Source organism: Mytilus trossulus, chromosome 9 (assembly GCF_036588685.1).
Source record: "Mytilus trossulus isolate FHL-02 chromosome 9, PNRI_Mtr1.1.1.hap1, whole genome shotgun sequence".
Taxonomy (NCBI): Eukaryota; Metazoa; Mollusca; class Bivalvia; order Mytilida; family Mytilidae; genus Mytilus; species Mytilus trossulus.
In genome coordinates, this window is record NC_086381.1 from 65,568,711 (window position 1) to 65,640,799 (window position 72,089).

The 72,089-nt window shown below is 32.5% G+C and overlaps 2 protein-coding genes and 1 long non-coding RNA gene across 3 annotated transcripts in view; 2 read left to right on the top strand and 1 right to left on the bottom strand.

The window, feature by feature from the left end:
* LOC134683256 (uncharacterized) overlaps positions 1–1,850 on the bottom strand; it is a 2,379-nt gene extending 529 nt beyond the window's left edge. Inside the window, exons 1-2 of the long non-coding RNA XR_010100981.1 lie at positions 528–1,850; positions 1–40 (exon numbers count right to left, since the gene is read on the bottom strand). The exon at positions 1–40 is cut by the window's left edge and continues 529 nt beyond it. This is a non-coding gene — a long non-coding RNA (uncharacterized LOC134683256). The remainder of the gene's footprint in view (positions 41–527) is intronic.
* A 20,157-nt stretch (positions 1,851–22,007) lies between these two features.
* LOC134683257 (uncharacterized) lies at positions 22,008–35,859 on the top strand. The gene is made up of 7 exons (XM_063542430.1): positions 22,008–22,047; positions 24,254–24,349; positions 27,810–27,926; positions 28,831–28,934; positions 31,173–31,809; positions 32,406–32,437; positions 33,641–35,859. The coding sequence occupies exons 2-7, from the start codon at positions 24,255–24,257 to the stop codon at positions 33,940–33,942; spliced, it is 1,287 nt and encodes a 428-aa protein (XP_063398500.1). The 5' UTR covers positions 22,008–22,047; position 24,254; the 3' UTR covers positions 33,943–35,859.
* A 1,880-nt stretch (positions 35,860–37,739) lies between these two features.
* Positions 37,740–45,113, top strand: LOC134684141 (uncharacterized). The gene is made up of 2 exons (XM_063543424.1): positions 37,740–38,693; positions 44,154–45,113. The coding sequence occupies exons 1-2, from the start codon at positions 38,467–38,469 to the stop codon at positions 45,058–45,060; spliced, it is 1,134 nt and encodes a 377-aa protein (XP_063399494.1). The 5' UTR covers positions 37,740–38,466; the 3' UTR covers positions 45,061–45,113.
* The last annotated feature ends 26,976 nt before the right edge of the window (positions 45,114–72,089 follow it).

The following is a 72,089-nucleotide window of genomic DNA, read 5'->3' on the forward strand; positions in this document are numbered from 1 at the left end:
CTATCCAACGTCTATGACTGTAACATCCCACTGCTGCAATCTGCGAAAAACAAAATAATAGAATTAATAATCTGTTGTTGAACTCTGAAATGAAATAAAAATACATATACAACATTACACATATAAGAAAAAAATCAATTAAACTTTATTTTATTTTCTTTGAGGTAATTTTTAAATTTAAAAATTAAATACATATTTTTTTAATTTAACTTTGGTATCTTCCTTTTTTTTATGTAGCTCTTGTTGACCATTATACCAGACTGTTTTAACTATTAGAGGTATTGTATTTCTAGAAGTTCAAGGACATGCATACATTCTTGACTACACTGTGTGCTGCTTCAATGAAAAAAGGTGAAAATAAGATGTGTGTTAAATTTTTATGAGGTAGGATATTTTTTGTGTTCCAGAGTGTTCTCTCTCAAATTACACTAGTCAAACTTATTACTTCTGATCGATGTACTGTTCTTTGGGTTTTAACTCATTGACAAAAATACACCAAAAGACAAAAAATAATAAATATTTTATACCTATGCATCTTTGTAAGAACTCTGAAATGGATATAAGAAGAAAGATTAGTAATTTGTCACTTCCATAAAAATGGACATACAGAAGTCTATATGCCACTCTTCTTCTGTCACAACATAGCCAAACTCTAGGGTGTATGACTGAGGTTGCATCTACAACAAAAACAAATTTGTAAATTATTAGTGTTTGAGAATGTTGGTGCCACTTCCATCAAATGAGTCCATGACTGAAACATCCTCTCGGCTGCATCTGCAAAAACAAATCTGTAGTTTCGTGGAGAACGTTGTTGTCACTTTCATCAAACGGGCCCTTTAACAAGCTCATGGTAGAGTGATCTTGCTACTATTGTATAGTGCTGCGGAAACTCTGTGCTACCCTCCCTGGCCTAGTACAACGGAGTCTATCCAACGTCTATGACTGTAACATCCCACTGCTGCAATCTGCAAAAATCAAAATTATAGAATTAATAATCTGTTGTTGAACTCTGAAATGAAATATAAATACATATACAACATTACACATATAAGAATAAAATCAATTAAACTTTATTTTCTTTCCTTTGAAGTAAATTTCAAAATTAAATATTTCTTTTTTTAATTTAACTTTTACTTTATTTTCCCACAAAATTTAGCTTTGTAAATGTTGTAAAAATACACAAATTATTAGTCTGTTTCTTTTGTTACCTTTTCTGAAGTTGGACACAGACTTCTTTTTAATGAGTTTTACGGTGCAAATTGCTGTGTTTGTTTTTTCTACATTGGCTCATAGAGGTATAAGTGTGGGTTGAGATCTCTCAAAACATGTTTAACCCACTGCATTTTTGCACCTGTCCCTTGTTAGAAGCCTCTGGACCTTGTTAGTCTCGTAGGTTTTTTAATTTCAGTTCATTTTAATATATGTTTGAGTTTAGTATGACATCCACTTTCACTGACCTAGTGAACATTTTTGTGTAGGGGTCAGCTGAAGCCTGCCTCCAGATGCTGGATTTTCTTGCTGAGTTGAAGAGTCATTACTTGATTCGGCTGTTTTTTGCTCTTTGGTTGGGTTGTTGTCTCAGACATAATTCGTTTGTATAAGATTTGTACTTTGCAAATAATTGCACTCAAGTGAGTAAAAAATTGAAGCAAAAACATTTGAGTTTTACCACTGAAATAATATTTTTTGTTGGCAAAACCGTTTTATTTTGACATTCTGTTCTTTTTATTATCTGACCAAGCTGAGCAACCATCTACTACAATGGTTCTTATTAAATGTTGTATGCATACAGACCAAAATGAGGTTGAATTGTGGTTTTGGAAAAAAATATGAAATCAGCAATGCTTTTCAGATCATTTTCATTTTTACCAATTTAACTATAAAAATGACTGTTAATAATTACAAGTCATTTCTTCATTATTCCACTTTTATTAATATTTATAAAAAAAACAAAGTGCTGTTATTGTTTATCTAAATCATTGCAAATGCCTCTTTAAGTGATAAATTATCTAAATGTATTTTTTTTAAGCAGAAGGTGGCTAAAATACACAAGATAATGATAATTAAGTAATTTTTATAACAATTTGAAGCTCCTACCTAAGCTTAGGAATTTGATGGTTTCTTTAATGTTTTTTGAGTGAAAGTGACAAGCTCCAGGGGAGGATCCAGCCATTTTAAAAAGGGGGGTTCCCAACCCAGAGTAAAGGGGGGGAGGGGTGGGGGAGTCAAACTATATGCTCCCATTCAAATGCATTGATAGGCCCCAAAAAAGGGGGGTTCCCAACCCAGATTAAAAGGGGGGGTCCAACTATATGCTCCCATTCAAATGCATTGATGGGCCAAAAAAAAGGGGGGTTCCAAATTCCAGACACACCCCCCCCCCCCCCCCCCTCCACCCCTGGATTCACCACTGAGCTCATTGTGTAAAAGGCATATTCTATTGTGCAAACCATAAGCCTTGCTATCAACAATAAATTTGGTGAAAACTTTATCAAAAATGAAAGTCAAATCTTCTTATCACTAAAAAAAGGTTATATTGCCTTTTGTTCAAACTCATTTACACTCTGACGAAACTAAAAAAAAAATCAGTCAAAGTCAATCAAATGTTTAGCATTGACAGTAAAAGTCAATCAAATGTTTAGCATTGACAATGCATATAACATTTCAATGGAACTAACGTACATAAGGTTCTTTGTGACTCAAGAGGTGAAAGCCCATTAAACTACTAACAATGACGAAATGCTTTCCATGTCTCCAACAAAGTTGTCACTAGTACCATTCAACTTCAATCAACATTGTGTTTGTCTTAGTCAAAGTCAAAGTGCAGTGCTAGTGAAATTGTCTCAACAGAGTAGAAATGAGTAAAAAATGTTTTTGAAGATACTTGAACATTTATAAAATTATATTTATTTCAAGATGTAGGACACACGTTTGGACATTTTAGTGTGCTGATTAGGGTCTCCATGCTGTGGTATTTTGTTAGAAGAATGGCATCCTACATCTTAGTCTTGGAATTTATTTTGAAAAATGAAGAAAAAAATCTTTTGTTGATTGTAAGCATGGCAAAAGGCAAAACAATTTCTGTATTTCTTTTATCTTAGTTATCAATTATATATGTGAGGGGGATAGGACCTATATTGGGACTCAGGAATCTGGTATTTTAAAGCACAGGATTTAGGGATTGACCCCTTCAGGATAAAGTTGGTTTTTTTTTAATTTCTTGATGTCAGGATCTAAATTTATTTAAATTTCGGGAGCTCAGGATTTTGTGTTTTTAAGCCCGGGATTTCGGGATCAGGACCCCTCTTTAAGTTTTCAGAATTATTCCATGTGGTCAGAGTTATCTCCCATTGATCAAACAACTCCATATTTACTTACATTGTTAAATTTTGAAAAATGACCAGAGCAACTGAATTAATTCTAAAGACCATTCAGGTAGTGGCCATTTTCTTCAATGATAAGAGTGACATTTTTCTCTTGTTGGGGAGTCAAGATTTCCATTATTTTTTTAAACCATAAATTGGCTTATTTAAAATTTGAAACCCCTCAATTTGAAAAGTTTTCAGTATGAAATTTTGTGTTAAATGGTTAGGCATTGCACAAAACAGGCTCAAGCTTTATTTAATTAAAAAATTTCACCCTGCAACATGCTCATGTGCTTAGGTCAGATATTTGTGTGTATGTAAGTTATTTGTCAGTCTGTTCATTTTATTCACAAATATTTTAGACTTTGGATGATTTACAAGTTCACGTATTGTATAAACATCAGACTATAGTTGAAACCTCTAGATGGTTTTGGTTATTTATTTTCCTTTGGTCACTGTCTTGTTGGTGTATACCCTTGATCCCCCATTTTCCATAATGATGCTTAATATTTAACCAACAATAAGAATACTCACCAAGTATAATTTAAGATGAGGTTCTTACCATACTCTTTGGTAACCCCAAAAATACTTAATACATTGCTTACTCTTCAAGGTCATACGGTTCTTCTTTCTGCTCTGTTGTTTGGTCCCTACAAAATATCATTTTATTTTAATATATGAAAGGATTGAAACTCAAAACTGTATTGTTCATCCTTTTTTAATAAAATGTTTATTCAGTCACATGTTTTCCTTGGTACATCTCCTTTAATCAATGCCATATTTCACCTCATTTCTAATATATTTATTTCAAGAAAGATAAAATTAAACACCACTATTATCCTATAAAACAAACCTCAAAATTTTGACCAATACATACCTGAGTAATCATTTCCAATGCTGTAAAGCTTCATCATAAACTGATTGATGAAATGCAGCTGGCTGATTTTCTAATCATTGTAATGTTGACTATAGTCTGATTCTCTAATCATTGTAATGTTGACTCTAGTCTGATTTTCTAATCATTGTAATGTTCACTGTAGTCTGATTCTCTAATCATTGTTATGTTGACTATACAGTCTAGGTGTCTGTAAGTCTTCACATTTCTCTGGTTCAACAATTCATCAAAATAAGACTGTTGCATTTTGTGGATAATAGTCTTGTAAATTCTCTGAAAAACCAAATGTAATTAACTTTTATATAAAAAATGTATTCAGAAGGTATTGCCAACAAATTCAGTTGGTACACTGTCAGTCTCCTAGACATATACATGAATGTGTCCCCTATTCCTGTTGTTGTAGGTAGATACTATTTGGAAGCAATACCTGGTCAAGTTACATGGATCTTTCAACTTGAAATGCATGATATATTTGCCACAGGGGGTTATGCACCCACAATCAATCATGAATTTTACCATGGTTACAGAACTTATAGTTACAGTTCGATGATGTTTATACAAGAGTAAAAGCTTGAAAACATAACAACTCTAATAAATCAATAAACTTAAAGAAATGGGGTAAAGTCATCATATTGTAATTTCACATGCAACATGAAAAATTAGTGAAATCATTCAATTCTCCAAAAGTAATTTTCTGGAACTTTTAAAATCTAAAATCCAACACAGATCACATTGAATTAATTAATTGCCTTAAAATTCTTTCAAACATATTTCATGTCCTCTAATATTCTAATGAAACAAGAATGTGTCCATAGTACACGGATGCCCCACTCACACTATAATTTTCCATGTTCAGTGGACCGTGTAATTGGGGTCAAAACTTTAATTTGAAATTAAAATTAGAAAGATCATATGATAGGGAACATGTGTACTAAGTTTCAAGTAGATGTGAATCAGTTTAACTTCATCAAAAACTACCTTGACCAAAAACTTTAACCTGAACTTTGCACTTTCATTTTCTATGTTCAGTGGACCATCGTAGGTGGGGCATAAAAATACCTAGGTCTTTGTCCAAGTAAAAATCAATTTAAACTGATTTGGCTTCTAATTCTAACCTATTGATCACACGACCATTTCTAACCTTTTGATCACATGACCATATAGGTGTTACACAACAATCTACTCATTTCACACTTTAGTAACTGGCTGTGCAGAAAATATCTACTGACAAAGGACATACTGCAAATAAATTATGTAACTGAACTTTACTCAGATCAATAACAAAAACGTGAAAAAAGTGTTAAAACAATTGAGATTAAACCATGTAAATAATATTTATTACCACCAAAACGGCTGTAAGTAAATCGAGGATCAAGGACAATATAATGGAGAATCAAGTCTTCTACTTTTTGAATTATGGCTTTATCATCTTTATAAAATACAAATAGACTGCATCTACTATAAACTTGAAAACTGTAAACTTGAAATATAATTCCATGTATCAGTAAAATACGAAAAAGTAAAATAAATATTTTCAAATCTTTGCTATCGATAGTTGAGCAAAAATATGCCATCTGCATTTTCAGTTGGTGCAACCTTTTCAAACATCACGATACTTGCTACAGCATCGACTCAGGCACTTGTTTTGTAGTAACCAGTGCATGCTCTAGTAATTTTTTTTTATTTATTCCGATGTCAATGAACACGATTGATTGTTGGTTACTTGGTGTCCAGTGGCAAATATTTCATGCATATTCAGGACGATCAATGAACACGAGCCAACTTATTAAATTTCATCAGATAGTCTTCTATATCATATCTTAATTTTTCGAAAAAGATTTCAAAAGTCGTATTTTGATCCATATTTTTAATAATGAAAATAATCTGGGAAAATACCAAGGGGTTAATATCTACCTTGAGTATTTGTGGTTTCACGAACAGTTCAAATCAAATCTTTTGCTTCTGTAAACTGCATGTGTCCATCTTGTTCGTTTGAAGACAAAGTGCTATTTGAAACACTTCGGCGGGAAGTTTTCCACTGGTCAACAATGAAGGGTCTAAAAACTCCAAACCAATGAAAACTCACAAAATAAGACACACCCTCGGTATTAAAACTGCTCACAAAAATTATTTGACAACAGCTAGCCTTTTTTAACAATAAAATTTAGATCTCAAATCGAGCATAAAAAGGTGTGATAATACATTTGATATAAAAATGACTTGTAAAGATCTTTTTTAACCTATAAAGACTCATGAAATTAAGAGACCGTTGCATTTTATACATAAACAGTTACAAATAATAAATAAGAAACAACACGAACTCCATTAAAAAAGTTACAATTAAATATGTATCATAATCTAGTTGTTCTTTATCACTTAGATCACATTTTTTTTCCAGATCCATCAATAAAACAAACACTACCAGCTTCAATTGGCAACTTGTGACTTCCACATCTAAATTTATTAATAGTATACATCATTTCAGGTGGGGAAACAGAGAGATATTTCTCAAAACCAAATTCAGTCTTACAATTAATTCTATAATTAATACACTTAGGTGAGTTAAATATTTGTGCTTTCCAATTTTCAATAAATTTTTCATGAAGAAACTGTTTAACTTGTCTTGACAGTAACATTTCTTTCCATAGTTTGGTTATTCCTACAATGATTATAACCACATTCAAGTAAAATTTCGTTGATACATGGTAACCATTTAGAGTGATACACATCATCTTCGTCAAGTCTATATAACATATCATATCGTGCGTGATATTTTCTTTTTTTTACCATTTAAAATAAGTTGCAAAAAGACAACCATTCTGGCTTTAATACAAATAGGCATAGGTTCTCTACCAAGCTCTCCATAAACAATACAATTTGGAGTACATTTTTTAATCTTCAAAATATACTTGCAAAATTCTATTGCAAAGATTAAATAATTTCATTGTTTTCGTAACCCCACACTTGAGCACCATATAACAATATAGGTGCAACCATTGCATCAAATATTTGTATCAAAATATCAACTGGTAAACAAAGCCTTCTCGCTTTACACAATGCATAGAGCATGACCTTCCTAGCCTGTTAGACTAGCCGAGCTTTAGTTTTTGAAAGTGTACCGTGGCTTTTCTTAAAAAAGACTGTTCCCAGATATTGAAAATCTTCTATAACAACTATTTATTCATTATTATATAAAAACTGAGTATTCTCACACTGCCTATTTTTGAAAGTAGAATAACATTGGTCTTAGTTACATTGACTTTAAGTTTCCAGGTCTCACAATATAAAAACATCACATTTAGACTTTAGTGCAGATTGCAATTCAGCTGCCAGATTCTGCAAAAATAACAGTATCATCAGCATATATACTAGTCAACAAAAGAAACGATACACGACTTTAGAATAAAATTTATCAAAGAGTATTAAAATTTTAACAAAATGAGTTACACTATTTCCAAAGGCTTTCATTTGCAATGTATGCAATTGTGATAATGAAAATCAAAACCTTTCGGAGAGTACCTTAATTCCATGTAAACGATCATAGGGTGCAAATTATTTTTGTGGAAAGTTTGACACAAAATCGTCACACAATTTTCTAAGTACCAAATAGAATTATCAAATTCGTTTAAAAAATATTCATAACGCTAATCAAGTTTATATGTTCATGTTGTAACTAATTATATATAATGGGTTGAATTGAAAAAAATGGATAAAAAATGTGTTTATGAAATCTCAAAAATGCAAAAAAATAAATTGTTTTCGTCTCAAATCAATGTTTTAGATATGAAAACAACACACTGTAACTTTAGAACCTTTCGGATTAGTTTTAAGATTGTTAACGTTCTTTTTAAATTCACTTTACACATACAGTCAATGGTAAATCAATTGATAATGTTTATATTTTAACGATTTCTTGTTGGGCAGAACTTTGCTTTACAAATAAACAAATAAACTGTACGATTTTTAAAAAAGAATTAATGTCAAATATTGTCTTTATTGTCATTGAAAGGTTGACATCATTAGTTAGAACTTCTGTTTTTAAAATTGTTGTTTTATGTTAATTTTGTCAAAAAACTTGACTTTCGCAAAATGACGTCACGAAGCCCCAAAAAATCTTTTTTTTTAAACGGATTTATATTTTCATGGTCATTTAATATCACTACCTTCAATATTGGTCCTATAAACGAGAAACTTCATCTTTAATTCGAAAAAAGTCTTGTATCGTTTCTTGTGTTGACTAGTATAGTAACAAATACAATTTAACCTTCAATATCATCATTATCAAACAGCAAGTGAGAAATAGTACATACATCATTAAGACCATCATAGGCATCTGATAAGAACTATGTCAGATCATTAAGAAAAAATGAAAATATTAAATAAGAGAGGTTTTCTCCTGGTCTGACTCCTACATTTTGAGTAAAATATTCAGAGAAATTATTACCTTCTCTTATACATGATTTTGCATTTTCATACAGATTCTGTACAGCAATAAGCATTTTACCATCTCGTAACTTGCCATAGTTAACTATGGCAAAAATTGTTACGAAATGGTATTGATGATAAAATGCTTATTGCTGTACAGAATCTACTAACCAAGTCCGTCCGTCCGTCAGTCCTGTTTCTTGTCATCGCAACTCCTCTCAAACCGCTCAACAGAATTTCACGAAACCTTTTCAGATACTAAGGACATACTATGTAGTTGTGCATATCGACGGGAAATTGCGATTCAATTTTTTTTCTAGGAGTTATGCCCCTTTGAACTTATTTACTTTAACGTACTACTGCAACAGTTTGTCATCGCAACTCCTCTCAAACCACACAACAGAATTTCACGAAACCTTTTCAGTTAATAAGGACATACTATGTAGTTGTGCATATCAACGGGAAATTGCGATTCAATTTTTTTTCCAGGAGTTATACGCCCCTTTGAACTTATTTACTTTAATGTACTACTGCAACAGTTTGTCATCGCAACTCCTCTCAAACCACACAACAGAATTTCACGAAACCTTTTCAGTTAATAAGGACACTATGTAGTTGTGCATATCGACGGGAAATTGCGATTCAATTTTTTTTCTAGGAGTTACGCCCCTTTGAACTTATTTACTTTAGTGTACTACTGCAACAGTTTGTCATCGCAACTCCTCTCAAACCACACAACAGAATTTCACGAAACCTTTTCAGATAATAAGGACATACTATGTAGTTGTGCATATCAACGGGAAATTGCGATTCAATTTTTTTTCCAGGAGTTATACGCCCCTTTGAACTTATTTACTTTAATGTACTAGTGCAACAGTTTGTCATCGCAACTCCTCTCAAACCACACAACAGAATTTCACGAAACCTTTTCAGTTAATAAGGACATACTATGTAGTTGTGCATATTGAAGGAAAATTGCGATTCAATTTTTTTTCTAGGAGTTACGCCCCTTTGAACTTATTTACTTTAGTGAATTACTGCAACAGTTTGTCATCGCAACTCCTCTAAAACTACTCAACAGAATTTCATGAAACCTTTTCCATGATTTCAGATAATAAGGACATACTATGTAGATGTGCATATCGACAAGACATTTTTATTCATTTTTTTTTTCTAGGAGTTATGCCCCTTTGAACTTATTTGCTTCAATGTACTTCTGCAACAGTTTGTCATCTCAACTCCTCTGAAACCACACAACAGAATTTCATGAAATTTTGTAGATAATAAGGACATACTATGCATGTAGATGTGCATATTGATAGGAAATTATTATTCAATATTTTTTCTTATACAATTTTTTTCCTTACACTTATTTAATTTCTCCAATGACAATGTGGGGACGTGGGGTATGTGAGCGTGCTCACTAAGGTTCTTTTATTGATTTAGGGATATACGGCTGGCGGGCATGTGTGTTCAATTACATGAAAAGCCTTGGAAGAAATATTTTCAAATTCAGATAAGTTGTTTCCTGTGACTAAATGAAGGCCAATTGCAATTTTCATGATTTCAGATATCTTCTTGTTGAGTTAACATCCTTTTTAATATCCAAAAGTGGTACTTGTACTTCTAATGTGCTTCAGTTATTTCTCTATGAACAGAAATTGTTAATTATATACTGGTATAAAAAGTTTGATTACACTAAGTGTGTTTATACGACTGCAAAATATTTTTTGGGATCGTATAATGGTATGATGTCATCGTCTGCGTCGTCATAGGAAGACACATTTAGTTTCCGAACAATTATTTGAGTTTAAGTGAATGGATCTCTATGAATTTTTTAAGAAGGTTTATTACCACAAAAGGAAGGTTGGGATGATTTTGGGGATGATGGTCCCAACCGTTTTGGAATAAGGGGCCCAAAAAAAGCACTTTCTAGTTTCAGGATAATAACTTGTGTATAAGTATATGGTTGTCGCTTTGACGTATTCACCATTTCCTTTCTCAATTTTATGATTACTCTGAAATTGTACCAAATTTTTTGATACTACAAGAAGAAGGTTGAGATTCATTTTGGGGGGTTATTGTGCCAACAGTTTAGGAAAAAAGGGACAAAAAACATGCATTTTTGTAGTTTCCAGACAATAAGTTGTGTGTGAGTGTATGATTGATTGATTGATTGATTATCTTTATTTCCTCCATAATATGAAGATTTTACAATTTATATTATAAGAACAGAATCAAGAACATAACATATTTACATATTCTAAACAACATCAAAGTATACAAACAGCAATAAAAAGTACTATAGGTAGATACATAATTACATATGAAATAGAGTCAAAAACAAAACGTCTATAATTCACCAACTTCATACAAGAACAACATTAGTTAAGATCAAATATGTGACTATAAAGATCATAATTGAAGACCTGATATAGTTTATACATATAATCTGCTATGTGGCACATCAAGAGGCTCCATACATCAGCATTTATAGTTTGCATGGTATGATTCATACTTCCAAGTAACGACTCGATAATTTCGTCATCATCTTGATTAAAGAAACGAACGGAATCCTCTACGTCAAGAATATCAACAATTTTGTAGAACATTTCTGTCCGAATTTGTAAAAGAGATGTACAGCAAAGTATATAATGCATAAGTATATCCGTATTATATAAGTTACACAAGGAGCAATTTCCTGTTTGAATAGCTATGGCTCCTAATTTCACAAGCGTCATAAATTTTGAATTTAGTGATGGATATGTTACCGCTAGTCGTAACAAACGATGTTCCGTCAAACAAGTATGTATTTTATGGTACCGCTTAAGTTCTGGTCGCCGTTCAACTGAGTGTTTCCATTTGTTTTCTTCGTATATGTCTAAAGTCTGTTTTACAATTTTGCTCCACAGTAGCTTGTCTGGAAAAAAAATTTCAGCCACAAAGTTTTCAACAAAAACATCAAATTCATATTTCATTAAAATGTTGATGTAATCGTAAGTCAATGAAATTTGACTGGCCTCACCGGTTAATATTTGTCCCATACGAAAATTAAACATCCGTTTATGTATTGTTGTCGATTTTAGTAAAACAAGGTTCCATACTACAAAGGAAAGGCTGGGATTGCATTTGGGGGTAATTGCTCGAAGAAGGGATTTAAGAAGTAAGGGGGATTTTTTTTCCAATTATTGAAAAAAAAAGTTTCAAGAAGAAAAATTAAACCTTCAGTTGCACAATAGATTTGCAAGATCTTAAATCACATTTATTTTGTGTCAGAAATTTGATCACAATCCTAATTCAGACAGAATCAAGCTTGAATTTTGACCATATTTGCCCCAACTTTTCAGGTTTCAAACGCTGCGGTCGTATCAGGCTGCCCTTGGTGAAGCATTTCAGTAAATGGCTTATCACACTATTGGAGTGACAGATTTATTTCTAAATTTTCTGTTTCTGAAATGCTGGTGATTATAATCTATATAGGACTGTATAAATATAGTAAGAAATTAAGAGGGAAGAAAGATACCAGAGGGATGGTCACATTCATAAAACAAAAATAAACTGACAACGCCACGGCTAAAAATGAAAAAGACAAACAATAGTACACATGACACAACATAGACAACTAAAGAATAAGTAACACGAACCCCACCAAAAACTAGTAATGATCTCAGGTGCCCCGGAAGGGTAACTGTTATGTTTTAGACATTTTGAAGATAATTACAGATACGTTTTATAGATTTATAAAAGACATTGTATTAATGATAAATTAAATTTTTGTGTTATTTTTTTCTTTTCTTTGGTTAATTGTTTGTAAATTTTTGTGGTAGGTTGGTTTGTTATTCTGTAAAAAAAACCACTATTTTTTGGAATGCTATATATATTTTTTTTTTAAGTAAGCTCCTTAAAGAACTTATGTTGTATATTAATAAACATACAATGTAAATTCAGATTTCGAATTTTGGGAACAGTTGGGATCCAAAGGGTCCTAAATTAAACTTTTGTTTGATTTCATCCAAAAATTGATTTCTTGGGTTTCTTTGATATGCTGATGATATTGGACCATAAAAGGTAAATGTCCAATTTCAGTTCTTTGACCACATTCATTTTGTGTCACAAACCTATGCTGTGTCAAATATTCAATCACAACCCAAATTCAGAGTTGTTTAAATTTTAAACGTATTGTCAAGACTAGCTCAACTGTGCAACACCTCTGCAGAAAAATCCGGTTTGCTGTCACTCTGACAGCCTTGTCGTTGAAATTACATTACAGTCTTTAACAATATGCAAATCCCATATAAGGTATAAAAAGCTAACATTTTTATCTCAACTGGCTAACCTTGACCAAAATTTTTAACCAAACACTTTAACCTGAAGCTGGACAGACTGTCAGACCGACAGATGGACAAACAGACTATATCAATTAGTCAAATTATAATAAAAGCAATGACACATTAAACAGAACATTGTTTAAATTGAACGTAGGAGTACAATGAAATTTTTGGATAATATCTCCGAAATTTAAGCATTCAGAGTATATCTGACATGGGTAAAAATGTTCATCAGGAATACATTTGTATATTTGTTCTTCAATTTCCAGATAAATCAGACAACAATTTAGAAAAAAAGTAATTTTAAGAATTTTTTGCAGTTTTTGGTTTTTATCTTTATATTAATATAGATGCAGATAAACTGCAAACAGCAAACAAAATTGAGCAAAGTAAGATCCTTAAATAGGTCCACATGACTAAAACTGTCAATTGACCTGTTAAGGAGTTCTTTATAGTTATTTTTAACATTTTTTTTTGTAATCTTTCACAAAATCTTCTCTGAAACCACTGGATCAATTCTTATGTTGGACTGTTATACCACTGTCCCAGGTTAGGGGGGTCCCTATAACCCCGCCACATTATTTATGTATGTGCCTGTGCAAGTCAGGAGCCTGTAATTCAGTGGTTGTCGTTTGCTTATGTGTTACATATTTGTTTTCTCGTTTGAATTGTTTTAAATTGTTGTAAATTGTCATATCGTGGCCTATAATAGCTGACTATGCGGTGTGGGCTTTGCTCATTGTAGAAAGCAGTACGGTGGAGACTTAATGTTTGCACTCTGTCTGTCTGTCCATCTGTCAATTTTCCATACTTTTTTGTCAAGCCTGCGACTTTTGTCACAGAAAGTTCGACATAGGGATAGTGATCCGGCGGCAGCGTTACCTTACTTCTTAAAAGCTTTATATTGTAGAAGGTGAAAGACCTGGATGTTTCATACTTTGTATATAGATGCTGTATGTTACGAAGTGTCCGTCAGTCACATGTCCAATGTCCTTGACCTCATTTTCATTGTTCAGTGACTACTTGAAAAAAAAAGAAGATTTTTTGTAATGTTGAATTCTCTCTTATTATAGGTAATAGGATAACTATATTTGGTATGTGCGTACCTTGCAGGGTCGTCATGACCGTCAGACAGTTTTCTCTTGACATCGACCTCATTTCATGGATCAGTTTAAATTTTGGTGGTCAAGTCCATATCTAAGATACTATAAGCGATAGGTCTAGTATATTTGGTGAATGGAAGGACTGTAAGGTGTACATGTCCAACTGTCAGATGTCATCTGACCTTGAATTCATTTGCATGGTTCATTGGTTATAGTTAAGTTTTTGTGTTTTGGTTTGTTTTTCTTATACTGTATGCAATAGGTCTACTATATTTGTTGTATGGAAGAATTGTTAGCTGTACACATCTGCCTGGCATGGTTCATCTGACCCTGACCTCATTTTCATGCTTCATTGGTCAATGTTTAGTTTTATATGTTATAGTTATACATGTGTACAAGAAGATATTAACAGTTTTCTAAAATTCGCTTAAAATAAGAAAATAACAAAATCAACACAGAATGGAACGAAAAGCGTTTTTATATTTCAGCACACACTAAAACTTGTTCAACTTTGTGTTTATTTAAAAATATACAAAAATGTCCATTCTGTGTTGATTTTTTAGATGTTTCATATTTTTTATAGTTTCACTTTTTTTATTTTGAATATATAAATAATAATAGAAGAATGCGTTTGAGCCAACCTCCAAACTATCCCATTGAGTCCCTGTAGTGAGGAGTAAGTGTAAATTGGAATAATATATATTATCCACATTTTTTAACAAGTCTATTGTCATTAGACGTTTCGGCAATGGAACTTTGGTTGTTTTGGCCATATAAACCACTTCGGCCATGTCATAAAAATTATTTCTGTCGTACTAAATGTGATATTATAAAGGAGTTGGGTGTATCATTTCATTCATATAACTTTGAAATTAACCATGGCCGATGTGGTGTTTGGACGAAACAACATATGAATTTTTTCCCAGAAAAGTGTGTTGTTCAAGTTTTTGAAATTTTAATATTATTTTGTCAAAATTTTATGAAAATTAAACGAGACAAATTAATTTTAGTCAAGGTGTTTGGTATCACCACAATTGTCGGAAAATATAGAATTTGTTTGTATGAGAATAAGATACGACGAAAAGCAAAGCTCCTCGAGCTTTTCTCAGGTTTCGTAGAGCGTATAAATGAATTTTACATTTCTCATACTATGTACATATTTCATTAAGTTGTTTTTTATCCTACAATTTACACAATTACACACAGCATTTAATTATAATGGCTTAGTTGTTAAAAATTTAAATCCAAATACTCGTCAAAGAGATTGGTGTATCAAAATGAACCTCAAAATGAACTGTCACACAAACAGAAATATTCAAATTACCGTTTGCTCACAGCATGCAGAAGAGGAGTAAACACAGACCTCATCTGTACAAGTATAACTAAAGCACTTATTCATTTGTGTACCTGATTTGTTCAATAGTTGTCCGGTTACAGGATAAATAATATACATACAAAAACAGACATATCTAAAGATACTTTCGCTAAAAACATATAAGAATCCAGCAATTATCCTATTGAAAGATGAGTAGAATGATGTTCATTCATGTACACTTAAAATACTTTGCGTATAGTGAACAGACTTTCTTGTTTAAAACCCACAAGAATAACACCTCCTGAAACGAAAGATTATTTTCATCAGCTTAAGTTATTAGAGAAGGGATAAGGCGACTAATCATTGCTGTTCAACAACATACAGCTAGGTGTTTATACAGTACCGATATGACAAACACAAGCTATACTAAATCATACCAGGTAAAAAATGAAGTGAAGAGACTATTACAGATATCATGCCACCCATTGCATATAATCTGCGCGCTATATAGTCAAACTTATACAGTTCCTTAAACTTGATAATTTGTATCAACAATCCTTTCTTTGTTCTATTTCTCAGTCTATGGAACAATTATTCATTCCAGTAGATATACGAAATTAAACTTCTATACATACCTTAAAAAAGTTTTTGTAACAGAGGAGCTCGAGGTTTCGACAGAATCATAATAATACAGTTTAGTTTTTATACGCCCGTCCGTCCGTCTGTCCGTCCGTCCGTCTGTCTGTCTGTCCGTCTGTCTGTCCGGCGTAAACATGTCGCACCGTAACTTGAGAACTACTTATCCAAATTTCATGAAACTTAATATAGTTGTTATTTATGATGGTCAAATGATCTGTATACTTTTTGGTGAAAATTAGATTTAAACTTTTTGATTTACGGCACTTTGTAACTAAAACAGGGGTGTGGTTTATTTTCACATGTCGCACTGTATCTCAAAAACGATTCTTGATTATGGCTTAAAACTTTAAACACTTCTTAGTTATATTAATCTTAATATCTGTATACGTTTTGGTGATGATTCAAAATTTCATTTTTGAGTTATGAGTATTTTGTAAAAAAAGGGGGAGGGTTTTTTTACATGTCGCGCCATATCTCAAAATCGACTTATGAGTATTGCTACAAACTTTACACATGTCTTTGTTATATTAATCTTAAGATCTGTATACTTTTTGATGATGATTCAAAATTTCATTTTTGAGTGATTGAGTATTTTGTAAAAAGGGGGAGGGTTTTTTTTACAAGTTGTGCCGTATCTCTATAACAATTTATGATTATTGCTTAAAACTTTGCACACTTCTTTTTTTATATTGATCTAAAGATCTGTATACTTTTTGGTGATGATTCAAAATTTTATTTTGAGTTATTGACTATTTTGTTAAACAGGGGAGTTTTTTTTTACATGTCGTGCCGTATCTCAAAAATAATTTATGATTATTGCTTAAAACTTTACACACTTTTTTGTTATATTAATCTAAAGATCTGTATACTTTTTGGTTTTGATTCAAAATTTTATTTTAGTAATATTTAGTTTTTTGTAAAAAAAAAAAAAAAACAGGGTGGGGGCTTCCCGCCGTGTCTCAAAAACTCATGATATTTTGGTTATTGCTTAAAACTTTCTCAGAAACTACTTATGATAATTGCATATAACTTGCACATAAGATGTCGGGCGTATCATGCGCTCATGGCGCAGCTGTATATATTGAAGATGGGAAGACTTTGTCTAAAATCATTATGAAAATACTAGTATAACATTTTCATTTAACATATTTTAGACTTATTTATGTTGTAAAATATTTTTTTCAAGCTTTATGTTCAACACATTGATAAATATTCCAGTTTCCTGTTTTCGGATATTTCATGATAAAAATCTTAGATTTTGTCTCAAAATAGTTATTTGTGGCCATGGTCATGAAAATTTTGTCAGTTTCCGTATAAAATCAAGTTTATTGTCAAGTAAAAGTTTAAAAATTTTCGGTTTCTTATTTTCGAAGATTTTATCATTAAATCATAATTTGTCATCCTCAAAATAATAATTATTTTGTTCACTTTATTGGACATATATTTCATTGTTGTAAACTATCATGTTTATGATGTTCCAAAACGAGTTAAATTGAAATAAAAGAGTTTCTTTTTAAAAAGAATTCAAACGACAATTTAACCTAAACTCATCAATTTTCACCACTATTAACTTGGAAGACTTAAAGTTAGTTGATCTGAATATAAACTGGAACACCCTGATAAAAACACACTGGAGAAGGTTTACTGTTGCAATTCTAGTAATGTTTAAACCGCATATATATTGAGTAGACTATGGCCGTGTTCACACCAAACGCCGTGTAGAGTAAACATGTTTACAATTAGTTTAGTGTAATGTATATTGGTTTCGCATTACATTTAGATATAGGAAGATGTGGTGTGAGTGCCAATGAGACAACTCTCCATCCAAATAACAATTTAAAAAGTAAACCATTATAGATTAAAGTACGGCCTTCAACACGGAGCCTTGGCTCACACCGAACAACAAGCTATAAAGGGCCCCAAAATTACTAGTGTAAAACCATTCAAACGGGAACACCAATGGTCTAATCTATATAAACAAAACGAGAAACGAGAAACACGTATATATTACATAAACAAACGACAACTACTGTACATCAGATTCCTGACTTAGGACAGGTGCAAACATTTGTTCACATCTATACACCTTGTTTAGCTACCTGTACATAAGATTTGTTCCCACTTGTAAACTATATGTCGTTTAAATGTTCATTACGTAGAACTGAATTCAAAATTTTTGGAAAATTTTTCTAGCGGTAAGGGAACAACCATTTGACTTCAAAAGGGGGGTGGGGGATGGGAATGGAAATATTCCGATCCCCAATTTGATATAAAAAAAAATATGGTCATACAGATGATAAAAAAAATTATTCTGAATCAAGAGTTTCCCTATACATTATAGTGTTAAATATTGAAAAAAAAGTATTTGATCACCAGCATCGAAAAAAAAGGAATAAAAATGTACGCGCAAAAAAAAATTTGACTCAGATAAAAAAAATAACCACCCCCCTTATTTAAGTTAAGTGGTTGCTACTTTATTTGAGACGAATAATTAACATCAGATGGCCAAGTGTTATTTCAAACAGTGAACTATCAGAAAGAACAGGTGTGAAGAATATAGTGAATGAGATCATGAGAAGGCGGTGGAAATATATTGGACATATACTGCGAATGGATAACAACCGGCATGTGAAAAAGGTATTGACATGGACACCGCAAGGGAAAAGAAAGCCTGGAAGACCGAAAGGCACATGGAGGAGAGATATAGCAGCAGAGATAAAAAGACATGGATACACCTGGAAACAAATAGAAAGAATCGCGAAAGATAGAACGAGTTGGAGGTCCCTTGTTGATGCCTTATGTGTTCAAGAACATGAAGAGGATTAAGTAAGTAAGTACTTTATGAAAGCCATTTTTATAATTTGCAGTAGTTTGAATATACTAGAGAAGTCTCGATAACGTATTAGAAAACGTTAGTTACAACAGTATGCTTACAGCCGGAAAAAAAGGATTCAGATTTTAGGGATCACTACATTTTTATCTTTTCTGTTCGTTTCAAATGGTATTTCTTCTCCAAGGAGTATTTGGTAAAGGAATGGGTAACGTTTTTTTAAAGTTATTTAACGGATCTGAGATACTAGACAAACATATCATTTACCTCACACTTTTTTTAGTCATTCATTTATGTGTGAATCGTTTTTGAGTAAAGACCAGTGGCGAATATTTCTGTGTACGTCAAGTCGATTCGGGAAGACCTTTTCAAATGAATTAGGCAGCAACTATTTACTTCATTTTTTGTGGAGGGACAGGGGGCGTGAGCTATTGACTTTTTCAGGACAAATTTTGGTGACAAGTCGAAATCAATTTTAGCATTATATATAGTGGCAGCTAAGGGTGAAACAAACAAATTTTTTTTCATGGCCAAAAACTGGAAACATCCATAGCTCACCCCACCCCCTTGCCTTTATGTTTTATACTCAATTATAATAGCCCCCCCTCCCCCGAAAATCAATTGGTTGCTGCCTTATGGGTTCGGCAATGATGCTGCTTTGAGTCTTGATTAGGGGTTAATAAAGTACGTTTAATTTTTTTTACAAAAAAAAATCTGTAAAATTTAGACAACTTATAATTATCAAAAATATCAATTTTACTCAAAAATAGTTTCCTCCTTGAATATATACACGAAAACTAATGTCCTTAATGTCTAGTTTTGTGTACACTTAACCTACACAAGGCCTACATTGACTATCGACTGTGTGTAGGTAAAACATGATTTAAACTACATGTAAACATTGAGTTTTATCAATGGGAACGCAATTGTGTTTAGTTTACGTGTGAGTTACACTAACACAACACCGAATTTAGGTCAATGTGAACACGGCCTATGAACCACTAGCCGACGATCAAAATTAAATGTTTGTTTTGGTTTTGTTTATAGGGGAAAATATGGAAAAAAAATATTTGAACACTTAGACACATTGTATAAAATAATGTCGATGTGCCAATAAAATATTATTTGACGGTTCCTAAATTTCAGCGGAAAGAAAGATAGAAATGGAATTACGTATAGATATTTGGTAAAATTAAAGTTGAGAATGGAAATGGAGAATGTGTCAAAGAGACAACAACCCGACCAAAGACCAGACAATAGCCGAAAGGCCATCAATGGATCTTCAATGCAGCGAGAAACACCCGCACCCGCGGAGGTGTGCTTCAGCTGAAGAACAATCAAATAAGCTAAAAATATAAACATATCTTAAATTATTTGACTGAATTGATGCTGCACTTCACTTCCTGTTGCAACTTTTTGTGCAAATAAGAAAAAAAGTCAAAATCAAAAGGGTCTGCATGGGTGGGTCGACCGGGATTTAAGGAGATAACGCAGATAACGATTTAGATAAATTAATTAAAACTTTAGAAGAAGAAAGTAAAATTTTGATAAACTGGTTCTCAATAAATAAAATGAAAGCAAATCCAGAACAATTTCAGGCAATAGCTGTAGGTAAAAAAACTAAAGACAAAAACCTAAAATTTAAATTAGAAGGTAATGAAATAGAGTGTGAAGATAACGTTAAACTGCTAGGTGTAACAATAGATTTTAAACTAAATTTCAATGAACATGTCTCTATAATATGTAAAAAAGCATCCAAACAATTAAATGTACTAAAAAGAATAGGTAAACACCTGACTAAACTCGGAAAATTAACAATTTATTATTCTTTCATAATGTCCAACTTTAATTACTGCCCACTAGTTTGGCACTTTTGTGGGGAGGTAAATACAAAAAAGATAGAGAAAATTCAAGAGAGAGCACTAAGGTTTATCTACGAAGACCATTCAGCAAGTTATGAAGATCTACTCTGCAAATCAAAATTACCATCTTTAAAAGTAAGAAGAATGCGATCTTTGGCGATTGAAGTTTTCAAAATTATAAATAAAGATTGTCCTGTTTATCTTCATGATTTGATTCACTTAAAGGAAAAAACTTACTCTTTCAGATACCAGAATACAGCAGATCTACCACATGTAAGAACAACTGCATATGGCCTTCAATCGTTCAGGTATGCAGGTGCTAGGCTTTGGAATGAGCTGCCAGATGAGCTTCGTAAGCAATCATCTTTAAATCAATTCAAAAACTTGATAAATTCTTGGTCTGGCAGCTCTTGCCAATGCTTTGCCTGCAAAACCAGTTAATCTCTGCTTATTATTTTTTGTTTTGTTGCTTTATTTTCAGCATGGCAAATTTATTCTAATATCTTTACTATAGTGCTTCTGCTGCTTTTGTGCTAATTTTAGAAACTTAATGTGCTTTTATGCTTTTTATGTGCAAACCATTTCATTTGTGCTTTTGTGTTTTTATCTCATAATTGCATGTACCAGTATGTGTTAAACTTGTAAGATGCTTAAAGAACTTTTGTGCTGCATGTTTATATACTGATTGAACTCTTGCTTTATATGTTTAATGTTGTGTGCATGACTCGATATGTATGTTTTGTTTTATTTGTTGTTATGTCGGTTTTAAAAGCTCTTCAGAGCTTATGTTTGTAATTGCTTGCTTATACCGACTCTAAATAAAGCTTTATGTCTTATGTCTAGAGTAATTTAAACTTCCAATGCAAAATTGTGGATACTTTGGATAAGAGCAGCATTTTCCTACTTAAAGGCCAATTCAGAGGTGTTCTAGACATAGAATTTTCTGGGAATACACAACCACGTATGTCCACTGTTTTCAAATCTATAGAATAAATATGTTCTTTTAGGTCGTCTGGTTTTCTGGCCCATTATTTTTTTCTCCTTTATTTCCGACCACTTTTAATCGAAGACAACACTTGAATGATTCGCATTATAGATACTACCAAACCGCAACGTAGTATTTTTTAATGAATAAACATTTTAATTATCAAATTGGCGGAGGTCCATACGAGGAAGTTAAAAGGATAATTTAGTGCACTGAAGATGCGTGGACAAAAGCATGACACAATATACTTAGTCTATCAAATCACAAGTGCCAAGAACGGAACTCATCCTACTTAAAAGGGTAAGTACTCTCATATATATATAGTAAGTATAGATAAATTCAACTCTTTCATCTTTATATGAGGGATTGTTTACCAACGCAATATTAAATTCAGAGGAACATTATTATTGTAAAATTTGTGAAATTTAATTTGAATATAAAATAAACTCATCATAGATACCAGGACTAAATTTACTTAGTAAAAAGGATTACAAATTAGGAGCACGTATTATAAAAGTGTTAATTTTTTACTTAAGATTATTTAACCAAAGGATTAATTTCTGAAAAAGAAGAAAATCAGGTATTGTGTAAATATTTGATTTACAATAGATTAGAAAAACATATACTCTGGGTTTTTTTTTAATTCTTTTTCGTTTATATGATGTTGGGTTTGGTTGTTTTGTTTTGTTTTGTTTTTTGTTTGCTTTTTTTTTTTGGGGGGGGGGGGGGGAATGGGGAAAAAATGTTAAGGAGATAGAACACAACGGCAGAAAAAATACACTATCCAGTGAAAGCTACACAGAACAATTGAGCTACATCCGAAAAAAATCTTTTCGTTTAGAAATACGCCTTTCGATGTTTTTCGAACATGATAACATTCATCAATTTAAATTGCATAGAACATAGAACATAGAACATAGAACATAGAACATAGAACATAGATTGAAATATTCATTTTCCGTTGCAGGAGCTTAAGATACGATTATAAATTTGTAAGATTTGTACGAGAGGTTAAATGAATTAAATAAATAAACGAGAGTATGTCCCGTGCACACATATGATGCCCCTATGGGAAATACCTAGTGAACTGCAGGACACTTGATCCATTTTAAGCATTGTGTATATAAGACGCATTAAATTTTATTCATGCAAACTAAAGTTAGAGAACGGAAACGAAAAATTCAGTATTTTTAACCATTTATGAAGGGCCATAACTCCAGAATTGATTGGTCTGAGTTTTGTGGTAATACGCATTATGTACAATTTCCTACGTTTGGTTGAGACAAATTTCGGGAGGTACAAGTTTACGATAAAGCGCAACAAAACAATTTTGCTCGACTTTTTTAACCTTGTTTTACAAAATAATTTCTTTTCATAAAAGGGGGTATTGGATTCGCCCCGTCTAAATCAGCCCCTGTATATTATTTTTTCTTCCCATTTTTAAATAAAATTAATATGTGCGTAAGTGATTCACAGATAATGTATTATAATAATTTAAAGCACATTTTGATTTTTATTATACTGCACTTTATGTGTTTATTTGAATTTATTCATTATGATTAAAAAGCGGTGTTTAAGAATACAAATGAAAGTTCGATTATAAGCGCAATGTTGTTCGGCGTTCAATAAATTATAACTACGATCTTCTTGTACAAATACAACATGTATTTAATGCATTAAAATTAAAACAGTTTTTACAGCCTACAAACTAATACGCAAATTATTAATTGGGCATTTATTTCTGTTATAGCAGAAGGGCTTTTAATGTTCAAAGAAATGTAAAAAAAAATGTAGTAATATATATATTATTTGTATACACTACCGGAGTTTGAGGAAAACTTTTTAGTACTTTATGTATAATTTCCCTGATTGTTGAAGTTTCAGGAAGTTTTGTTAATTTTGAAATCTTTTGTATATTTTTTAAATATGTCTATTTAATTATTCATCTTTGAGTTAGAAAACTCTGATTGATCATTCAAATAAAACAGTACTAGATGTGTTTTAAGTTTAGATTTTTCAAAGTGTGTAGTACTAAATGCAATATATTCAATTAATAATAATTGGAACCAAACTTTAGAAATTTACATCGCCGGGCCTCCCCCTATTTTGTTTACTCCTCCCCCTAATTTTACTTTCCCATTTAGATGTACTAGTATTGTTAAAACCCTTTGTTTTTGTGTTTTCGACATTTTAGGCAAATTGTGCAACCTAATTTCTTAGCCCGGCTTAAACTTTAACTTTAATATATGTACGATAAAGCATTTACGAGAAACGATTTTCTCTATTGTGCAGTTGATCGATTTCTTTCTATTTTTAGACATATTTTTCTCTTTTTTAGAAGTTTTCCCACAAATTACCATACTTGTTGTTTTTACATGCATGTACGTAATTTGACAATCATGATGAATTACAATCAAATATAATTGTATGTTACATGAAATTTCCTCATAATGACGAAATGGACGAAGTCATCTTAATGTGATGCATATGCAATTTAAATTTACAGAATGCTGGAATCGTTTCCTTTGTTAATATTTCTGTCTATTGTTGGAAATGTTGTCTCGCTTGGGAACGGACCAGGTGTGTGTAGCAGAACAGAACGGTAAGTAAAAGAATAAGCTAGGTCACTTATATAAGGTGCTGTAATCAATGTGAAACCAGTATGAACTTAGCGATAGCTATTCCGAGTATGCTCTGGCCTCGCTCTGGCGTCTAACGGCTGTTTTACCAGACAACCTGGAGCCGTGAAACTTTTCTGGCAAATCTGCCGTAATACGTCACAGCAATCTGGGACTAAGCGATAGCAAACTTCGGTAGCTATACGTCACATCTACACTATGTTTGTACCGCAGATGATATAAATTTAAAGTGAAATACATTTATGTAGGTAATTTCTGTGTAAGTTTAAAAGGAACTGAACATAACAAAGCAATTGAATAAAAAACCTATTTTATCATATAGGTCTGTAATATTCATCCATTTACATAAAATACATACTATTATGTATACTCGTATATAACGCAATTATTAACTAAATATCATAAATATTAGATTCATGAGGTATGATTGCATTGAGGCAACTATCATCAAGAGAGACCAGAGACCAAATGAAATAAAATCACTATTAATATGTACATCTATATGAAAACAGTGAGTATGATATAAAGTGAAAAAAAAATAAGTAACGTACGAATTGAATTTTGTGATTGTGGTTTACCATTCATTGATGGCGACACGTGCTTTGAATGTCTTCTTGCGTCATTCGACAAATAAAATATTCACGTGATACATATATTAACCACAATTACATAACATTAAGATTATTGTAAACAATGGATAAAGGTCGTAAGGTACATTGCAGCTCCTATTTGTTGTTCACTTTTACGACTTGTGGTTTGCAAAGGCAAAATGGAGAGAGTAAAATTTGTTTTAACGACATCATCTTTTGAGCGAGTGGCAATTCGGGTATTCATAAAATAGAAGTTGTCGTTATTATTTTGTTGGTTACGCCAGTATTTACTATAGGTGAACTGGGTTGTTACTTTTGCTTTTGTTTTTTCTTTTGGTTTTTAAGGGGGGGGGGGTAACTGCCCGATATTTTTTGGTAATACCTGTTACCTTGTTTTTGCTTTGCTTAATTTCAAATAAAGACATTATTTGTTTTTTGATTTGGATTAAGATATCATTATCTTGGTATTACAGCTAGGAGGCAGGTGATAGAATAAAGATTTTGTAAATCTGTAGAGTTCAAGAGGATGAATAGCAACACTAGCGGAAGAGCTGGGTGGTGGTTAGGGAGGGGGGCATAAACACATTTTTACAAGCCCTTCACAATTTTGGCCACAAAAGATGATTGCATATATAAAATTGAAATATATAAATAGAAAATGTGTTCACATATTATGCCCCGTCTTGCAAATATAATATTAAGATTGTGACACTGTGTTCACTTCTGTACCCCTTTTTTTGACGTTTTTATATATTATGTTTGTTTGTTTTATTTACGCATCGTTGTCAATGTATGGAATTTGATGTGACTGTCATACAAGTGAGAGGATTAGCGCTATAAAACCAAATTCAATCCACTATTTTCTACATAACAAAATGCCTGTACCAAGTAAGGAATATGACAGTTGTTGTCCATTCGTTTGGTGTGTTTGGGCTTTTAGTTTTGCTATTTGATTAGGGACTTTCCGTTTTGAATTTTTCTCATAGTTCATTATTTTTATATTTTACTTTTTAATACCGGTCTTCTGTTAATCATAAAATCTGACTCATTCATTCAGTCCGTTCGAAACTGAAAGTGTGTGTTATCGGAAGTTTAAAACTTAATCAGATGCATCTGATTCATGAAGTTAAATAAGTTCACGAGTGCTTGTGTATATCTTAATTTTCGAAAAATAAATATCCCTTTATTTTTTCTTGAGAAAACTAAAAAAATAAACCACTAAAATGATTTTTACACAATGAAAGAAGACTGAAATTCGTAAGGATTCCGCAGTTTCTACTTTTGCTGTTAATCGCAGGCTCAACAAATATGAGGAGGGAAAAATCAATAAAAACATTACTCTCGATACTATCGTTTGATTGTAAGAAGCTTCTGTTCAAGTTTGGTAAAAATCCAGGATAGTTTATGAATCTAAAAAATGTTTTGAAAACATTAACTGCAGACTGTATGTAATGTTAACTGGAAGAAAAACTAAGTCCATTTATTAGTAAAATACGAATAAACAGGTACAACATTTTAACAAAATTTCATTCTAGATACTAGCTTTTGATCATAAACAAGCTTCTGTCCATGTGTGGTGCAAATCCAGGATAGTATAAGACAGTTTAAAAAAAAAATAAGATTAAACCACAGAGTGAATGCATGGTAACTATCCTTCTGGATACTGTCTTATGATCATAGAAAAGTTTGTGTCCAAGTTTGGTACAAATCCGGAATAGTTTAAGAAAGTGATTTAAATTTCAAACACTTTAACCACAGAGTGAATATTTCTTGCCGTCGCCGCCGACGACAACGACGGAATGTAGGATCGCCATGTCTCGCTTTTTCGACTAAAGTCGAAGGCTCGATAAAAAGTACCATATAATATAGATAACAGTTTAATATTTATTTTCGTAAATTGTCGAGATTTAATTATTGTTAGTTTTTAAGTCGAATGCTGTTATAATATCACAAAATTGTAGTGAGTTAAACATAAAAATCAACGATATAAATGATTTTGCTTTGTTTTATTTTAGCAATGCTTTTCGGACGGTTTCGTGGAATTTAAGAACTTCCTGTCTGTTTCTGAAATTTGCAGATTTTCTTTGGTGACGAAATAAAAGGATACGTCCACTTGATTTGAAGTTTGGTGGATAAGTGTCTCATTTGTCAATCCACTTCTTTTATATAAATGCGTTTTGTTTTATATGTATGGATATAATTTTTCGTGCAGATAACGCTTATACATGTACAATTAAAACTAGAACTGAGGACAAATGTGATAGTTTAATATTCCTATTGTCAACTTTCCATTCTTGAGAAGTAACAAACCTGGCTATTTTGAATGGAGTTTACGTGTCTCATTTGAATGGATGCATGTCTTTCTCTGTCAACGCACCTGGTCAAATATTGTTTAGTGTATATTCGCCGTATTCAGACTTTTCCCCTCATATTTGTGAAATTGTTTTTGTTCTTTCTCCATATTCAAAGTTGGAAAAATGAGGGTAAGTAAGAACTGTCCTGTAAAATGTTTACCCGCAATTCCTCCTTGCAGACATAACGTGGTAAATATGAAAATGTGGATTAATTTATATTAGTGTGTACGAATCTTTCGTGGATTATGGATAGATTGCGATTGTGTGGATATTCAATTTCGTATTTCCCCTAAGTTTGCATACAATCTTATATAAAATTTGTATAAATTAAATTCGTGGTCTTATTATACTCACGAAATCAACGAAATTTGGTATCACACGAATAATGCTGCAGTATTAAAACATGATATATAAATTAAGATTTGATCGATTCCCAGATGCCTCTATAATAACGGAAGTCATATTTACTTTTTTTCCAGCCAAACTGTCGATCGAGTTGTGACGAAAGAGGTATATGTTGGAACTACAGAGATACCATGTGTTGTCAATAGCTGGCTAGATGAGTTATCTTGTATGAACAGAAAAACGAAAACAATGTAGGTATACCGTATACAACGATGTTAATAGCTCCACTGAGTTTAAAAATGCCCCTTTGAATTTCTTGTCTGATTACAGATTATCACATCACATGTTTTTGTATTGTCCACCTCTTACACGCGAGGTAAGACCTATCATGCGCGATTCGCCAATAAAGAATCTAATGCGTTCTGGGTAATATTTTCAAAAATGAACACCAAAATGTTTTAATTAATTCTTAGATTCCGGATAGGCGACATGTTTGACAGATCAAGTTTCAACTTTAAAACATGTGTATATGGGTTGGAAATTAGAAAATTTGATAGAATTGCCAATGAGACAGCAGCTATAGGTCACCGTATGGCCTTCAACATAAGCAAAATCAATACCGTATAAAAGTAATAATAGACCTCTACATTGTAAAGTGCGAAACATAAAATAACGGCCTTATCTATGACATGCTAGTAAAAAACTTGATAAACGATAAACAATATGACACACCACAACCAACAATAAACACTGAATTACAAGACCCTGTCTTTGGACAAGCACATATAGAATTTGGCGGGGTTAAACATGTTTGTTAGCTCAAATCTTCCCCTCACTTGGAACAGTGGTGTTAAACCAGAAAAAACATAGAAAAACAAACTGATAAAAACTCGACAAGCTAATGATACAGAAGTTGATCTATTTAGACCGGTCAGCAACAGAGGCCATAAACTAACATCGACTTCTCTGTGACATATAGATCTCCATTGCAACATATACAGTGTCAGCCTTGTTGTGAGGAGCTAAACAGATATAGGTTAGGGAGGCATTTTAGCTTGCAATGGTGTTTTTATACTGCTTGTATCGTAATCAATGTTAAAGTACATTCAAATGACTAGTGTAATAATTGTTCTATGTATATTTTGTTTATCGTAGAAACGTTACAGAACATAGAAATGAAACAATACAAGAAATCGTTCCCATGGTTATTAAGTTTTGTTGTGCAGGATATACCCTCGAGGGGGACAGATGTGTACAACGTAAGTGCATAAAGTTCAGCAAATTAAAACCTCGTCTAAGCATTTTAAAAGAGGGGCGAAAGATACCAGAGGGACAGTCGAACTGAAATAAAAAATAAACTGACAATGCCATGGCTAAAAAAGAAAAGGACAAATTAACAGACAAATAATAGTAATACACAAGACACATCATAGAAAACTAATGACTAAGCAACACGAACCCCAAACTCGGGGTGATCTCAGGTGCTCCAAAGGGGTTAAGAGATCCTGCTCCACATGATGCACCCGTCATGTTGCTCATGTTATTACAAAACCCGGTAAATAGTCTATTTTAAAGATCTCACCGACTTAGAATAATCATTTAACAGATTTATACAGAATATCACATTTTAGAAACAATTCATTACAGAAAGGGGACTTTTTCATTTGATTTCTAAGGGCAGGTAGGAGGATTTTGAAAATGCATATCCTGGCCTGGTAGGATCTAAAATTAGACATAATACTTTCAATCTGAGCACGCTCTGTCTTTTTCAGTAAATTGTCATTCTTAACTGTACGATCGATGGCGTCTTTTTTGTGTTTCTTTTCTAATGAAAATTTCTACAACTTTTATTGTAAAAAGTACTAATAAAATTGTAAATACTATAAAAACTGCTATATACATGTATATATACTAACTTATCGTGTACTGTGGATTCATTTTTATTCGTGGTATACCAATTTTCGTGGGTTTCGTGGGTCACAGCGAACCACGAATTTAAGAATTCAACGAAATATATAATCCCGATAAATATGTATGGAGTCGGATGTTTATTTCCGGTTATGTTATGCAGTTCTAGTATAGCGATGAACATTGTAACATAACACGTGTTTTTTTTATTGAAAGAAGATACAAGTATTTGAATTAAATCAATAATAAATATATCGAATATCAGTGATAATTTACATTTAAAATTGATTAAAACTGTTCATGGAAAATAACTGCACGTTGTTAATTACCGTGTCATAGTGAAGTTTACTAGTGATTGAAAATCAATAGGATTAAGTACGGGGGTATTGTGTATGACAGGAACATTTATTTTAACACCTTTTACTTATAGGACTGTGTATTATATCGTGATTAGGGAAATGAGCTTTCAATTATAAAGTTTTTATTGCCCTATAGAATTCCGACAAGTTTTAATAAATTGTAAAACAAACAAATAATTAGTTGTCTTTGTCCATTTTTGCAATAGAAGTTTTCAATGAACACTTTAACCTAAAATGACCAAGCGAGGATTTCAGAAGTGACAATTTAAAACTTTTCAATGGATTCCTTCTTTTTTGTTTGTTTTATTATTGATCAAACCAAGGAGGTTATATGATGTCCTAAATCGAAAAGAAATTCACGAACTACGTATCTGATTTTTTTTTGGTAATCAGCGATCCACGAATTTACGTATACCACGAAACGTCTTTTTTTCTTTATCCACGAAAATTGATACCCACGAAAATAAATGAATCCACAGTATCATACAAAGTTTACATGTCACTTATTTTACATCTTTTAACATACGAATGTGAAATTAATCCAAGCCAATATTCACCGTCGGGAAAAAAATTTAAGGGACGGATAAGCCCTAACATATTTCTGGGTTCCCATTTCATTCCAAGGTTGTTGCAGCTTTAGAGCTAATGTTCTAAAGAAAGATATAAATTGAAAATGGAGATGGGAAATGTATCAAAGAGACAACAACCCGACCATAGAATAAAACAACAGCAGAAGGTCACCAACAGGTCTTCAATGCAACGAGAAATTCCCGCACCCGGAGGCGTCCTTCATATGTTTACTTCTTTCCTCGACTTATGTTCCTTTGTATACTAATATATAATATCTAGCTTCCTCTGTGTATAGTTGTATCTGCCGTGGTTTAAGTGTAGAAAATATGTGTTTTTCTAACAGAACAATATAAATCTTTTAAAACTTTACAGATACGGATTAAGGGGATCAAGGTACCCCCTTCATTTTTGTGAGAACATTTGTGGTTGATTATATATGGAATCACTGAGGCATGACTGGAGCGGACCCCTTTTAGGCAGTCAATGTCCCATCCCTCCTAATGAAAATGTCTGTCGGCAAGGACTGCTACATACGTTAGAACAATATTACTTTATTTAAAAGATTTCCCAACATTTAACAATTATGCATTAGATTAAAAAAAAAACTGCTTCAATTTCGTCTTTTACTAATACCTTTCCTTTCTTATCTTATTAACACAGAAACTACAACCACAACAACAACGGAGAGAATGACAACCACTTCTACTGTTAGAGTAGTAACAACGCAACAACAAAAGACCACAATACCAACAACAAAACCACAAACAACCATAAAACCAACAACTCAACTACAAACAACCATAAAACCAACAACAAAACCACAAACAACCCTAAAACCAACAACACAGCCACAGACAACCATAAAACCAACAACACAGCCACAGACAACCATTAAACCAACAACACAGCCACAGACAACCATAAAACCAACAATAATAAAACCAGAAATTACGACAATTAAAAAATCCGAAACGACTGTTCCACCAAAATCAACTAAAAGTGTTCTTACAACATCTGAAACGACCACTAATGATATTGCAGCAACAACTGCAAGACAAGTGACAATTGGAGCAAAAGTTAAACCAAAACGGATCACTACCGACATAGCAGGTGCAGACGGAAATACTCCTAGTCCAGACATCGAAAACAAAATCAACCCAGACAGCTCGTCTGAAAGTGTAGATACGAGAGATATGTTATTATATGTGTCCGCTGCCTGCGGACTGTTGTCTTTTATAACAATGATAGTTGTCGTCGGCATATGTTACCAGAGATCAAAGAGAAACAACAACCGCCGGTAAGTTTATACAATGCCCAGTTTGATTACACAATGTCAGGTAAAATATCTTCAACATTTATCGGGAGGTTTTGCTAGCCATAGGATCAGTTTCAACCAACCTTTTTTTTCTGAATCTGGCAGTTGTTATCAAATATTCCGTTTCTCAATGTATGTTGGCGTTTATTTTATGTAATGTTCAGTGTTTTCTGTAGTTCCATCGTTTTTCTCTAATAGTTTCTCTCGGTTTTTGGTGTGTGACCCGGATTAGTTTTTCGCTTTCCGCTTAATCAATTTATGACTATTAAACAGCGGTATATTACTATTGCCTTTATTGATTAAAAAACTAAAATATTGTTCTATACTTGATAATGAAGAAGCAAATATTTTGAAAATATAATGATGAATTTGAATAGTAATAACAATTCTTTGTTTTGTAAGATCGACATTTTTAAGTAGGCACTTGACTCTTTTCCTGTTGAAATTCGACGTATGTGGTTCACATTAAAGTGTCATCAAACCTATTTTCTAATAAACATTTTTTTTTTTATGTTATAACATTCATATGACTTTTTTTATCGTTTATCTAGATACAGAATGTAATTTTTTTATTTTAGATTCCATAATGATATTCTGTCAATGGAAACGGGTATGTATGAATTGTATTTTTTAACTGTTGTTCGGAGTACTCTTTTATCATTAAAAAAACAAAATCGATCAAAGTATATTTCATATCAATAAACACAATAGGTAAGGTGGTGTCGGTTCTGATATAAAGAGTTCCCTGTTTTCTAGCTTGCATGGTCCCATAAAAAATAACATGGATAAGCATTGGTTCGTTTTATATATATACCATGATCATGGACGATGAATGGTATCTTCTTGAATGAAGTTGTAATGACGACACACACTGAACTTTTAGAACCTCCCACACAAACTCTTTTACCGCCAACTTTCAGTCAATGGTATTGCTGTGGTCATACGTACAGACATCTTAAATGGTGATCGGCTTTCAATTATAACATGATATACTTGCAATGTGAACATATTAAAACAGCCAACTTCTGGCATATAATCGGTTGTTTAGAGAATCACTCGGCGTTATAAAATGCAGATGAAAGATTATTATTTTTTTCAATAAAATCATAACTGCACTGTCTACTCTTTAATTATCGAACGTGAAAGGGCTGTATAGCCAGTCAATGTCGTTAAAAACTTCCATTTGCATTCCTCTTTATCAACGACTTCTAATATTTCATCATTGATTAGCATTTTTTCTGTTTATTAAACCACGGCCATTTTCTATTAATCATTATAACGAACCATAGAACTTGTATTGGTCAATTGGTGTGATTTCTAAACGTTTAACTGGCATGAAACGGATTTTTTGTGTTAATAAAATTTGCTGTTACAAAATATTAGAAATTATTATAAATTAAGGAATGTATCTCCGTCATGCAAAGCTCTGATTCCTTTCGCGGATTTGGCTATACTTTTTGGACCTTTTGGATTATAGCTCTCCATCTTTTATATAAGCTTTGGATATCAACTATTTTGGCCACGAGCATCACTGAAGAGACATGTATTGTCGAAATGCGCATCTGGTGCAAGAAAATTGGTAGTGTTAATTTTATTATTTAACCACATGGATGATACCGATCCACCAAAGAACGAAGGGAAAATATCTATAGGTCACCATACGGCTTCAAATTAAGGAAAAACATCTACAGGTCACCATACGGCTTCAAATTAAGAAAAAACATCTACAGGTCACCATACGGCTTCAAATTATGAGCACTGTTTTGCTACTAAGAATTATACAATTACCATTAAACGTATTTTCTTTTTTCAGTTCGAGTTAACGGTTTGAATCAAATGCATGGTGTGGAAAATCCCAATTATAAGCAACAAAATGAATCAGAGTGCGTCGAACCTATAAACTACAGAGAAAAGAAACAAAATTGCAATAACGTGTATACAGAAATGCGCTTAACCGGAGCAAACCAATACGACGATCTAGTAGGAATCGAGGAAGACCCGTATGACGAACTACCTGACGAATTACCGGGCGATTACCAAGATTGCGATGCGTCTCCAAGATTATACAAGGCTTCGGTATCTCCAGAAAACCCTTACGATGTTTCCAAGTATTGAATCTGTCTGATGTTAGTGCTACCTGGTTTATCAGTCACACTGTTCGGTCAGAGGAGAGACAAGACATATGAGTTGAACTGAGGTTTTGTTTTGCAATTTTATGTTTGCCATTAAATTAAACATTATAATGTGAAAATTACATGTGCGGGATTTTAAGAACACATACTAGTAATTTAACGTACTGTACTTTATGATTGGTAACTAGTTGTGTGAGTGTGTGATATATAATATAATCTTTATTGCAAAATTACACCCATAAGGGTCAAGCAATACAAGCAAACAATGATACATTTTAAATACAATGCAATACAATGAAATACAATGCAATTTAATAGAACATACTTTTAAAGTTCAATTATAAATTTATGTACAAAACACAATCATGAGCTTGTCTGACATGGGTCTGACCCCCTCAGTTCTAAAGACTGCTTAATGAAGACTCCAATATGACAAACAAGTTCAAGGATGGGGTTTTGAATGTGTTTTAGTTTATTATATACTATTTGTCGTAATATTTTCGCCATAATCGTGGTTATTATTTCACACATGTTTCACTTAAATGTTTCATTCATTCTCCATTTAAACGTTAATGCCGTAAACATAACCACTCTAAATTCTCCCTTTTGAGTGTCTGGATAAGGTTAACTATTGTCACCTATTCAGACCCTCTTCTATGGTCCATATCGTGAACGGCCCATTGCGCCAAATTAAGCAGATATACGGAATATATGCTTAATTTCAATACATTTTTGATTTCGTTTTTTTGCGTTGTTTGTTATATATATGTAATAACTTTTTGGATGTTAGGACCAGCGAGCGAGAGAGAGAGAGAGAGAGAGATGTCACCGATTTTGTTTGGATGTTAGGTCGAGCTAGCCCATTTTGTCCATGGAATCTATTGTCGTAGTCCATGTGTAAATCATCACTGCCAAAGGACCACATGGTTGCAATGGCTATATATATATATATATATGTTGGTACAATGAAAGGTATGAACCTGCACACCGGGAACCAATGGTTTGTTTTTCTTACGGACAGAAACATTACTTATGCTTGATGGTAAACATAACCAAAGCAAGTAAAAAATGGAAAGGCAAATTTGTTCTAAGAATATGGATGTAGTATTCAGTGGGCAATCACATCAGATATCGGTCCAAACACAGATTCCCATTGTTGTAGACCCATTGGTGACCTTATGCTGTTGTCTGTTCATTGATCAGGTTATTGTCACTTTGACACATTCCCGTTTTCATTCTCAATTTTATTTCTTTGTTGTTGTTTTGGGTTTGTTTTTTTTACATGTACTTTTTAAAGTTTGTATCTTTTTTAATAACTTGGCCCATATTTGTATAATTGCAATAAATAATTAAACCTTAACATAAAATATGTGAATATGCCATTGATATGTGAAATGACTGCATGATGGTGATTGTGGTATGTCGACATTAAGGATCAATTTTCGGTCTTCACAGATACTCTTAGATTTCTTGAATTATCTGTTTGTACAGAAAGTTTTTTGTAATATGACCGTGACGTCATCACCGGGGTTTTTTCATGATTTACTCCGGCTTGAAAAGAATTAAATTATAGGGAATGACAAATATTTTTCCTATCTATTCGAAATAACATCAAACCTGTGTGCACGCAGGTTATTCAGTGTGCACCACATTTTTGGTGTTATTTTTTCATAGGCAGAAAAAAATATTACAGTCATTCCTTAAACAGTTACAAAATAATGTTTATGGTTGAACAACTTGACCTTCACGAAGACAACGGAAATCTACCTCTTATGTTTGCAAAGTACATTATACAATTAAGTACTGATATGTCTGTACCGGAAGGACATCTATTCACATGCCATAAAGTGTCAGGCCATATCTAAGAGGTCTTAATTAAATGTTTAAATTATTTTTTGCGTTCTTTCGCTACGTTTTATATATATATTTTCACAAAACAAAATGACAATTTTAGAAACTAGCTGTGCAAAGCCCGAGTTTTGTTTTCTGTAATTTGTTTTTCCCCAAAGAAAACGGTACTTTCAAAGCAACTATGGATAGTTAATTTATAACTGTTTCTGGAGATCCCGAGTATAGTTAAACAATTTTTGTTTCATGATTCATAAGTTTGTAGGTGTGAATGAAAAATAAATATTCTTGCATAAAAGTTCTGCCCTGAGATAAGGTAAATAAATGAAGCAGAAAAACTGGACATAATAAATATATATCATACAATTTCTTAAACTAAATATTTCTAAAATGATTGATTGAGTTATATTGTTTGCTCTCTAAAAAGGTGAAATTTGATATGAAGCGGCACATTTTCATGTTTTCTACCTTATATGCAAGTGATGTTTGCCGCTGGACGTTTCAGCGTCCAGCCATCATCGTCATCATTTTCTTCTTTGACTAAGGGGAAACAACTCTAAAATAAAAAAGAATCGATTCATAGAATATCCCGCATCAGCGTAATTCTGAAACTACTTTTTCTAACATCGAAATTAATTTGCTCTAGTATTACAGCAGTGTCATTGAAACTTATTGAACTATTTTCTAAATTCTCAATTTTTATTTTATTTTATTGTCAAGACTTAAATTTAAAGGCATCATTTCCATGATTAATGTTATTCGACTCACGGCGAGCACAATATTGAAGCAGGATAAAAATGAAACAAACTAATCTCTAGTAATGAGTTTGTAAATGAAGACAGCTCAGTTCATACATTATTAAATTCCGCTAAAGGTACTTTTTTTTATATATAATTAAGGATTTAAAATGCGAAAAATAACATCTTTTGGATATTTGAAAGAATACACTTCTGACTTTTGACCCCCATTTTCAAAAGTTTGCATGATTTGAATCTTAAAGCACTGAGTAATATTTTATGAAGAAATTTAATTCGCCCGTCTTGACACTGTACAAACTTATTAATAAATGAGTTAAGATGGTACCCAACACTTTCGCTAAAATTAATTTGGCTCGTTTAATTTTAGTAAAATTTTGTCAAAGTATTTACTTGGACACTTTAACAAAAATATGAAAATTAAAAAAATTCGAACCAAATTTTTATCCGAAAAATTACACTGATTTTATAGCAATTTGACAAACACCAAAGTTGATCATTGTGAAGCTTAATATTCCTTTTACAACACAACGTAATTAAACCGTTTAGCTGACTTTACAGAGTTATCTCCCTGTAGTGTTAGGAACCACCTTAATAGACGATTTACAGACATGAATAATTTTTCACAACCCGACCAAAGTGCAGGTAAAAGTCTAAGGCCACCAATGATTCTTCAACGCAGTGAGAAATTCTAACACCAGGAGATGTGCCTCAGCCCCTTAATTAAAATGTGTGCTAGTTATCGATAAATGGACGTCATACTAAACATCAAAACATATATTAACTGGACTAAATTTTTTAAAAAAACATACAAGATATCAAATGATAGAGGCTCCTGACTTGGGACAGTTGCAAAAATGCGGCGGGGTTTAACATATTTTGTGAGATCTCAATGACAATGTATAGTATTTTTTTTTTAAATCACAGCAATACGCAAAATTTAAAATAAGTCCGATTATTTATTTTCTCAAAACCCAACCATTTAACACAATTGAAATCTATGTTATGATTTTCCCACTGAATAAATTCAGAATAATGTGACACGGGGTGCTCATTTTTCTAATACCGCTTTTCTTTGTAATATTCCTCACTTATTATGTTACTCCCTGTCCCAGATCCTTTAACTAAGCTTATCAAAGCAATGCAAAGTAATTCCTTTTCTGTTTTAAATATATGCTATAAACCTGAATATGTACTTTCTATGTAATATTTGCCGTTAAACTAAGTCCTTAAATATGCAACTGCATACGAACTGGGTTTTATCTAACATATATTTTATGAATAGTTAAACACATTCCTTCTTGTTTTTCTTAATATATTGGTAGATTAATCATTTAATCATTAAATATCTAACATACATGTCTAAAATCCTTGAGAACTATGCATGAACTCATTTATCCACCTTTTAAATTAACAAACAAGGGTTTTTTCTTTTCTTTTCGATAATCCCCAATACACAATTTGATAGCTTTACAGTTAACTGCCATAATGACCACTGTAATAAGATTTCTTTCAACCCGTATTATATTTCTTCAAATCATTTTTATAAGCTGCTTAATTCTAATGAGCGGTGAATCAGTCGCTAGGTTAATTATTTTCCGAATGCACACAAAAAAAATCTTCTAAACATGAACGAGTCATTGTATTTAGTATCGATATTTTCTGTGAAAAGCAATTTCTAAGCCAGGAATAATTTGTATAAACGACAGTAGAATATCAAATATTGGAGTTTTTTGTTTCATTTGGGAAATACCGTTATATAACGTTTTTATTGTTATTAATTTCTGCGGAAATCAGATGGATTAATCATAAATATGGTTCCATACAATATAGCTAATAAACATGAGCATTCGTGACAGCCATAATGAAATAGTTAATATTCTCTAGCTTAGTAGAAATAAACAATGAGTACTCTGCAAGTTAAGGGAGGTTCCGGTCCAGCCGGAAGGACTCTCAAAACTTTGAACAATAAAAACAACTTGGCTACTCTTTACATGAGAAAACAACTGGACCAACTCCGAAGAGAAAACACATTTAGTATTTCACATTTGGACCGCGATAGGTTCGAAACACATGATTTTCTGCAGCAGGTCTTACGGAAAGATTCGGACAAACATCCATCTTCAATAAAGTAAGTGCATTTGATTAATTGATTGATTGTTAGTGTTATATCGCCACTTTTCATCGCCACTTTTTGGCTATTTCGTGACAGCCAATTTTAATTAATGGAGGAAGCCGGAGAAATCCACCGACCTTCGATAGGACTACTGACAATCCTAGTAATCGGGAACCTCAGTGTCTATTGACTAGTGATTACAGTAGTAGAACTACCATGACCACTTGGCCACAAAGAGCCCTTAGTATTTGTAGTACCGATATAACTGTATCAAGCATATCTATGAGAGCCGTGGTGTAGTGGTTAGTGCATCGGACTTCTAACATAAAGGGTCCTGGTTCGATTCCCGTTTCGGGATGAAAATTTCAGGACTGAATTTTCGGCTCTCCCTTGACACCATTTGCGAGTATAGTCTTGAGGAAACGATAAAAGGCCGTCGGAAGGGGACGATAAATGGCGCTGACCCGTGTTAAGAGAGAGCCATATTTCTTGCACCCTTGTAGATTTCGAAAAAAAGAGTGGGCTAATGCTGCTACAAGGCAGCACTCGCACCCCAAAGTGGAAAGGGATTACTATAAGTTGCAAAACTTGTTTCCCATTCCACTTTTAAATAAATATGTTTAAAATAAACTATCTAGCATGCATATTTGACATTTTACTTGTTTTTGACATTCCTCTTCGAGATGCTGTCGAAAGGTGTGGCTTAGTGGTGCCCACAAATATATTTTAAACTTGTCTGTACCAATTCAGGAATATGAAAACTATTCCGTTCGTTGATGGAGTAAAACTTTTGATTTGACAGTTTTAATGGACTTCTTCACTTTTTTTAATTCACTTTGAATTTTTATGCCCCACCTACGATAGTAAGAGGGGCATTATGTTTTCTTGTTTGTGCGTCCGTTCGTCTGTTCGTCCGTCCGTCTGTCTGTCCCGCTTCAGGTTAAAGTTTTTGGTCAAGGTAGTTTTTGATGAAGTTGAAGTCCAATCAACTTCAAACTTGGTACACTTGTTCCCTGTGATATATTCTTTTGAATTTTAATTCCAAATTAGAGTTTTTACCCCAATGTCACGGTCCACTGAACATGGAAAATGATAGTGCGAGTGGGGCATTCGTGTACTGGGGACACATTCTTGTTTATTCTGTTACTACTTATTGCAACATTTTGTCACCTTTCCCATGCTTGAAGCCTCGTACGGGGTTGCTGCTATTCATATCTTATATTCTATTTTATTAACCTAGAAATTTGGTGTTAATGACAGATGTTATATCATGAGATTTGACAACACGAGGGGTTTCACATCAGGAGTAGGATCAACAAACCGTTCCGGAGCAGCATTTTTTATCTGGGTTCGTGTAGCTAAGTCTTTAGTTTTTGCTATGCCTTTTTTGTGTACTATTGTTTGTCAGTTAGTGTTATCAGTTTATTTTTCGACTAATGAGTTTCAACAAAATTGAGAATGGAAATGGGGAATGTGTCAAAGAGACAACAACCCGACCATAGACCAGACAACAATGTCCATTCGTACCATTCGATAATCTCTTGATTCCACTCCGGAGCTATAGTCAAGGCGATTGATACATAGTATAAGAGGTCCTTGTTAAAAATCTATTGCAGTGGCCGTTTATTTTAAAAGTATCATTTATTTATTTTTTGATTATTCAACGTTATAAACATGTCTACTTGTTTAAGTATTTAATCTCAAGGTGACAAACGGTTCAAAAACTTAACCTTTGGATTAGAGTTCAAGTACAGATTAAGGTTTTGAATACAAGCTTTAAGTCTGCATAATATAAAACATATATTACTTCATGATTAAACTAACGGAACGTTATTAAAAGGGTTTAGTGGTTTTGCAGTTCACACTCCGCTTTGATATAGCTATAATAGTAAAAATACTTAGTACAAAGCAGTTTCGAAATTTTTATATCAAATTGATGATTGATTGATTGATTGATTGATTGATTGATTGAGATATTTTAAAAAGTTAAAAATTTGATTACAGCCGATTTCATTGAGTGTGTAGGGAAAGGTAAAATCCTTGGTTAGCTTGCTTGTTTATTGCTAAACCGTGAAGTCATTGTTAGGTAAGGTATACTACCCTCCTTTCAAAGTAGTCTAGTCTTCCAGACAAATAGATTGGTTATCTGTCGGACTAGTCTATTCTTAAAGGAGGGTAGTTTACCTAACCTGACAATGACTTCACGGTTCAGCTAACAAGCAAGCAAACCAACGATTCTACCTTTCCCTACACACTCAATGAAATCAGCTGTATCAAGATTCACCAGATTATATTTCGTTGGAACACGTGACATTGCAGGAATCGAGTCAAGCTTCAGTTGTGGTAAATAAGTATACATTAAAATTGAGAATGGAAATGGGGAATGTGTCAAAGAGACAACAACCCGACCAAATAAAAAAAAACAACAGCAGAAGGTCACCAACAGGTCTTCAATGTAGCGAGAAATTCCCGCACCCGGAGGCGTCCTTCAGCTGGCCCCTAAACAAATATATACTAGTTCAGTGATACATGTACGTCTATTCATCAATATTGCTAATCATCTGATTTATTAAATGTAGAAACATATTATAGCTTAGCTATCTCATCCCCGCTGTTCTCTGTTGTTAGAGACAAAGAACCATGATTAAATTAACAGTATTGTGTGTTGTCCTTAAAGTCATAAGAAACGAGTGACCGGTGAAAAATAATGTTCTTCCAATTCTTAAACCAATGCATACAAACATCATAAACTTAGTCTTCTGTGCTCGAATTTATCTTTTTTTTCGTGTAAATTTCGTATAATCGTCAATTTTTTTTTTCAATCGGTCAGTGTTGTTGTGAAAATATGGCAGGTAATTAAAGTTCGTGTTTTGAAGCCGAAGTTTAACGATTGTCACATGTTTGTCAACAATTGACGAAAAATAAACAAAAAAGCATGGAAATTGAGCACGTGTTTAACATTCAAATTCAGATAATAGTTTATTTTAAGGACATCCATGCATATTGTGGTCACCGGATTTTTACGAGATGGGTCACACTGAGGTCACCTTGCATACGGAAAATATGTCGGGGGAATTGCTTGCTGGAAGGAAGCAATTCAAATAAAGTAAACTTCATCTAAATATGAATAAATTAAAGAATTTTCTTCAGAAAAAAGTATATGTACATAAGTTTTACAATGAAAACTATCCATTGAGTTATAAAAAACATATGCATTATTTTTTATTGATTTGAGGTTTCTTATGACTTTAACCAAGTTTTTTATCATTGCCTTCTCGAGTTATCTCTCTTCTGTCGTGAGAGTATGTCAATTTTTTGGTCAGAAACTGTGAGTTTTACATCATGGGAGAGAAATATTTAATTCAAATTCAAACAAGAATGTGTTCCTAGTACAGGGATGCCTAATCCGCACTATCATTTTCTATGTTCAGTGGACCGTGAAAATGGGGGAATATCTCTAATTTGGCATTAAAATTAGAAAGATCATATCATATGAATCATGAATTTTTTGTGTACTAAGTTTCAAGTTTATTGGGCTTCAACTTCATCAAAATCTACCTCGACCAAAATTAATCTGAAGCGGGACATATGAACGAACGAACGAACGAACGAAAGGACAGACGGACGCACAGACCAGAAAACATAATGCCCATAAATGAGGCATAACAAACGTGGCGTTTGTTTTATTTTATATAAACACCTTGTTCTTGATGTCTTCTGAAAATAGGAATATTAACACGTTTTTGAGTTAAAAGATACCCTTTTCTTTGAAATATTTCGTTAAGGTGTCGAGCTGTGGAATTGAGAAAAAAAAATTAAGAAAGTATAAAGAAGGTGAGTTTATTCATCAATGGTTATATATAAAATAGGCAACGACCAATCATAAACAATAAACCATGAATAACTTCTGAATTAAATTACGTGACGCACAAAAAAGTAAATTGCGAGATATGCCACTTAGCAGTTCCATGAACCAAACATTAAATACCAGAGTTCTGATACATTTGTAATTTTGCATGTGCTCAGGTGCAATACATATAAACTACCAAATATCATTTATATAATTCCATGAAAAGATTGCATCGTGTTTAAAGAAGACTAGCATGTGTATCTCAGTAAACTAAAATTGCTCTGATAAATTTATTATTTGGGTAACACCAATTTATTAATTGGGTAACACCAATTTCATAACTAGTAGAAGTTTTGAATTTAAAAGTGCAATGATATTTATGATATGTATGATAATTTATTTACGTATGTATCTTGGTTAAATTCTGTTTTGGTTTAGTTTTTTTTTACAAAAACACGTAAACTTTGTAAAAAGTAAAATGACAAAAATACCGAACTTTAAGGGAATTTCAAATAAGAAAGTCCCTTATTGAATTGTGAAATCAAAAAGCTTAAGCACATCAAATGAATGGAAAACAACTGTCATATTTCTGACTTGGTACTGGCATTTCGGTATGTAGAACATGCTGGATTGTAATGTTCTTTCTAAATTGAGTGCAAGAGCAATGCGTATATTGCTAAACAAAATTTTGGTTTTAGGAATAAATATTTAATTGTTTAAAAATATTGTAATTTATAGTATATAATAATAAGACTTTGTATGTTAATAAAAAGCTAAACGAGCTCAAAGTCTGGACCCTGTTATTCATTAGTTGCTATTTGATTTTCGTTTAATTATATGTCTTAAATTTAAATCTTCGGAATTCAAGACTCATACTTGTAGTGAAATAAGTGTTCTCAAATAATACCAATACCGGAAACTTCTATAAAATCTTTCGATACGGTAGAAGGTTTTGTTTATTTCTGTAGACCTCAGAGTCATCTCCCGTAACGGTTGTTTTTGTTAATTATTTAGTTTGTTCTAAATATTTTTGCTTTATGATTACTTGGTTTTACTTTTAAAGCCTCAGTCACACTGTCACGTTTCAAGATCTACGTTTTACTACGTTTTGAAAGCGTAGCGAAACGGGAATATAACGAAACGTTTAGAAACGTAGTGATCCTTTGTTCAAAACGGGACCTACCCCGTATGTTTTGAAAATTCAACAACAAATGTAGTAAAAACTAAAACGAAGTATAAAAACCTAGTAAAAATACATTGTACGTATCAAAGCTTAGCGGAGCATAACAAAACGTGCTAACTGCGTATCGAAACGTATCAATGCGTGGTGGAAACGTGGGTCTACACATTCTAATACGTAGCAAAACGTGATAAGAACGTAGCACAAACCTAGCTTTCAAAATGACGGGACATTTTTATTCAAAACGTAGTTGAAACGAATAGCATTTTAAAACGTAGTAAAACGTGACAGTGTGACTGCCCCGTATTCCTATTATAGGGACTTCAAGCTAGTTATTAATTTACTCGGAGGATTGAATTATTTATAGTAACGCTAGATTTTTATACGATTTATAATTACAAATATCAAGCCTGAAAAATTCAAATAACAAATTTATATTTTATAGGTACTTGGGAAAAGCAGAGATAAAAGATGAACTAAAATTGGACAATATCCTAGATAGTAAATCTATAAGTCCCGGTCAACCACGTCGCAAACGTCGCCATCGACGGCGAATCAGTCCGAAACCTCCAGAGAAATCACAAACTACACTATTGGATAAAATTGACGATATTTCTTATGAAAAACCAGAAACACCACGTGATAAAACGCCTAGCCGACTCGAACGTCAGAAAACATTTAGTATTCCCAACTTAAATTCACAAACTAGTACATGCACCACACTCCCGTCACTAGATAGGCGGGAGTCAGTTTATTTTCAGATAGCATCCGGAAATGCTGCGGATTTAAGTAGCGATTCCTCTGAGGACGAAAGCGTGGAGCCAACTCTCGCCGTAAAAACGAAAGATTTGTCAACAAGACGAAGGTCATCATTTGTAGCATGGGTTCAGGAAAACAGCGAGGACCAATCAAATAAAATGCAAGAGAGGTTGCAGCAAATTAAATTGAAAGACAATCCACTTGAACAGAGACGTCTCTCATTTTCCAATTTCCTTAAGAAGCGTTTTAAAGCAACAAGGAAATCTGTTACTCCCGCTGAACAATTACAAGACATTTCAGAAGACACTACTCCAGATTGCGCGGACGTTTTCCCGCCATTTAATAATTCGTATCCACTCGATCCGTATACTGACCAAATGAAATCATTGATGCTAAGTAAAACAGGGAGACGTAAACCGCCATTGAACGATCGAATAAGTTCATTTTTTACCCGTATTAGTAATTTAAAAATTCCTGTGTATAATTTTAACAGTCCTGCACCAAAGTTAACCGCACTGGAGAAAAGACGGTACACGTTGTTAACGAAAGGAATAAATGCCGCTTTAGCTATTTCAAGTGACGAGGAAGACTAGGCCTCTCGAGAAAGTCATCAGACAGGGCCCACCATTATATTGGTTACTGGAACAATCATATCATATCATTGCTAGCATTGTAAAAAGTTGTTGATCTTAAATAAAAATATTTCAAAAACTAAAAAAAGCAATGAAGAATTAAAAGGCACGAGTTACGTGAAACATTTTGAAAAAACTTAGTTTACTGTTACAACAAACAATTTGTGTAAATATTCTATAGTGTCCTTGTTTATATCCATATGATATAACAATGACATTTTTTTTTGTATGATGCTTCTTTATTTTCTACGAAAGCAAATGGTCCTTAAAATCCTCGACGCTGTTTTAATTTTCTAAAATACAAAATGTATCAAACTTAACAATATGTCTGGGTGCTTCCTAGCTTTAAAATTTTCTAGTTGCCAGGTTCTACTAACATATTTATGTCGGGCCTTGAAGTAACTTCTTAAAAGGGGGATCAGCAACCTTGACAGGAATACACAAAAGAAATATATAAAAAAATCAATGAACACATCAAACCCAGAAAAAAACAAGTAATGAAACTGGACAATCAGATAAAAAAGAAAGAAAAAAAAACAAAAACAAGCAACCAAATTAGACTTTGTTAGATACAGAGCAATGTGTTTTTTGAAACCAAACTTTGTGGATTTACGATTGATTTATTGCATCATCATTCATGATGATTTATTTCACTGATTGGTGTTAAACGTCACTATCAACACTTCAGTGCTATCTTGTAAACAAGGACACTATAGAATATTTACACAAATTATATGTTTTTCTATTATTACTTGATGATGGTTTGTCTTTACATAATATGGTTTTGACATTAAGTAATGACATAGCCACATTAAATAATGGTGAAACCACATTGAGTAATGATAGAACCATATTAAGTAATGACAAAACTATATCAATTTAATACGAAACCATATAATGTAATATCGAAATATCATTATGTAATGACTATTCCATATTGAGTTATAACAAAACATCATTACGTAATGTCAAAACCATATTATGTAAAGACAAACTATCATTAAGCCATTCTTATGGAACGCCACAGTTGTCTTATGTGGAATTCTGATATTACGTTATCTGTTGTTCTATTATTACTTGATGATAGTTTGTCTTTACATAGTATTGTTTTGACATTAAGTAATGACATAACCACATTAAATAATGGTGAAACCACATTGAGTAATGATAGAACCATATTAAGTAATGACAAAACTATATCAATTTAATACGAAGCCATATCATGTAATATCGAATTATCATTATGTAATGACTATTCCATATTAGTTATAACAAAACATCATTACGTAATGTCAAAACCATATTATGTAAAGAAAAACTATCATTAAGCAATACTAGAACAACATAACGTAATATCAGAGTTCCACATAAGACAGCTGTGGCGCTTTAATTGGCCCAATATCGAAGGCTAGTATGTGAAAAGGTATTATTATCATGCTCCTATAATAATATTTGGTACAAACCTTTATTATGTACTACTTTTGGATTAATTATATAGATTAGATGTTTTTCAAAACCCTACTTCCTGTATAATCCAACATGGCGGACATTGTACTAAAATAAGCTTATTTTTTAGGGAGGGTGATTGAATGTGTTTTGACGTATTGCTACTATCATTAAATTGTGCAGGAACCTTTCTTTGATGCTGCTAATGGATGCAATGTATAAGACATATGTCTTTAAAACTCTTACTTCCGGTAATATTAAAAATAGTGGACATAAAAATATCATTATTTTATTTTGATATTCAACTTTTTTTCAAAATGTAAAGACACTGTTTTTTTTGTGTGCTGGTCATTAAACTTTTGGCTTTAAGTTATCCTCTAAACCACTTATTCTATTCTTTAGTTAATGTTTAAATACAAAGTTAACACTTCCGGTAAATAATACCAATATGGCGTAAATGTCAAAGATGAGTCCTCAGTCCATATCTTCGATGTGGAGTTTTGAATAGTTTGATTAAAATAAAATAAAATCACTAAAATTCTAAAACATCTTTTAAGTTACTGATTTTTGGCCGCAAATTCATGTATATTCACAATCGGAGAACTGATTTTCCTCATTTACAAAGAACTTGTTCTTGTTTCTTACATCAATAATGTACAAGCTCCTGATAAGGTGAAGAGGCCTCACAAAGAGTTGTCCAAAAGGGTTCCAATGGATCATATTTTTCCCTTCGCTATTCATAAGCGTCTGGACTAGTAAGCATATGCACCATTTCCAAGCCTGTTACTCATCCACACCCACCATGGTATATTGCACGTTTTACATGCTGAAAAAAAACTAGACCGAGTCGTTAAAATAGCCTCATAAGCGTCTGGACTAGTTAGCAGTGGAAAAAAATCCAAGCTTTTTACTCATCCACACCCGCCATTGTATATTGCACGTTGTACATGCTGACTAGACCGAATCGTTCAAATAGCATCAATAAGTCTTTCCTCTTCCACAAACATGTGTTCTTGCTTCCTAAACCCAATCTGATAAGTTTGTTCGATCTTACTACAAACCACGTATCGTTTTATCCATGACATTATCAAGTCCATATCTGGTGATGTTGGCTGATCAATCATCATTCTAAATCATAAAGTCACATCTTCAGACGCCACACATGTCAACAACGAAGTTCCCTTTCAAGTAAACGTGCATTTGAAAGGTCATGGTTAGATATATATCTAAAGCTGTTCCCGCTTCCAAATGCTAGCCAAAGTTCGTCTGCCCCTATGTCACGGAATAACGAAACAGCAATGACAGCAAAATCAGTATCGACTGTTCGAGTCATGACTCAGTTAAGTCAATGTATCACTGCATCATACACATGTATCTTTAATCTAGCATAAGCCTCTTCGTGTACGCATGGGGATAAACTTAAAACACCATCATGTGGTGGATAACACCGAACATCCTGAGTATTTGTTGCTACAATTACCTTTTCCTCAAAATCTATTGAGCAAGCTCTTGTGAATAAAAACTAAAAAGTTCTTTCTTAATATCGTCATCCCTCAGAAAACTTTGCCAACTTGAGAAATTTGTTTTGACCCTAAATTCTTCTATGTATTCCCTTTCCCCTAAATGTAGCTCTTGTTTCTTGTAGCAACCTTCAAACAATCGGTATTGTCTATGTACCCATCCAAGACTACTTCCACTGTTGTTAAAGTTTTAAGGTGTTTCATATAACGAGTATGCTGATAGGGTGTTATGCCCTTACCTTAAAAAAACCGTGAAACTGTTACAAGAGTTGATGAAGTCTTGGATGCATACGGTAGTTGTAGCAACACATGTTCAGGATATTCTATCTTAACCACCACGTGATGTATTTCAAGTTAAGCACCATATTCACATTAAAAGGCTGACACTATAATCATGTGGCATGTGTCTGATGCAGTGAAACACGAACTGAAACGTGTCATTATTCGAACAGTCGTTACTAATGATGCTGTCATTACTGTTTCGCTATTCCGTGACATAGGGGTAGACGAACTTTGGATTGTGTTTAGGAGGGGGGAAAGCTTTGGATAAATATCTATCAATGACCTTTCAAATGCACTAGCGATGAATGATCACAAACACATATTGTGATCCATGTATTTACCGGTTGTGATACGATTTTCTGTTTGCTTGAAAGGGAGAAAAAGACTGCTTGGGAGACATTGGTGGCATTTGAAGATGTGACTTTAACATAAAGAATGATAATTGATCCGCCTAAATCACCGGTGTTTACTGTAAGATCGCACAAACTTATCACATGGGGTTAGCATGGTTAACAAAGTAAGAAATAACTATTTACGCAAATGGGAAGGCTAATTGAGGCTATTCCCTCAACTTAGTCTAGTCTTTTCAAGCATGCAAAACGTACAATAAACTAAGACACGTGTTTAGGGTACGAGCTTGAAATTGGCTCATATGCTACCCAGTCCAGGCGCTAATGGATGTCGAAGGGACAAAATGTATCACTTTTAAAACTCTTTCTGAGGCCTCATTATATGGTCAGAAGCTTGCACATTGTGGATGTAAGAAAGGTTGCCGCGGTTGTAATTAATGTGGAAAATCAAGTCTCCCGTGCCCTGTGCATGTGGCGGTGACTGGGAATTAACATGTTTTTTTGGCCAAATAGTGGTAATTTTTAAAATGTTTTAGTACTTATGTGATTCTATTTTGTTTATAGCAAATCTATCCAAAACTCTACATCAAAGATATGAATTAAGGACTCATCTTTTGACATTTGCGCCATATCTTTTTTTACCGGAAGTGTTAACTTTGTATTTACATATCAAATACAGAACATGATTAGTGGTTTAGAGGATAACTTAAGGCCAAAAATTTAATGACCACCACCAAAAAACACACTTTCTTTACATTTTGAAAACAAGTTGAATATCAAAACAAAAAAATTATGTTTCTATATCCGCCATTTTTAATATTAGCGGAAGTAAAACATATGTCTTATACATTGTATCCATTAGAAGCATCAACGAAAGGTTCCTGTACAATTTAATGAATGTAGCAATACGTCAAAACAAATTTCAACATGTTCAATCACCCTCCCTAAAAATAGGCTTATTTTAGTACAATGTCCGCCATGTTGGATTTTACCGGAAGTAGGGTTTTGAAAGACATCTAATCTATACAATATATCCACAAGTAGTACATAACAGAGGTTTGTACCAAATATTATTATAGCAGCATGATAAAAACACCTATTTATACTCTAGCCTCTGATACAGGGCTGATTTAAATATGATGTCCGCTATTTGGAGTTTACCGCAAATGCCTCCCTAACTGAAATAAAAGAGTAATATTTGAGGAAGGTATATGCCAAATGTCATGCTTGTAGCAGGATATGCACAATTTTTTCAGAAAGCTGCTATAAATTAAAATCACAAAATTACTGAACTTAGAGGAAAATCAATACGGAAAGTCCATAATCACATGGCAAAATCAAATAACAAAACGCATCAAAAACGAACGGACAAGAACTGTCATATTCCTGACATTGTTCTATTATAAATTTGAAAATAGTTTGAACGACTTACGACAAAATTATTTTACTCGCGTAGTGGTATTAACCATATATGTTAATTCTTAAAAATCTTAAGAACTTCAGTATAATTTTATATCTAGATCTGTTTCTGAAATTAACTCTAACATAACTTTTGATTTTTAACCCTGTATACCACCATTCCCCATGTGAAATTATGATTTTTTTATTAAAATGCTTTTATGAAAATGTTGTGATGTTTACATTTTCTGACGTCAAACACGCGAGGCAATGAATGTGGTTTTTAAATTTGACAATAGGCTTTTTTGTTAAATTTTTGTTTGTTTTGGGATTGTGAAACAGTGATGACTGCTGTACCCCTATTTTGACCATTTTACCTTTTATGTCTGTTTTGTTCACGCATCGTTGTAAATATATCGGAATTTTATGCGACTATCATACAAGTGAGAGGTTTAGCGCTATGAGAGTTGGTTCAATCCACAATTTACTTCATTTGAAAATGTCTATACCAAGTCAGGACATATATGACAGTTGTTGTCCATTCGTTTGATGTGTTTTATCATTGGATTTTGCCATTTGAATAGGGACTTTCCGTTTTGAATTTCCTCGGAGTTCAGTATTTTTGTGATTTTTACTTTTTATCAATCGGCTAGCTGGACGTATAGTACAAGCTGGGACTTTTTTCCGGCAATTTTAATGCGCATGTCACATTAATACTATAGTATAATGTTCATACATGCGCGAAATATTATCTTCAGTAGCACCAGGTGTAGTTAGTTTCAACGATATATCCAATGAAGTTAAAGCTTAATCTCGGAGACCGAATGCTGATGTAAAAAGGTGATAAATGAAGTTATCAGTGAGACCAGCTTCGACCGAAACGTTTGAGTTCTTGAAAATCTCAAATAACAATTGGATAAAAAATTAAACAAAACAAAAAATCAAATGGGCACATGTTTCGGATAAATTTGATTTAATGTTCATATATAGAGTGTGGTAAAAAAAAATGTGTATATTTGCGTGAAATTTACTTTGAATCAATATAAAAAGATGTGGTATCCAGAGACCAAATGGTATCCTAATAGAAGTTAGCAGGTATAAGTCACCAATGTCCAAAACCCATACCTTATTGTCAGCTGTAAACATGGTTAAAGGCCCGAATTGACAAAAATCAATTCAAACGAAATAACTAACTGTCTGATTTATGTACAAAACAATGAACGAAAAACAAATTATGAAATATAGCAACAAATGACATCCACTGACCTACGGCTGCTGACTTGAGATAGGCACTAAATATATCAGAGGTGAAGATAAGTTCGGTGCAAAATGCTGGGCGGTGTTGTAATAGAAATTAGGGAAAAGGGTATAGATTCCAGTGACAGTTGCGGAGGAACACAGGTACTTGCCTCAGAGAAAAAACATTCCTTGTGTGTTATATTAGATTTATATGCGACAAAAATTCTGAGACAAGTGCCTGTTGGGAGGAAGCATGGAATCATATTAATTATACATTTTAAGATGATTTCTAGGCACTTTATGTATATAGAAATATTAAAGTAAGGAAGTAAGTAAATTATTTATTATAGCGACAGTTTAATTAAATACAAATATTTACAACAATCTAATTGAAATATATTTCTTTGATTACGTTATACACGTGCGCGTCAGTTAATACTCGGAACCCGTGGTGAGGCGAGTTTATATGGATCAGAATTTTAATCAGAGTTTCATTCGTCACAAATCGGCCGATTACGTACATTCAAATAACCTCGCCCGTAATACGTAGATTTCCATTCGATAGAAGGAGAGTAGCGGATTTACCCGAGTGCTGTTACAACCCCGGAATAGAGGTTACGTCGATCAGACAGCTACGCAACGACACAAATAACAAAAAATACATTGTGTTTACATAATATGCAAGGGCAAAACAGGAGTTTGTGATTTCGAGAGAGACAAAAAGAAAATACCTGTACCAAGTCAGGAATATGACAGTTCTTTTACTTTTGTTTTCGATGTTGTTTGTCGTTTGAGTTAGCCATGTGATTAGGGACTTTCTGATTTGATTTTCCTCTGAGTTCAGTATTTTTGTGATTTGACTTTTTTATAGTAGCAAATAGAACTAGAGTTTTAGAAGATCAAATGAAATGAAGAAAGTGGTTTATATGATTAGATAGAGCAGTGTAAAGACTTTTAGCTGAAGACTGAAACAGACAACATATTGTACAATTTAACCTTTTTGACTTTTTCAAAATACTATTATAATGTCTGGTTTTGTAAAATAAGATAATGTATTGGGTGTAATATCGAGAAGCTTCGGTTAGTACTTTGAGGATGAGATGGGGCCGGGAGATGGGGGGGGGGGGGGGGGGGGCGGCGGGAGGGTCTGAGGTTAAAACTCCAAACTCCTAACCCCATCTGTCAAATTTTTATTATCACTAGAAACTGGACAAAAACAGACTCAATTCCCGCAAGTGCTGAATCTGTGTTAATTTCCTAAAGGGTATATGCTTTTCCCGGACAAAAACATGCATCATTTGAATTACATGTCCGATATCGTCTTGTTTTAAATTCATCCCTTAATTTTCATCTCAGTTGCATCTACTCTTCTATTCATATATTTTCTGCAGTTGAATGTCCTCTTCAAAGCATCTCTGAGTTTTTCACTCATGACTATATAGATAAGAAAGTTAGAAGCACAGCCCAGCCAATGATTATTGAAAGTTTTAAAATTTCAATGAGAATTTTTAAATGTTCCAAGTTTATTTCGATACGTCCCCAGATAATATTGAGTAAATAGTTCATTAGTTCATTGTACGGTGACGAAACAAGTAGTTTAGAAGATATTCTAAATATGTCATTTTTAAAACATTGGATTATATTTTTAAATGTTGTGTTACTACTTGACGTTATGCAATAAAAAAATACAGCATCATCATCAATATACTGTTTGGACGCTTTTATCTGTTCCTTTGGAATAAAAGTGTTAATACGGATAAGATCGTCCTTTATATGTTCAGAATAGCTTTGTTGAAATAGATCTTTATGCATCCAAAAATCTAAAGGTCGATCATATCTTTCCGTAATATTTTCCATTCTAGCAAAAAATGTTTCTGATATATTAACAAAATACGTTTTATTATGTAATGGTAGTTCCTGAAAATCGGAGGCGCAGGGCCTAAAACATGCAGACAATCTGGGATTAGCCTCCATCGTCAGTTTCTGTAAGGCAACATTCTTCATGTCGAAATTATATCTATAGGTACTGAAAAGTATTGAGTTGACATAAAGCCTTGGGACTTCCGTGATACAAAAGACCGTCAGCACGCACATAATCAATATACAAGATTTTTTTTCAGCTCTGGATGCTGCAGCATGTCCACGGACAATTTTCCGTCGGCACAATATACGTATGATATAGAACGTTGATATAAGCATTGCTACTACTGCCATAATCAAGATAATGGAATATATGATCGGATAATATGCTAGAATATACTTCTGAATGGCAAGATGTGATTCGGAGACTAAACATACATCTCCTTCCTTACCACGACTGAAACTAATTACGAATAGTCTGGGCACGTTTACGGCAAGAGTAAGCAAAAAAAACGAACAGCAAACAATGAAAGATTTTCGTTCATTGACCTGAATTTTTCTCCATATTGGACATGCCACAGCGAGGAGTTTCTGTAACCCAAGAAACGCTGTTAACAGTATAGACGCAAGGTGGAATGTGTCTCCTAGGTTTGATAGACAGTTATGTATTAAGCAGTACGGAAACCTTAATCCAACTAGCCTTTCAAATTCTCTAATGTAGTAGGTATCGCGTATGTCATCGATACATCGATACTATAAGTAACATTGTGTATTACTTCATAATGTAAATTAAAAAAAGGTTCAAATCCATAGGTACAAAACGCAGTGAGTCCATCAGCCAGCGCCATTCCTTGCATTATTACAGTTGATGGTGACCTTATACTTTTATGAAATAAAGCCACAAAGATAATAATGTTCATCAGAATAGAAAGGTATGCAATTATTGGCCCTACTACAATATTCATCCAAAAAGGAGTTCGTTCGTACAGTATGAACAAAATTCTGACAAATGGATTTTTCACTTATGTGCCAGTTTGCCTAAGAATTTTTCACTTAAGTTTGCCTAAGAATCAGGCAGTGGTGAAAACATGACAAAAAAAAACCACCCAATTTGACATTGATTTTAATTCATTATGTGTAGTAATGCACACAAATCACATTCATTTCCGTTTTCTGTTCTGGTAATATAGATACAATTTGGTTGAAATTCACTAGAAATTAACGAATAAAGGGAAGATAACTTTGTAAGTTGCTATCATTCTAAACAATTTTCTAACCCAGTTATTTGATATTTCCAGACACGCACAAACAAAAGACTAATAATTTTTAACTCAGTATAATGGTTACATTTAAATAATATTAGCTCGGTGGTTCTTTTCTGATCATGTTTTGATTTTTACCTAAACTGCCTGATTTTTACAAAGACTGGTACTTAATATAATACAGAAAAAGTAATCAAATTTATAACCAAATTGAGTATAGGAATTCAATTTTCTTTGTTTTCGATTTAATATAGCAGTCCTGGACCTAAATTTACACTTAAATATATCTTTGAACTATATTTCCACGAACAATGAAATATACCGGATAAAGGAAGAATTATTTAATCTTAATTGTTCAAATATATTAGATGAAAACGTATGGATAATTAGGTTTTTCCACTATTTCGGAGAAAGACCTTTTGGTTTGGTTCTGATTACTTTATTTGTTTTCTTCCACTAATTTTTTTTTCTTGCGCTGTATTTTTGTTTCAAATGATGTCGCTTAGTCTTTTTGTATATAGTATCATACAATCTATACGCTTTTGAAACTGACCATGTTTATCCAAACTCTTTTCTGTGTAAAAGTTATCTCCCCGAACTTTTCTTGTAATGAGATCTCCTCCGCAACCGTAAAAGAAAGAGACAATTTTTTTTTCCAAAATGCTCTTTCTATCCCCTGGATGTTACGTTTTATTTTGACCAAAGCTAGCTGGAGACTCCATATTAGAGATATTTCTCCTTATGTATTTGACATAAGTGATATGCATTTCTTACTAGTAAACCGTAAGTGGTAGAGACCTACGGTCTTTTGATTTGAGGTCCTTGGTAAAAAAAAATTAAGATCAAAGGTCAAGAGTCAAGGTCATATTCTAAATTCAGGTTTTTGCTTTATTTCACTTCTTTTCAAATACCGTATAAGATATCGACAACATGATTTTACCAAATTGTCAGTTACGACATTTTGGTTGAAAAAGTACACTAACACTACTGGTGGACGTTTCGTCCCCGAGGGTATCACCAGCCCAGTAGTCAACACTTCGGTGTTGACATGAATATCATTAATGTGGTCATTTTATAAATTCCTGTTTACAAAACTTTGAATTTACCGAAAAACTAAGGATTTTCTTATCCCAGGCATAGATTACCTTAGCCGTATTTGGCACAACTTTTTGGACTTTCGGATCCTCAATGCTCTTCAACTTTTTACTTGTTTGGCTTTATTAATATTTTGATATGAGCGTCACTGATGAGTCTTATGTAGACGAAACGTGCGTCTGGCGTACTAAATTATAATCCAGGTACCTTTGATAACTAATTATATATATAAATACTGTATTTGATTTTTTTTTTAAACTAAGGCTTTTCTACCTCAGGCATAGATTTCCTTAGCTGTATTTGGCAAAACCTTTAGGAATTTGGGTCCTCAATGCTCCTCAACTTCGTACTTTATTTGGCCTTTTTAACTTTTTTGGATTCTAGCGTCACTGATGCGGTTTTTTTTGTAGACGAAACGCGCGTCTGGCGTATTATATTAAATTTAGTCCTGGTATCTATGATGAGTTTATTTAAATGGAGTTTCTTTCACCATATATAATAAAGATCTAGTGTAATTTGAACTTTTGTAAACCGGAAACGTTTCTACTTGTGTAATCAGGGATTATCTATATAGTATAGAAAGTTCCTTGTGTAATGCACAAGTATAGAGAATCATACATTTTTGGAATCAATGTCTAGTAAACTATCAAATAATTCCGGAAGTGACATTTTTCAAACTGGAAGTAACAAATTATATCTCTTATATGAATAAAAATGTCTAGAAACCATGTATTTTTGAAACCAGCGTACAATAAGCTATCATTTGAGAGTCAATTTAAGCTCAAAATGGCATTTTAAAATGAATTGAAATATTTTTGTATCAAAATAAATCTTTTCGGGTGGACAGACTTTCAATTGTTATCTGAACACTGTTGGTTTTAAATTATCTTTATGCCTTCTAAGCTAACACATTTATTAATTATATTTGACTTTCAGCTGGGTGCGTTTTTGAGACTACTTTATATTTAAAAGATTCTTAAAAAGATGAACACTTACATAAATATTTTTTTTTAAATTGATCTATAAACAATTAAACTTTTTTAAGTTTGTTTTCATTTACATCAATATCTTGGTCAACCTATTTTACAACTTATTGATAACATGTCTCTTTAACTTCTGTGCATTTTTTCATTATCAAACAACTTTATATAATTATATTCTATTAGTAAATATTATCTTTAAATATCACGCATGTTTGCATCGGTATATCTCTATAAACCAATATTGTTGGCCACTTATGATTATTCTGGGGTCTAAAATAGTTGTGTCTCAAACATTCAGTAGTATGGCTTTATATAATTTTAATCATTTTGACTTGACAAACAGGAATATAAATTGTTTCGGTGGACCATTCACAGAATATTAGAACGTTATCATATGGCGTTGTCTGACCCTTTGTAAACAGTCATATATTTCATTTGAATCGGTTTATCATGTAAAATATTTTCAATTATATATATTTTCCTTTTTTTTTAAATCCGTGTTCATTTTGAAAAGAAATGTCCAGAGGAATATTCGTAAGGTCAAAATTGAACAATGACCTTATGTATGGCCTTAAAGTAACCAAGATGTTCCGATGGTCATTACTGAAGACCCCATGATACTTTCGATTACCTTAACTGTATTTGGTAAAACGTTAGGGAATGTTTGGTCCTCAATGCTCTTCAACGTCTTACTTTATTTGGCTTTTTTTAGGCTTTTTAACTTTTTTTCAACTTTAGCGTCACTGGTGAGTCTTCCGGCAAAAATACAAAATGGCTTTTATCTTTTTTAACTTAAGCGTACTGATGAGTCTTCCGGCGAAAATACAAAATTTCAATCCTTGTACCTATGATGACTTTGTTTATTCACTAACTGTTCTTAAGTAATAATCATTTCAAAAGAAATAAATTAAATCCCATTTATAGAAAAACTCTCCCTTCATTTTGCCCATTTATACACTATAATGTCAAGCTGGTAGTTATATATCCCTGGTTTTAAGGGTTTCTACCAGGAAAGCCTTTCGTACGCACTAAATTTATGAAAAGTGTTATTTCATATTATAGTAATACAAAATTATCCTTACAAACTTAATGAGTGTTTGTATAGCTTGTAGCTTGAAAATTATCTTGGAGATAAAAAGCTTGATTACTCTACGTTGGTCTCTAGATGTCTTATGTAGAAATAAGAAGATGTGATACAATTTCAAATGTGACAACTGTCTACCAGAGACCAAATTACATAAAAGTTAACAACTATAGGTCATCACACGACCTCCAACAATTTAGCAATACTCACACCGCATAGTCAGTTACAAAGGACCCAGGAATGACAAACGTTAAACATTTCAAACGAAAAACTAACGTACAAAATAATGAAACGAAAAACCAATATGATAAAAAAACGTTAACCACTAAATTTCAGGATCCTGACTTCGGAACAGCACATACTTAATGTGTTAATTTACAGAGTAAAACATGACTGTGTACACTGCCAATTATACAGGTATCGACACATCGAGCCATGGATGAGCATGTGTATATAAAAATAATATTTAGTTTGATTTCAATCTAACTGATAACGAAATCAATATTGATATTAATAAAAACAATTCAGTGGTTGTCGTTTTTTCTTCTAATTATCATATTTGATTTTCGGTTATTGTTTCGAACAGATACTTTGTCATTGTATTATTTGGGAAATACATTTTATATCTTCAACTCTTCCTTAACCAAACTCAATGCATTCCTTGACACGTTCTCAAAATACAATTGTTAAACTCCTACTAATATCCTGTCACTTAAAATCAAGCCGACGTGTTTTTATGGTTTTTCCTTCCTTGAATGTTAATCTAAATTAAAAAAATTTCAACTATTTGTATTATTAAGTAGAAATTCCATTTGTAATTATGTTGTTCTTACTGTATGCACGAATTCCATTTTGGATAAATATTGTGGTAGGACCAACAATATCATACATTTCAATTGTGATGAACATTATCATCTTTGTGGCTTTATTTCATAAAAAGATAAGGTCACCTACAATAGTATTTATGCAAGGATTGGCACTAGCAGACGGACTCACTGCGTTTTGTACCTATGGATTTGAACCTTTTTTTAATTTTCATTACGAAGTGATTGGAAATGACATTTATAGTATTGATGCCTTGAATGATACTGATACAGAGATGGAAGAACTAAAAACGCTAGTCGGACTTAAATTTCCGTACTGCTTAATGCATTACTGTCTTACAAACCTAGGAGAAACTTTTCACCTTGTGTCTATACTCTTAACAGCTTCTCTTGGGTTACAGAAAATCCTGGCTGTGGTATTTCCAATGTGGAGTAAAACTCAGATCAATAAACGAAAATCTTGCATTGTTTGCTGTGCGTGTTTTTTGTTTACTATGGCCGTAAACGTTCCAAGATTATTTGTAATTCGTTTCAGTCGTGGGAAAAAGGGAGACGTATGTTTAGTCTCCAAACCACACCTTGCCATTCAGAAGTATATTCTAGGATATTATCAAATCATTTACGCTACTATTTTGGTTTTTGCAGTAGTAACAATGCTTGTATCAACATGCTATCTCATATATTATATACTGTGTCGATGGAAACATGTCCGTGGACATGCTGCGGCTTCAAGAAATGAAAAGAAATCTAAGACTTGTATATTGATTGTGTGCGTCATGACAGTCTTTTTTCTCGCAGAAGTCCCAAGGCTTTGTATCAGCTTTACTATATTCAGTACCTATAAATCCAATTTAGACATGCATAATGTTGCCTTACGGAAACTGACTATCGAATTAAATAAAATATATTCAGCATGTCTTCATGATAGCTTGAGTCGTATATCGGGGGAGTCTTGCGTCTCTGACTTTATTGAACTACCGTTACATGATAAAAGAATTCGTGTTAATCAACTGTTAATGTTATTTTCTGAAATGGAGAAGGATTTGAAAGAAAAAAAGAGGCTTTGGGTCGATATGGTTTATAAAGATCAATTGAAACAAATCTATTATGAATATCTAAATGACGATCTTGTTGTTTTTTACACCTTTCGTGGAAAGGAAAGGTTAAAATTGTTCCAACAGTCAGTCGATGATTATGTAGTAATCGATTATTGCGATAAAGTATCAAATAACATATTGTTTTTTGAAAGGTTAATCAAATGTTACGATCATAGTACGGAGAAATTCGAAAACAGTGTTGCTGTACTTGTTTCTTCGCCGTACAGTGAACCAATGAACTACGTACTTAACATCACCTGGGGACATTTTGACATTAACTTGGAAACTTTTAAACTTCTCACTGAAATTTTAAAACTTTCAATGATAATTGGCTGTGTTTCAAACTTTCTTATCTATATAGTAATGAGTGAAAAACTGAGAGATGTTGTAAAAGGGACATTAAAATGCAGTGAATATCAGGAAAAAAAAAAGATGCAAATTAGAGGATGAATTCAAATCAAGAACTTTGAAAAGAGAATGCCGAACATGTTATCTAAATGATATATTTTTTTAAAAAAACGGATAAACAAAGTGCGTATCGCCTTTAAGAAATTGACATAGATCTAGTTGGAATCGAGTCCGATATTTATCCATTTTAAAGTGAATTATAAAAAATTGACAAAGTGGGTTTGATGTTTTCAGTTTTAACCATAGAAATGCGCCACAGGTACATATAATATTTCCCCAAGCTTCCTGGTATATCATTCAATTTTTTTTACGTAACAACACCAGGTTGCTGTTATTGATTTGGTTTTTAAAGTGTATAAAGGCGCACATACACTCATACAACATTCAATATGGATCATTGTAAAACTGTTGGATATGAAGTAGCTTACACTATACAAACGAATTATAATTATAGTGTCGATATCTTTCGTATATACCCTTGGATCATAGTTTCTAGGGGTATAGAAAAAAATAGAAAACAACCCCCATCCATTCACAATAGAAGGAGACACGTCATATTAAATGTATAATTATAGTATAGTCAAACTAAGTTTGAACCTCAAACTAATTGCAACAGAAAATGTTTTCGTTCGTATGGAAATTAACATTGGTCAGTTTTTGGTTGATTTTCTTAAAATTCATGTTTAATATGATACTTTCCTAGTGTAATAACATGTATAAGTTCGAATTTGACGATATCATAGAATCTTCTGCTCATGAAATGTTCAAAACAGAAGTGTTAAGGGTATTCTATTTTTTGTTTGGCACATTTTCCATGTAAGAAATTGCTAATTTTTGGCTTTGTGACCATTTTGAAAAAAATAATGTGAAAATTTGGTATGTCTGTAAATTATATTTGTATAGCATCAACCTTGTTTAAAGAAACTTCAAACCACAAAAAGAGGAATACAAATTATGCTTAATTAGTTTTTTAATTTGAGATTCTTCACATAGACGTGCTGAAAAATATATTAAATGGTCAACTAATGAATTATGAAATATAAGTTGAAGTTTGATAAAGGGTATGAAAACACCTTTAAAATTGTTTGTTATACTATTAAGACGACTAAAATATCAAGAATCAATACATTCTGTTGAATAGAAGTGGTAAAGTTATAATTTTGTTTCAATTTTTATTGATATTTCTGCCTTTATTGCGAATTATTTCCCATATCAATGCAAATCTCCATACGAATTTTAAAATCATTTTTTTAGTTTTCCTCATTTTATATTTTACGGGACTTTTTTGGTGTATAATTCGAATACAATGCTCAAGATGAAAACTTAAAAATCTTCTGTTGCAATTACTTCAAAGGTTAGGGTCAAATTTATGCTAGATTGACTGGACTATTAACAATTCCAGAATATAAGAATTTGAGGAATTGAAATAATTATAATAGGTTTAATCGCATCTTTCATTTTTAAATCTCTATTAAATCTCTGAACATAACGCAGGCATGGAAGATACCAAGGGAGAGAATAAAACTTCTCACATCCTTTTGCTGATGGTCGCAGCCTAAACAAAAATAGGTAACACATTATTGAATATTACCTCTAGATACTATTTTCGAGCGACACAGATGAGTCTTTTTGTAGACGAAACGCGGAACTGGCGTAATTACAAAATTTAATCCTGGTATCTATGATGAGTTTATTTACATCCCCTTTAATTCCCCGAGGATATCACCAGCACAGTAGTCGGAACTTCTGTGATGATATGATTTATCATTGATATGTTTATACTTATAAACTAACTGTTGATCATATTTATCATCTAACAGTTTACAAAAATTTGGAATCTTTTAGATACTTACGCTTTTTTTACTCAGGAATACATAATAATGATAATAATAATAATAATAATAATAATAATAATAATAATAATAATAATAATAATAATAATAATAATAATAATAATAATAATAATAATAATAATAATAATAATAATAATAATAATAATTATAACCAATTGTTCAGAGAACAATTGAAGGTCTTTCCACCAAAACAATGTATTTTAATATGAAAGTTGTAAAACTAAGTTTAAAATTTCATTTCAATCGTCAAATGATAACTTAGAGTACGCTGATTCCAAAAATATATGGTTTCTATACAATATTTTTTTAATAAGGGAGATGATTTCTTACTTCCGGTTTGAAAATGCTACTTCCGATAATATTTCAATATTTACTTGACATTGATTCCAAAAATATCTGGTTCTATATACTATCTACGGCTTTTCAAAATCTTCGGCTTTTTAAAAATCTACGGCTTTTCAAAATCATCGGCTTTTCAATATCTACGGCTTTTCAAAATCTTCAGCTTTTAAAAATTGACGTTTTTCAAACCGGTAACTAATGGTTCTGAGGAAATTATTTGCGTAGATATTCGTTTGATGGAGTAAAGGAAAATAGTTCCGTAAGGAAACGATCACTGTACGGAGTTAGGTTCCGCGTCTGCATTTTATGATAATAATCGTCGGTGAATTTTTAAAAGCCGAAGATTATGAAAAGCCGTAGATTTTTAAAAAGCCGAAGATTTTGAAAAGCCGTAGATTTTAAAAGCCGTAGATATTAAAAAGCCGATGATTTTGAAAAGCCGTAGATTTTAAAAAGCCGAAGATTTTGAAAAGCCGTAGATATTGAAAAGCCGATGATATTGAAAAGCCGTAGATTTTAAAAAGCCGAAGATTTTGAAAAGCCGAAGATTTTGAAAAGCCGTAGATTTTGAAAAGCCGTAGATTTTGAAAAGCCGCAGATTTTGAAAAAGCCGAAGATTTTGAAAAAGCAGAAGATTGTAAAATTTATAATAATCGGCGGGATTGTCAAAGCCGAAGATTTATTTGTATCCATGTATTTTTAAGGGAAAAAAATAATAATAATAATAATAATCGGGGGGTTCACTATGGCTTTCCATACTAATCTACTATTACACACATTTATATACCTATATGGAGTTATTTTGTTTCAGAATCAACCCGGACGATACTATGTTTCAATGAAATATGCTTTGAGGCATAAAATAATGACCTGTGTGAGGTCATTATTTTCTTTGATAAAAATGCAATCTATAATTTACTTCAACAATTTTATTCGTCTGATAATTTTTTGTTGCCGATTTGGAATTTTCTTTTTTAAAGTTCAATTGATGATAGCTAGGTGTAAAAGAAACAGTCATTGCCCGCATTTTAATTTTAGAAACAAATAACGTGAAGTTTTGTTAATTTTTTCGGTACAATAAAGAAACATTATCATATGTGAGATAAATTTTAATGTAGACTTTCATTAATTAAAGCCAGATTTAACATATTCGTGTGTAAGATTTTGAAAACCTTATTGAGTTTTTGAATGCTTGCTTAACGTCCAGTTGCAAATAGTTCATGCATATTCAGGACGATACACACTTCAGGGAAAATCATACTGTGACCTACATGTATTTATATTCGTCTTCGTGTCAGTTCTTAACTTTTTAAAATTTATGTATAACTTTTGCTCTATCAAATGATCAGCTAATACGATAATCTCATATTTTATTGGTTAACATGAAAGTAACTCACCAAAGGATCGGGTGCGTAGGGTATATAATTATATCCTGATTATCTGTTAATAAAATGTATTGCTATTTAAAGGACAATCTTTCTGAATTTTTCATTCGATTTAATTAAAATTGTTATAAAAAAAAATAACCACTTTTCCGCGATAGAAATGACATTCCAAATAGAAAAAACATACCCCTCCCCCTTTTCCATAAACTAAACGGTACAATGAACTACTTACAATGTGTTTTGTATTTGTCATATACCGTTATCGAATGATAACAATACATTTGTGTCTTACTTCATGCAGTTACAGTAATATTTTTATTGTGTAGAATAATAATTTTAAAAAGGTTTATATCTAGATTAATTAGTGAGTTTTATTTCACATCCTAAATGAGCCGTAGGGCGTATTAAAACCTGAACGCATTAGAAAGGTTTATCCCACTTTAGTGTTGTCGGTAAAAATGGATACTAAATTTTGAAAATCTTTATAAAAAATAATGTTATTTTGACGGTAAAATAAGTCAGATAATGCATATTTTAGGGTTTTTCTTGTCGTAGAACACATCGAGGGTGTCAGGATTGCTCAAAGAAAGATCTGCGGGAGGTCTTTCTTTGAGCAATTCTGACACCCCTCGGTGTGTTCTACGACAAGAAAAACCTTAAAATATGCCTTATCTACTATAACGTAAACACTAGACGTATATAAAGTAATATAACAACAACAACAAAAACACATATGGTATATATTGTGGCTTCACCTATAAATTTCACACATTTTAAAGTAAAATGACTTGTAAGAGTTTTTGAATGCAGATATACTTTAAGATTTTTTAATTTCACTGGACAGTGAATTTCACACTTTTGAACCACTAAAAGAAAAACTTGATTTGTCTAATTCTGTGTTTGATTTTACCTTAGCTGTATTCGGCAAAACGTTTTGGAATATTGATTCTAAATTATGGTGGCCGGTTAAGGCCATTTCGCGTTTTCGTCTTTCATATTCTATAGGGCAAAAACGCGAAAACGAGAAGTCGAAAACGCAAAAACGCGAAGTCAAAATTGCGAAAAGGCGAAATATTTGTTCTTTTCGACTTCGCATTTCGCGTTTTTGCGATTTAGCTATTTGGTGTTATCGCGTTTTCGTGTTTGTGCGATTTAACGTTTCTTCGTTTTTGCGATTTTGACTTTTCGCATTTTTGTGATATTTTTTATATCATTTTTGGCGATTTTGTCTTTTCGCATTTTTGTGATATTTTTTATAACATAAAATTTTAAATATAATTGGAGACAAGTCTTCGAACTATTAGTCATTCAAATAAATGTTATATATATATATCATATTTGTTGTTTACTTTAAATACTTTTAGTATATCGCAAAAACCCGAAATGGCGAAATCGCAAAAACGCAAAATATCTTTGTAATTATTTGGATGTATGCTGTTGTATATGTATATATTTAGATTTAGTATATAATATATAGGTATAGTGATCCGGCAGCGGCTACGGTAGCGTAAGTTTACTTGTTAAAAGCTTTATATTTTAAGAAGGTTGAAAACCTGGATGCTTCATACTTTGTATATGGATATCTGTCATATGTTCATTGCCCTTGACCTCATTTCTAAGGTTAAGAATTTTTGTAATGTTAATTTCTTTCTTAAAAGTAATAGGATAAATATATTTGGTATTATCGTTCCTCATCAGACAGACAGTTTTCACTTGACCTCGACCTCATTAAATGGATCTGTGATCAAGATTAAGTTTTTGGTGGTCAAGTGCATATCTCCGATACTATAAACAATAGGTCTAGTTTATTCGGTATATGGAACGATTGTTAGATGAACATATCTATCTAATAGGTATCAACTGACCTTGGCCTCATTTTCAAGGTTCAGTGGTCAAAGATAAGTTTTGCAGTTTTGGTCTTTTTTGTATACTATATGCAATAAGTCAACCACTTAGTATATTTTGTGTATGAAAATATTTTATGAACTTCATCAGTCTCGAAATTTTTATTTGACCGTAACCACATTTTAAGGTTCATTGCTCAGTGTTAAGTTTTTGTGTTTTGGTAAGTTTTACTTAAACTATAAGCAATATGTCAACTTTATTTGTTGTATGGAAATTTGTAAGCTGAACATGTCTCCCTGGCATGGTTCCTTTGATATTGACCTCATTTTCATGGTTCATTGGACAATCTTTAGTTTTCTTGGTTAAGTCTGTTTCTATAAACAATAGGTCAACTATTTTTAGTGTATTGAATAATTGGAATCTGTACATGTATTTCTTGTTTGGTTTATATGACCTTGACGATTTGACCTCATTGTGCTGGATCATCAACTGTTTATGTGGTAGTTGTAGTAAAGCTTTATATTTAGGACTATCAATATTATATCAATGACTAGTAAAGAAGGCGAGACATTCCAGCGTGTACTCTCTTGTGAGACAGCAGCTCAACGACACACATTTTCAAAAGACATTCTGTTTTCACCGTGCTCTGTTCTTCAATATAAGGGCATCGGAGCATCTGGCATTTTTGTTTGAGAAAATAGTTTCAAGTTTGAAGTTTTTATTAAATCAGGAAAACCAATACAAAGTATAATGATGTCTTCCCCCACATTGACATGATATAACATCAGATAAATAAATATATATAATGTATGACAGAATATCACATCAAGGTTAAATGAATAAAATTACAAAGAATCAAAGCATAATTGTATGTAATGACATATATTTTTTGTGTCATCAATATTTTGTGGGTTAAGTAAACTAATAATGGTTTCCATAACTTTTTTAGGGCACAGATCTTGTGAATTAATATTTAGATTATTAAATAGATGTTTTCCATAATTTTCATTAGTTTTTGCAATAAATAAGGGAATGTTTTTCATCCTCTATTTGATTGCTGTTCAAACATATTCTATTTTCTCTCCTAATTTTTTATCTGAAATATCTACCCCTTTCAATCAAAAGGGGATGGAAACTAATTCTTAATTTTGTGAGATATCTTGTTATATTAGGAGAACATTTATACGGTAGATAATTTTGCAATTTAAATTTTCCTAAAAACATATTGCCATAGAAATGTAATTTATTGTCTTGTTAAATAAAACGTTTTTTTTTTTAGATAATGCAAAGTGTTATTAGAATGTTGGTTGTTAATAATGTCCTTTGAGTTCTTTAAATAAGAATTATTATCTGTTAAATCATATTTTGCAATAGAGTTCGAGATAAATTTGTGTCAAGATCTGTGTCCATCAGTATAAATGATTGATCTAATTTATCATAAAAAAATCAATTAAAAATAATCAATGTTATATTTTAATGATATGCAGCGGAAATCATGAGTTTTTAATTTCGAAAGAGACAAACAACTATAGATTAGTAATCACGAAAAGGTTCCGTTAATTTAGCAGATCCAATGAAATTGAAAAAAAAAGATTTATACGAATAAATAACTGTGTAGTAATAATCGCCAAAGCAGGCAAACAATTGATAAATTTTAACATATTATCAAAAAAGTTATCATATATAGCAACTATTTTCATATAGTAAGAAACTATTTTTAGTGAAATATCAGAAGGCTTCGGGAAGTATAACATGTATTGGATGGGAATCGTTCTAAATGTTAAAACTCTAAACCACTTTTCAAACTTTTTCAAAGGGATGAATATTAAACTAAATTCTCAAAGTGCAACTGGAAGTGGTATAGCATATTATATATCAGCATTTCTATCACACACAAAAATAACATGTTCGGTATCCTCTTTTTAAGTTCCTGTTTCGAATTCACATGTCCAGTATCCTCTTTTTAAGTTCTTGTTTTGGATTCACATGTCGAGTATCCTCTTTTAAAGTTCTGGTTTTGAATTCACATGTCGAGTATCCTCTTTTTAAGTTCTGGTTTTGAATTCACATGTCGAGTATCCTCTTTTTGAGTTCTGGTTTTCAATTCACATGTCCGGTATCCTCTTTTTTGGTTCTTTGTTTGAATTCATCCTTTAATTTGTATCTCATTTGTAACTTCGTGTATTTTCGGATCTTCTCGGTATTTAAACATCTTTTTCAAAGCATCTCTTAGTTTTTCACTCATTCCTATATAGATAAGAAAATTTGAGGCACAGCCAATGATCATTGAGAATTTTAAAATTTCAATGAGAAGTTTTAAATTTTCCAAGTTTATGTCAATATGTCCCCAGGTTATATTCAGTAAGTAGTTCAGTGGTTCACTGTACGGTGAAGAAACAAGTACTGCAGAAGATAGTGTGAATTCGTGTGTGTTACGCCTTATACATTGGCGTACATCATCCAAATACGTATTATTTGATACGAAACTGCAAAATGCGAATACGGCAAAATCATCAACGGACTGCGTGAACGATCTTAAAACTTCCGTTAAAAAAGAATTGTAAAAAACAGCAACGTCGCCCTTTAGATATTCATAATAAATTTGTTTCAATTGTTTTTTATAAAAAATATCGAACTGCAGTCGTATATTTTCTTTTAAAAGCTTTATTTTAGCAAAACTTTGTTCCAGTTGATCAATCAAATTTTTTTTTAAATGGGATGGCATTATAATAAAATTAGAGTAGCAGGACTCTCCTAAAATATCAGCCAAGATATCTTCATAACATGCTGAATAAATTTGGTTAGCCTCGGTCGACAGTTTCTGTAAGGCAATATTCTGCATGTCCAAATTTGACCTATAAGTACCGAAAAGAGTTGAGGTGATATAAAGCCTTGGGATTTCTGCAAGAAAAAAAAACATCATTATGCACACAATCAATATGGAAGATTTTTTTTCAGCTCTGGAAGCCACGTCATGTCCACGGATAAGTTTTCGTCGAAACAATATATATATGATATAGCATGTTGATATAAGCATCGTTAATACGGCAACAACTAAAATAACGGAATACATGATTGGATAGTGTGCTAGAATATACTTCTGAATGGTATGGTGTGGTTCGGAGACTAAACATACATCTTCCTTCCCACGACTCAGATTAATTACAAATAATCTTGGCACGTTTATGGCCAGTGTAAACAAAAAGCATGTACAGCAAACGATGCAAGCTTTCAGTTCATTGACCTGAATTTTGCTCCATATTGGACATGCCACAGCCAGGAGTTTTTGTAACCCAAGAGAAGCTGTTAATAGTATAGACGCAAGGTGGAATGTGTCTCCTAGGTTTGTTAGACAGTAATGCATAATACAATACGGAAACTTTAGTACAACTAGCCTTGTTGATTCTTCTATTCCTGTATAAGTATCGTGAATGGCCTCAAAGTTGTAAGTATCGTTATTGGCATCAAAATTGAAAGTATCGTTAATGGAATTAAAATTGTAAGTAACGTTTCTGTCATCAATTCTAAAGGTCTCACTTCCTATAATTTCGTAAAGAAAATTAAAAAAAGGTTCAAATCCATAGGTACAAAACGCAGTGAGTCCGTCAGCCAGTGTCAATCCTTGCATTAATACTGTTGATGGTGACCTTATGTTTTTATGAAATAAAACCACAAAGATGATAATGTTCATCACAATGGAAAGGTATGAAATTATCGGCCCTACCACAATATTCATCCAAAATGGAGTTCGTGGGTACAGTATGAACAACATGTTGTCAATTGTTACAAATGGATTTTCTACTGAATAGTTATACACACAATCACTTTAAATAAGACTCAATATCAGAATAATTCTGTTTGTTCTTAAGTAGCAGGATGTCAGAACAATGCGCACTTTAGCATTGTGACAATGGTTCATGGGCGGGGAGGAAGTAAATACTCATCTCTGACATTGTAAGGTTGTTTTTCCGAGAACTCTTTATATATTTGTAACATGAATGGTAATGATCTTCGAGTGAGTCAATTTCAGGGTTATTTCTAGAAGAGTGCATTTACTAAATGATTTATGAGTTATTTCATGCTCCAGACTATTGGTTGGCCACTTATAATTAAGAAAAAGATTAGGAAGAGCTCATCCCTGTCCCCTTACTTCCAGCTCAAAAGTTGTTATTGCAGTCTGAATCCGCCGCATTTGCTTAGTTATATATCAATATACTAAATAAATAAATGATTGGGAATATGTTAAAGTAATAAAAAGTCAAGAGAATTTCAGAACGCAATTTGGTTCCGAACAATATCTATTACGCTTTGTGCATGCAGACTCCACGCGGCCTTCACGTGATTTTACTATTTTTAGAATAATTGCATAGTAACCAAATGCACTTGATTCAACCTTTACTAATTATGCAACATTTTCGAATAATTCACTAGAAAATATTTCAATAGATTCTAAAATTTATATTGTAAATATACACACTGCAGTTATTAATAGATAAATAAAAAAATAACTTGTACCCTTTAATACATCCAATCACAGCGTTCTTAAGTTGACTTCCTTCGCCCTGTCTTGGGTACACAAAAGGCCAACCTAATGCTGGGAAAATGTAATACTTCCGTTTTCCCTATACATCAAGCATCATGAAATTGAATATTATGTCCAGAACTTTACGAATGAAAATTATAATAGATCCAAATTTTATTCAGATTGTACTATAAAGAAACCGAAATGTTTTTTTTCGATTTATTTACATAAACTTATTAAATCAGCTGCAGCATTACTATTATATGTAGACCTTCATTGCATAAAACAATGGAAATAACATTGTATATTGATATAAACGATTAAACTTGTAAACAATGAAATAAATTACCAAATTGATTTAGATAAAATACATAAACAACAATTTATCAAAACAGACATCCAGTAATGGGGCTCTTTTCTTAACGAAATGCAAATAATGTCCGAGGAATACTACCAAATAGTGTCAAAATAAATATTCTTGAAAATATGTGTCTGGATGTTCTGTCGTTCAATTTCCTCCATTTTCAAAAGGTATATCTCCGTGATTTAAACAACCCATCAATTAATAAACAATTTCCTGATGATGTGAAAGGAGTAATAATTTTTACAAAAACAGATCGTTGAAGTATTTCACTTTCTAACTTGGTCTTGGAAAAATATTTATTTTGTATCGGTGCCATGTGGCAAATAGTCCATTCAATCTATCCCAAAATGGTTAGAAAATAAATTACTATAAGAAACTAATGGAGCGTTACTGTGTGGTGGATGTTATCATATTTGATATACTTAGAGTCTTCCACGTTTATATTGTCCAAAAAATGGGTTTAATTCGTCGTTTATCAATGAAAAATCAATGAACAATTTGATTTTTTTTTATCTATTTTATAAATGAAGCAACTTATAGGCGTACTGATTTATAATCCTGGTACCTTTGATAACTATTACCATACTTTACTAGTATGAGAAAATATCATTTCATCTTACCACGAATTTCGGAAGTAGTCAAGAAGACCATATTATTTTTTAGTGGTTGACAGGATACACGTAATCGTTGATAGTTTCAACTCACAATTATTATGCAAGCAGATTTAATAAACAATAATTTCTTACATTATATTTTTTTGAATTTACACTTTATTTAGGGCTTTATCTCTGATCTTATTCAACAATTCTTATTTTACGTATTACACCTTTATCACAAATGTTACAAATGGATTTTTTACTGAATACTTATACACAAAATCACTTTAGATTAAACTCAAGATAAGAATAGTTCTGTTTGTTCTTAAGTGGCAGGATGTAAGAACAATGCAAAATATAGCATTGTGATGATGGTTCATGGGCGGGGAGGAATAAGATACTCATCTCTGACATTGCAAGGTTGGTTTTCCGAGAACTCTCTATATATGTGTAACATAAATGGTAATGTTTTCTTTTATCTTCGAGTGAGTCAACCTGTGTTATGTTTAGATGAGTACATTTACTAAATGATTTATGAGTTAGTTCATGCTCCAGACCGATCGTTGGCCGCTTATCACAAAGAAAAAGAATATGAAGAGCTCATCCCAGTACCCTAACTTCCAGCCCAAAAGTTGTTATCTGACTCCACTGCATTTGCTTAGTGAACGAGGAAATAAATTACAAAAAAATGTATATACTTAGGTTTTTCTAACTCAGAAATAGATTACCTGAGCTATATATGGCAAAACTTTTAGGAATTTTTTGTCCTTAATGGTCTTAAACTTCGTACTTTACTTGGCCTTTTTATCTTTTTTATGGATTCGAGCGTCACTAATGAGTCTTTTGTAGTCTAAACGCGCGTCTGGCGTAAAAATAGCAATTAATCCTGGTACCTATGATGAGTATAATTACCCAATGCAAAAATGTAAATACAACAATTTACCAGTCCATCTGTAGACAGAAGTGTCAGGATAAACTCATCAATGAAGTGTCAGGATAAACTCATCAATGAAGTGTCCAGTTATTTGTCCATCATCATAAATTCAGTTCATTTGTATATCCGTTTGTGACACTGATAGTGATAGGTGATTAAAAATCATTTACAATTATAACGGCGCTCATTCTTATCATACACATCTTCAAATTGACTGTTATTATGCAAATAAAAATAATAAGCTCCGCCCAATCAGTTGAATTAACATTGGTAATATCACACTATCAATTCCGACCAAAAA

Excerpts from the sequence above, each read along its gene's own strand:
- LOC134684141 (XM_063543424.1), top strand. The coding sequence starts at position 38,467 with ATGAGTACTCTGCAAGTTAAGGGAGGTTCCGGTCCAGCCGGAAGGACT. Across the intron at positions 38,694-44,153 it reads AAACATCCATCTTCAATAAA|GTACTTGGGAAAAGCAGAGA; the intron begins GTAAGTGCATTT and ends TATATTTTATAG.
- LOC134683257 (XM_063542430.1), top strand. The coding sequence starts at position 24,255 with ATGCTGGAATCGTTTCCTTTGTTAATATTTCTGTCTATTGTTGGAAAT. Across the intron at positions 24,350-27,809 it reads GTGTGTAGCAGAACAGAACG|CCAAACTGTCGATCGAGTTG; the intron begins GTAAGTAAAAGA and ends CTTTTTTTCCAG. Across the intron at positions 27,927-28,830 it reads AACAGAAAAACGAAAACAAT|AAACGTTACAGAACATAGAA; the intron begins GTAGGTATACCG and ends TGTTTATCGTAG.